At 37.7% G+C, this 72,089-nt stretch overlaps 1 long non-coding RNA gene across 1 annotated transcript; it reads left to right on the top strand.

Moving 5' to 3' along the window:
- The first annotated feature begins 26,752 nt into the window (after positions 1-26,752).
- LOC141377527 (uncharacterized) lies at positions 26,753-64,824 on the top strand. Its single transcript, XR_012389784.1, has 3 exons — positions 26,753-26,830; positions 61,467-62,548; positions 62,911-64,824. It is a non-coding gene; the product is annotated as an uncharacterized lncRNA (long non-coding RNA).
- Positions 64,825-72,089: the final 7,265 nt, after the last annotated feature.

Raw genomic sequence — 72,089 nt, 5'->3', positions numbered from 1 at the left:
CCATGTGATTGGCAAGCAGTTAGACAGGTATACCTAATAAAGTGACCAGTAGGTGTATATACACAAGCTGCGTCCCAAATGGCACACTATACACTATGCACTTATGCACTATGTACTTATGTACTTACACACTAAACAGTACAGTATATGTATGTAGTGTCGTCTCAAATGGAACACTAATGTTTTTTTACTAAGCTGAAATTCAAACCGTTTCTCTGATGACGTTTGATGGTTGCCAAACAACAAAAAAGTGTCCAACATTCCACACTTCATTGTACCGTCTGAGTGCATCATCCGGGTAATTAAAGTGCACTTATTATTTTTAGAGTTTTCAGTGTGAACACACTACTTACACTATATACTACAAAATGGCGTAGAATAGTGCATACTAATAGTTATTAAGTATGCGATTTGGGACACAGCTACTGTTTCTAGAAGAAGAAGAAGAAGAAGAAGAAGAAGAAGAAGAAGAAGAAGAAGAAGAAGAAACTCATACAAACATTTTGGGACTGTCATGTAAAGCTGTGTTACACTCATTACAGCGCCTCCTTACTCAAAGCAAAACCAAAAGATTATAGTAATAATAACAGGGTTTACTGTTCTCTGTAGAGGAAACACTGTGACACCCTTCCTTTCCACTTCCTGGAAATAGGCAAAACCCTTACAAACGGACAGAATAAGTTGGCCAAATTAACACAGTAAACCAGTTCTTTCAGAAACACGTTTTATGTCTAGTTTTCTTCCATAGAAATGACAAAATTACTAAAATATGCACTTAGGATTAGAGTAGCAGCTTTGTAAATAGAGGTTTGCTAGGGTGATAAACTAAAGATTAAATACACCAAGTGTAACATTAAAGTAATCAAATTGGGCTGAAAAATAAATTGAATTAAGACTTATAAGAGATATGTCTTATTTAATCAGAGGCTGTGATTTAATGAAAGAAAAACAGTGTGTTTCATTGTGTTGATGTTCTGTACATGAGTTTCAACAGCAATGTGAATAGAATGTATAATAGAATGTGATATCAGATAAAATTGTCACATTTTGAAAGCAGATTAGATATTGTACTGTTAATCAGCAAAAAATAATTGTTTAAATGTCAGGATATATTTTAGCCTTTAAAAGTTTCCATGTGACATATTTTGGACTCTATGTATGAAAGTGCATTTAATGATTTATTTATTTACTCAATAACTCGGTTAAGGCAACATGTTGGCTCAGTAGTTAGCACTATCACCTCACAGCAAGAAGATCTCTGGTTTGAGATCATCCTGGAACAGTTGGCATTTCTGTAAGGAGTTTGCATGTTCTTTCTAAGTTCGCATGGGTTTCCTCCAGGGCGCTTTTTCTTTTATTTTTCTTATCAGTTCTCATGTCAGAAAACCAAAACTAGAAACTGCAGGAAATAAAGTTTCAATTCTGGAAAAAAAATTATAATAATAAAACATGAAATGTACACAGTACACAGAAAAAATAAGATTGCCTTTCAATATTATCAAGTTAGGCATTTTATCTTTATAATAGCAAGTAAAAGTCTATATTGCGAATTAGAAAGTAACTTTTTTCCAATCCCATTACAGAAAAAGGCTTCCATTCAACCTTTTATTAAATTACAAAAAAAAAAAAAAAAAAAAAAAAACAGAAAGAAAGCCAAGCAGGTTTTGACGCATGTGCAGCAGTCAGTGTGCTGGCAGGACGCAGTGGTTCCAGAGGTGGAAGGACTGCTGACAAGATTAGTGGCATCATGCTGGCACTGCAGTAAAGAGAGAAGGGGGGCAGGAAGGAGCTTTTCCAGACTGCTGACCAGACCTTATCCGTTGACGGCAGCCGTTTGGTGGGGACGGTGTGGCCCTTCCTTCCCCCTCTAATGGGAAACACAGAGCACGAACGGGAAACACCCAAAGGGGTAACAGGTGCACTTGAAAGAACAGCTACTGTAATATTTTGCTCAAATGCACGCATGATGACGAGTAGAGAACTTTATAACAGCACAACGTGTCATCTTAGCCAAATCACGGCAGCACCATTCAGTCTAACTAAACCCCTCTTTCAGCTTGGAAGAACCCAGGCCTATTATTAAAGGTGACACACTGCTGGTAGAATATTTATGCACCTGTTATTTTTTTCTATATTTTTTTCATAAAGAGAACATGCAAACTACACTTTTCAATATTTGTTTTGTTGTACTTACGCAATACATATGTAGATTTCAATTGCATTACACATGAAATTAATTTTTTAAATATTTTTAATCATATCTATATTGTGAAGATTTAATCTATATTGTGAAATGACATGTTAAATAAATTTGTAACTTATATAACTATATATATATATATATATATGTATGTATTGCTCAAAGTATTTTCTGAAGTATTGATTTATAAAAAGACACTCAAAATCTAATAATTCCAATAAAGACTATAATAAATAAATAAATACATTAAAAAAATGTTCAGATTTGTCATGCTAAAAATCTATGGAAATTAGAATTTAATATTGTCCAAAATAAATATGTATGGTGATAACTACTATTATAGTTCACCACACACACACAAACACAGACACACACACATGCTACAAAATTTGCTAGCAGTGTCTTCCCTTAATTGACCTTATAGGCAGGATTAAGACCCCAGGCCAGACAGCAGGACTGGTGTGTCTGGAACAAACTGTTCATCCATTCACAATCCCCCTTGACAGCGGCCCACTCGGGTCTCCACTCATCTGATGGGAAAATTTACAAAACAAGCGCTTAGTTCAGGAAAGCAGCAGGTGACGGGGCATGATGTACCAACACTCACATGTTGAGTGGCGTGGTCCTGCACATGAGTGGTGCATGCGGGAAATTCACAGTGCTTTTCCAAGAAGAAACTCTGAATGAAAACTCACTCTCTTAGTATAATTGTGTTAACTAAATCTATTATGAATAATTAGTAAATGCAAGACGACAAGGTGACAAGAACAGTAAAAAAATGTTTTAAAAGTTGAGGTTTAAATGTAGTTTTATAAAAAACATAATATTTTTTAATCAATCAATCAATCAATCAATCAATCAATCAATCAATCAATCTATCTATCTATCTATCTATCTATCTATCTATCTATCTATCTATCTATCTATCTATCTATCTATCTATCTATCAATCTATCTATCTATCTATCTATCTATCTATCTATCTATCTATCTATCTATCTATCTATCTATCTATCTATCTATCTATCTATCTATCTATCTATCTATCTATCTATCTAGCTATCTATTCATCCATCCATTCACTCAACCAGAACAGAGAAAACTATGTTACAAACCGCTATTAAGGCCACAGATTTCATATTTGGGGTTGCCAGAGAGTTTAAATCCCCCTTCAGAGCTTTTCTGTTATGATAACACTTCATGTTAAGATGTGCTTGTTCCAAATGTTCCATGTACATAAAAAGGGTGTCAAAATTAGCTGTGTCTTCAGTGCGCCGTGATGTAGATGCGGACAATTTGGTATCGGTTAAGTAATAGGTGCTAACCGTGAATTGCATACTGACGTCATTTATACCAATCATAGATGTTTATCAACTTGCTTGACAACGCTCAAAAAGCAAGCGGGAGAATATTTACATTTGTTTATTTGCTTTAAATGCTCATGTTGTTCTTTGCATGTCCTTGAGTTTTGTTTGATACAATCAAAAATATGTTTTCTTTGAGCAGATAAAATTAAAGATACCGTTCATATATCTGACTGCATCTATTGTTTTACAAATACATTAAAAATATATTTCAAATTATTCATTTTAATACAAGATTTATTAAGCTGTCAAGTAAAATACTAAAATTTGTATAAAAAGTATCATCAATGAACCGTGATGCATCGAGATACCGATTTCGAAATCGATGGCATGATAATCATAACCGAACTGTAAGACCAGTGTAGGTTCACACCTTTAGTATATATTATAGTAATAATGCCTAAAGAGCATTTTAACCATAACTGTATAGTACGTACACGTAATATATCGATATCCTCAGCACTTAAATTAATAATTGCATTATAACAAGGACATCTTAAATTAAAGTGTAACCAAAGATGCTCATTTAAGCCTTTTGACTGCAAAAATATGTTTTTTTCATCAACCATACATAAGCTGTATACCATGAGTGTTTACAAAGGTATTTTCATGCATCATACGTATGTAAATTAGGTTTGTTATAGATTGTATCATTATTTGCATGTTGCTTTTACTGACAATGAAAAGAAAGCTTTGCATGCATTTTTTTTTCATAATAATGTTATTAATAAATCAAAAAGTAAATTAATAAACAAACAAATAATAATAATAATAATAATAATAATAATAATAATAATAATAATAATAATAATAATAGGATACAAACATCCGCTGCATAAAATATATGATGGATAAGCTGGCGGTTCATTCCAACCCCTGATTAATACACTGACAATAAGCCAAAAAGAAAATGAATGAATGAATGAATTAATTAATAATAATTTGGTCATTGTGTATGTGTTTATGTGTACTGTATGTGTGTGAATGAGTGTGTATGGATGTTTCCAAGTGATGGGTTGCAGCTAGAAGGCATACGCTGCGTAAAACATATACTGGATAAGATGGCGGTTCATTCAGCTGTGGTGACCCCAATTTAATAAAGGAACTAAGTTGAAAAGAAAATTAATAAATGAATGATTGAATGAATAGACAGTTTGCCATGGCAATGTTGTCATCATTAACTTCAATAATAATAAGTGGCACAGTGGGTAGCACAATCGCTTCACAGCAAGTAGGTCGCTGGTTCGAGCCCCGGCTGAGTAAGTTGGCATTTCTGTGTGAAGTTGGACTTTATATTGTTATAAAACCCCTGCTCTTTAAACTAAACTAAACTAAACTAAACTAAACTAAACTAAACTAAACTAAACTAAACTAAACTAAACTAAACTAAACTAAACTAAACTAAACTAAACTAAACTAAACTAAAACTAGGTTAAAGGCATTACAAAACAGTTACAGTACATATGACATAACAGTCTGCATGAGACGTAAATCGCTGCAAGGTATGAAAACAAACACTTGCCAAGCAACAAATGTGAGTAAAGATCCCATTTCTATAAATGAATAAAAGCTTTGATAGCAGCTGGCTGTAACTTCAATTTAATAAAACCTTTGAAAATCTATACCGCACATTTATAAAAAAGGATAAAGTCAACTTTTTTTTTTCACTTCAATAGGAATACATATTTTTTTAGATAATCATTACATGTCTGCCATCTAAAAAAAAAAAAAAAAAAAAAAATCAATCAATCAATCAATCCTGCTTATAAAAAAAAAAACGGAGACATGTAACACTTTCTTTTTGTCTAGCATTTACTCTCTTTTTTTAATAGCAGGTTGAGCCACCCAGTAAAGCCCCAGAGAAACCACAACAATGACATTTTATGTCTCAACAGGTCTTTTCGACTGCATTCCTGCTGCCGAAAGGAGGCTGCAGAGCATTTAACAGGCAATTAAACAGTCACTCATATTATTTATGATCTGACTTCCCTCTGGCCATTTTACACAAACTTCAGTGTAAGAATATATAACAAGTGCAATGCGTTGTCTTAGAAACTGAAAGGTGATGAATGGCCGACACCTGAAGCCCCTCTTGGAATAGAATGAAAGTGTCTCTTCAGATCATATCTACACATTACAATGTATATTCATGTACATTTTGTCCCCATTATCCAAGTTCCTCAGATCAATTACAAGTATGTATATGGATATTTGGCTGCTCTGATGGTTTTTGAATTTCCCGTTTCATGCTGTATTGCAATGAATATAAATCTGTAAAATAACAGAAAATCTATCGGCTGCTCATTACCGGGGTCTGTAATTGACATAATCCAGAACATTTTCATACTACAAAAATATCAATTAGATGAAGGTTTCATAAAGCAATCCAAAAGCATAAATAAATAGAAAATACATCAAATTCACCAATTAAAATAAACAGTTAATTAACGGGGATAGCATGGTGGCGCAGTGCGTAGCGCTGGCGCCGTACAGCAAGAAGGTTGCTGGTTCCAGCACCAACTGGGTAAGTTTGCATTTCTGTGTGGAGTTTGCATGTTCTCCCGTGTTTTAATGGGGTTCCTCCAGGTGCTCCGGTTTCCCTCACAAGTCCAATGACATGCGCTATAGTTAAATTGAGTAAGCTAAATTGCCCGTAGTGTATGTGTTTTACGTCCTGGTCCTTTAGGTTGGGGGTTGATTGTTGAGTTAACGACCCACCTTGTAAAAATTTGATGTTATGAAACACCAACATGTGTGGATAAATTTTTACTTCGATATAAACGGCCCTGGGAGTAAGTATGTTAATTAACAGATATTTGTTCAAGGGTTTGCATGCATAAATTATCCTTTGTCAAAGGTTTTTATTTGACTAATTTTTTTTTTTTTTAATTGACATTAATTTTTACAACCTGAAAGCAGAATACATAAGCTATTTAAGTATGGTTAACTGTTGCATTGGCATTGTTGGGATGTGACTATAGTTTTTAAAATATAATACAAATGTATATATTTCTATATTTTTAAATAGTTGTATGAGATAAAAAAATTTAATTCAGGAATCTGAATATGCAAAAAAAAAAAAAAGTAAGAAAGTGACCATTTAAGTTCAATAAAAAAAACAAAAAACAAAAACAAATAAAGAGTTCAGATGCAAAAAAGTGCCATCTGAAATTTCCATCAAATATGAACATTTTTCTCAGCCTCCTTTCTTTATGATATGTTATTTCACTTTAAAGACCATGCAAAGGACTTATATTTTGCAGTGAAAGCAAAATTACTGAACCTACATACAGGAGCCTGATAAAATAGGTTATTTAAGAAGAAAATATCAGATGGCATATAGCGGTTTTTGCATCTTAAATCTTCAGGTTATTATTAAATAATCTGTTTTAATATATTTACATAAGCATGTTTACAAGATATCTGCATGAAACATTTTTCATTTCTCTAAAAATCCACATATATTCCCATGTAAAAAATATAACTGTGCAACATAGGATTGGTCTTGTGTTCCAGGGTCAAATACTGTACATAAATATCAATATTTATGCAATCTGAATTACTGCAGTTGCATCATTTCTGGCCACTTTCGATGTGTTACATAAATAGAGAATTTTTGAATTTCCTGTTTTATGCTGTTATGTACACATTTATTACTAAAATCAACAATAATAAATTCACTGGACCTTTCAGGCGGCATCACAGCAGCACGAAACTCAGAAGCATGCTTTAGCAAAGACTAAATCTGGTGCGCACAGTTTTCTAAACATCCGAGACATGCATTCATGACAAAAACTCAATTGGAAGTGTTTTTTTTTTTTTTTTTTTTATAACAATCAATTCATTCTTTGTTTAGTAGGGGTTGTGGGAAATCTTGCTTTTTTTTATGACTCAAGGCTGCTGTCCTCAATGTTGGACATCATCTGGAACATTCCAGGCAAGCCTAGAAGTTTACTGCTCTCCGATTTCTGCCTGTGGTTTGGCATAGTTGTTCATAAATTACTATCGGAAGTCTGCGCGCTTGTTTTGCTTTAGAGAGTTCATGGAACATTCTGTACCCAATTAAAATGTAAATACTCAAAGATGTAACGTTTTATTTTCACCCTTTTGGCTTCTGTCGGTTTTATGGGAGGTCTAGTTTTGTTTTTAATGACAGAGGATGGTATGCCATAACATCGTGGAAACCTCTAATTAATCCAAGCGTTATGTAACAGCCTCTCTACAGTATATGTAACATGTACTTTTTTTCACCCCAATTTAAGCATTACTGTAATTTAATGTTAAATATAATAGCTACATTTTCATAATCAACATTTTTGGTTTATTTGATTTGTGATCTGCTGTGAAGAAAATATTTAAATATTAAAACTAGATATGTGTGAAATTATTCAACTTTGATCTTGCAAAATAGTTTAAACTGTCACTAATTTGTTGAAGTTTGTTTTTAGATACCGAAGCTTTAACTGTATTCCACTGAAGTAAAATTATGTACATTGCATAAATATGAAAACGTAATATATTTTAGCTTGACTCATCCTTAGACCCTACCAGTATAAGCTTGTACTATTCTGAATAATGACTGACACTTTGTATCATGAGCATGTTTTGTATTTTTTCCTCCTTATGATGAACTGCTGAATGTTTTCTTCATAAAATGCTTTTAAATTATGTGAATGCAACATAAAAGTGCTCAGTAGTTACAACTCAAATTTGGGTAAAATATGGACAACCCAGAGAAAGCTTTTATATGTAAAAACAGATTAAAAAATAGAATTTAAATTAAAAGAATTCTATTTTTTTTTTTTGCGTGTGTGTGTGTTTATAAACATATTCATATGCCATATACAAAATAATAACAATAAAACAACAACAATAAATAAAACAATCATTTTATACAAATTACATTATATACTCACCGGCCACTTAATTAGGTACACCTGTATAACTGCTCATTATCGCAAATTTCTAATCAGCCAATCAAATGGTAGCAACTCAGAGCATTTAGGCATGTAGACATAGTCAAGACTATCTGCTGCAGATCAAACTGAGCATCAGGATAGGTAAAAAAAAAAGGTGATTTAAGTCACTTTGAACTTGTCATGATTGTTAGTGTTCAACGGGCTAGTCTGAGTATTTTAGTATTTCAGTTTTGCTGATCTACTGGGATTTTTATGCACAACCATATCTATGGTTAACAGAGAATGGTCTAAAAAAGAGAAAATATCCAGTGAGTGGTTCTGTGAGCTCAAATGCTTTGTTGAGTTGATAGAAGGGCAACAATAACTCTGATAACCACTCTTACAATCAAGGTATGCAGAAGACCATCACTAAATGAACACACACTGTAAAACTGCAGGGTTCCACATAATTCATTCATGTTGTCCCAACACAAATCGATTAAGTTAACTTAAGTCTTTTAACAAATGTATGTGGGTTGAACATGAAAATTTTAAGTTGTCCCAATGAAATCTCAAAAATTGTGTTGTTCCATCTCATTTTACCTAAGTAGTTTGAACAAGTAAATTTTTTTTTTGAGTTCATTCAACCATGAGGTTGATGGGCTACAGCAGCAGAAGACCACACTGGGTGCCACTCTTGTCAGCTAAAAACAGGAAACTGAGGTTACATTGCAAAAACGGTGCCTGATCTGATGAGTCTCCATTTATGCTGCAACATTCGGATGGTAGGGACAGAATTTGGCGTCAACAACATGAAAGCATGGATCCATCCTGAATTGTATCAATGGTTCAGGCTGCTGCTGGTGGTGTAATGGTGTGAGGGATATTCTTGGCACACTTCGGGCCCATTAATACCAATCGAGCATCATGTCAACGCCACAACCTACCTGAGTATTGTTGCTGACCATGTCCATCCCTTTATGACCACAGTGTACCTATTTTCTGATGGCTACTTCCAGCAGAATAACGCACCATGTCAAAAAGAGCAAATCATCTTAGACTGGTTTCCTAAACATAAAAATGAGTTCACTGCACTCAAATGGCCTCCACAGTCACCAGTTCTCAATCCAATAGAGCACCTTTGGGATGTGGTGAAATAGGAGATATGCATCATGGATGTGCAGCCGACAAATCTGCAGCAACTGCTTGAAGCTATCATGTCAATATGAACTAATTCTCTGAGGAATTTTTCAATACCTTGTTGAATCTATGCCACAAAAACTTAAGGCAGTTCTGAAGGCAAAAGGGGTCCAACCCGGTACTATAAAGTGTGGCTGGTGAGTATATGTGTATATATATATATATATATATATATATATATATATATATATATATATATATATATATATATATATATATATATATATATATATATATATATATATATATATATATATTCAATGCTTAGAAGTTGTTTAAAATGTACATTGTTTTCTTCCCTAATGCTCTTTACTGACACTAATGTCTCCTTGATGAGCATATACTCCTCTAACTTAAAAAAATAAAAAATAATAATAATATCAAAAATGGTTGCCCTGATGGGACTATTGCTACTACTTAAAAATACATTTCAACAATCACAAAATTTCTAAATCTATTTTGAAATAGCTTACACATGAAACAATTCTTGAGAAACAAACATTACATACATCTGTTTCACACTGAGCACATAACAGGATACAAACACCACCATAGTGTGCTGCAGTGCAATGGCTGTTTAATTTTACCTCGTTTGCTTTTATACCGCCGCAGAAAGCAGAAGTTCATCACATGACTAGAGTAAGATTTTCCCACCCCGCCTAAGATGTGACAGAGATCTTTGAAACGCTTGATGTAACTGTTTTTTAACCACAACTTCCCCAATTTAAGGTGAACTTGCCTTGGTGTCTTGAACTCAATTGGACAATGCCGTTCCTTGTAAAACCCCTGTTTGTAACCACACTTTAAAAAAAAAAATCTGTGTTTTTAACTCAACTTTGGGTTGAAAATTAACGAACCCAATTTGGTTACAATTTTCACAGAAGAATTCAACATAACAGTTGGATTTGTTAATATTTGGGCCCATATTGGGACAAAATAATCAAAGCATTTTTAGGAGTGCATGCTGAGAATTATTATTTGAAAGCATGCAGTCAGCATTATCAAACCTTCATTATATCACTGGTTCAATGTGGGTCACTGTGACCATATTGAGAATCATAAAAAACTATCAATATGGTTGTAGGGTCCCACATTAAACCTGTGATATAAAGAAGGTTTTGTTTTGTAGTGCCGTGAGGAAGTCAGAATGGGGGAAAAAAATCTCCTGCAGGACTGTATGGATGATTCAGTTTTCTCCTTAATGGTTGATCTATGGGAAATGGCTATAAAAAGTGCTTTCCACAAAGTCACGGGGTGGTACAGTACATCCGTGCCCTTTGTGTGTTGTGATAAATACACCAAAAATAGTTTGTGGAGTGACAATGACAATTTACAACAGTTGTACACTGTACCAATAAAAGAATAAATAAATAAAAATAAAATAAAATAAATATCAATAAATTTAAAAAATGTAAATTAAATTAAATTAAATTAAATTAAATTAAATTAAATTAAATTTAATTTAATTTAATTTAATTTAATTTAATTTAATTTAATTTAATTTAATTAAGTGCTCCGGTTTCCCTCACCCAAGTCCAAAGACATGTGTTATAGGTGAATTCGGTGGGCTAAATTGTTCATAGATTATGTGTGAAAAGAAAATGAAAGTAAAGTAAAGTAAAATTAAATTAAATTAAGGCAATATTTTTATTTGTTTACTTTAAAATACAGTGTATCGAGTAAAATAAAATAAAATAAAAGGCTGCATGGTGGTGCAGTGGGTAGCATGGTTGCCTCACAGCAAAAAAGGTAACTGGTTCGAACCTTGGCTGGGTCAGTTGACGTTTCTGTGCAGAGTTTGCATGTTCTCCCCATGTTTCCTCAGGGTGCTCCGGTTTTCCCCAAGTCCAAAAACATGCGATACAGGTGAATTGGGTTAGCTAAATTGTCCGTAGTTTATGTGTGTGAATGAGTGTTTGTGGATGTTTCCAAGTGATGGGTTGCAGCTGGAAGGGCATGCAGTGCCCTAAAACACATAATGAATAAGTTGGCGGTTCATTCCATTTTGACGACTAAAAATGAAATAAAATAAAATAAAATAAAACAGAGACCTTAGTTGTTTTTTTCTCCAGTGGATAATTATTTTTATTTTTTAAATGGAAATCAATGGCTACTAGCACTTTGAGAGTAAGAAAAAACTCAAATAATACCCATGGGTATTGTACAAAAACAAAAATAATACTCATGGGTCCTGATGATACTTTGAAATCTTGAGAGCAAGAAACTGAACTTTTTGTTTAAGATTAAGTGGGACTTGCCAAATCACTTACAAATTATCCCTTTTTTAATATTTTGAGTGTTTTTAATCATTAGTCATTCTAACTAAAGATGAATTGTTTCATCAACATTTGACTTAACAATACTCTCAGCTTATTTATTTAAAAAATAAATAAATAAAATACATATTGCTTTGGCCATTTAACACCTTTAAATTGTGCAATATCTTCTATTTTGTCCTTTCATTTATATCATTTTATTTTTATTTATTGACATAAACAATTACATCAGGTCACGTCACATCACAAAACAAATCAGTAACACTTTGGTTTAGGTCACAAATTCAAGCTATTTTAACTACTGGCTTATTACCTGTCTATTAATAAAATATTAACTGTTCATTGGTGGTTTTATAGAGTATGATCTTATTCTGCATCCCTAATTCTTCCAAAACCTAAACTCAGCTTCTACCTTACTAACCATTATTAAACAGCTAAATAGTAGTTTATTAAGCTAGTAGTGTAAGTTAATGGCTTGTTAATACCATGAATTGTGACCTAAACTAAAGTGTTACCAACAAATTCTCTGAGTCTCAAACATTAGTCATCTTCTTCGTACTCTGACTATATTTGTGTATAGTGCATTTGATAAATAACTGAATCTCTGCTATATATGTTAATGTTCAGTTTCTTGCACAGACTGATATTTTGCTTCAAAAGACCTCAATTTATCATCAGGAGTCACGGGTTTTAAACGGATGTGCTCACCCTCAGGCCATCCAAGATGTAGGAGACTTTTATCTTATTGAATCGTAATGAATTAAAGACTTTTTTAGCAGAACGTAAGCTCATTGATGATTCCTACAAAATGAGTTGATAGTTATCAGTTTTAGAGATTAAAAATAAACACATTCACACAAGTCCAAATCAATACACATGGCTCCTGACAATACACTGAGGTCTTACCTGAAATGATCGGTCTGTGCAAGAAGTTGAGCATTATTTATAATATTAACAGCTTTAATCCAGAGCATGCTAAACAGTTGTCAGTGAATGCATAAGTTTAGAAAGCCCTTGTAGGAGCAAACACAAGCTGCTTGTTGCTTGATGTTTGTGCGAGTCGTAAATTTATTAGAATGAATCTTATAATTGTAATCTTAATTTTTTTATAGCAGTTGCCACATCCAAGGCAAGCACAAGCATGAAATATTTTGGCAAGAACCTGCATCCCCAATCTTTTATCGCATTACGTGTAAGTGCATTAAACACTCAAGCAAACATCATCAAGCGATTGAACTGAACATGTTGCTGAGGTTGTGGATTTAAGCTATTAATATTGTAAATAACGTTCAATTCTTGCAAATACCTATCGTTTTGCTTCATAAGATCTCATTGTATCAACAGGAGCCATAGGCATTGATTTGGACATGTTTGTATGCAGTGTTGGTGAAAGTTACTTTTGAGTATGCATTAAAATATTGAGTTGCACCCCCCAAAAAAGTAACTAATTGTATTACTCAGCAACATGAAACAAATTCATAACTTAACAAATTAAGTTATGTTAGTTTAGAGTTATTTTTGCGCTACTTTTTCATACCTGATTAAGGTTTTTCTTATTCAGTACTTGCAGGTTTTTTTTTTTTATTACCGTTTTTATAGAGAAGCTCTGCATTTAACATCCACGTAAATAACCTACACCTTCATTTTCCTTTAAAAAAAGTAGGATACAATAATATTTTTAGAAATTTTTGAGCCCAGAGTTATACATGCTGTATATACAGATTAATGACAGCATGTAAAGTAATGTGTTTGCTACTTTTGTACGTTTTGTATTTTTAGTTAAGCAAATTCACTGTCCATTGAGATAAAAACTGACTAACTGAAAAGAGCACGGACATGAAATTATTTATATTAAGGCAAAAACAGATTTTAAACCTTAAATTTATTTTTTTAATAACAAAATGAACAGTAAGATGATAAAAAATATCCTCAAATAAAAATACATCTTTGAGCTTTATACATTAAATACATTTTTTTTTTCATGTGGTCTTACCAAATATGTAAATCATTAAAAATCTTACCATATTACAAAATTTAGTCACTTCTACAGTAACGTTAGACAGTAGCTGCATCTCCTCAGCAATAAAAGCAATAACCATTTTTTTTTGTTTGTTTAGTCAAATTAATTGCTTTACGTGGAGAATGTGAACTGATGTCAGTCGTTTGTTGTTAAGCTGTTGTTAAGTCATGTTTTTTGCAGTTGTCAAGTGTTTTACCTACACATAATCTACACTTCACGACATTCCAGTTCTTTTTTTGATGAGTTCAGAATAACAAGAATCCATTGCAAAAATGTAAGTCTTCGGCTTGCCATTGTTTCTGTTTCTGACTTCGGTAGTGATGACTGGCGATTTGCAAATGAATCGTTTGTTTTACTCGAATCTTCTAAGTGAACCAGTCGAACCAGTTCATTGAATAGAAAAATGCTATTGCGAAACAGTTTGCGTCTTCAGGACTGATATACCCCCTCTGACTCTAAATGAACCAATATCCTGAGTTATTCACTTAGAAGAACAGTACACAGACTCATCTGCTGCGAAAAAAGAGACCTGATGATGATGAGTGCGAGTCGACTGTCTGTTCCCTCACAGCACGCTCTCTCACTGAGTGTGTGATTCAACCTGACTAAAGTCATTTTTATTCTGCAATATATTTTCATTCATTCATTCATTTTCTTTTCAGCTTAGTCCCTTTATTAATCTGGGGTCGCAACAGCGAAATATATTTGTAAAAGCCAATTAAGCAAGGTAAAACGTAATTCGTGTTACATTTTTAAAAAAAGTAACTCAAATAATACAACTTATTTTCAAAAGTAATGCGTTACTTTACTTAAAGTAAGACTCGTTACTTAAAACGTGCTACTCCAGCAACGTTTGCAGTATATAAATCACCATGGACATAGATACAATTCAGCTAAAATGTTCTTAAATGTCAACTGAAGAAAAAGGTCACTAACATTATTAACCTTTCAAAAAAAAAAAAAAAAAAAACCTCAAGAATGGCATGACTGTTACCAAATTACATTTAAATTTTTGTGTGAGCTATTGCTTTGAATGCAGTAGCCTTTGATTCAAGTTAACTATTGTGTGACAATGCAAACATGCCAATTAATTTGTTGTTGGAAAAAAACAAAACATTTAAATGAAGACATATGCTGAAAATCTGGTCAAGTGAAAAAAATTGTAAAGCAAAAGTAAATAAATTAAACTAAACTAATCTAATATAAAATTAAATTAAAAAGAGACAACTTTAATGATTTGTTTATTTGTTTGCTTTTAAATACTGAGTGGAATAGTGTTCGTCATTTGAACAGACCTTTAGCTTTGTTCTCTGTACAATATGAATGGATATTTGCATAGTTGAGCTCCAAAATCAGCAAGGCCCTTCAACTGATGGCAGCAGGACAACAGACCAAACAGTGGGCTACAATAAATGCTCTGAGTCCCCTAAGACTCACTATTGGAACTACAGTGCCAGCTCCAGCCTCACATGACCCTCAAGTCTGTCTCTAGAAAGCACTGAGTCACAGAATACAAACACACGCATTCAACAGGACATCCTTTGATATCAATGTTTTCCTCCATCCTTAGAACTGGAAAGCTTGGAAGGAGCTATTAAAATCATGTCCTGTGGACTTCAAGGAGACCATATTTTAGTAAACAAAAGATAAGCATGCTGTTTACTGCTGTAAGGATATTAAGCATTTAAACCTTTCCCAAATTGTAAGCTTCAAAACCATAAATGCATCTGAGATGAACATGGATTTGTGCATTTCACAGGGTCTGTATTGGAGTTTAAACATGGCTCAGTGCCAGGTCAGGTTTGAATGCTGCTTGTGACAGAGCGATTCATATCGCTGTTGATGGTAAATAAAGATATTAAAGTACTGTGGCTGCATGTACGTGCTTTACTGTACGTACGTGTCCCTGATGAACTGGAGCTTTTGATTAAGACAAAAGGTGTTGTGTGTATGTGTCAATGCACAATGTATTCACAGCAAAATAAGAACAAAATTGCGTAAAACGACAGTTTGACGTAATTCAGTTTATAAAAACAGCCATGATTCAGCACTTTTGATAATGTTCTATTGTTATATTGTGAAAATACTCTTCTCCTTGGTTTTAGATATTATGTATTATCCAAAAATAAACCACAAAATAGACCACAAAATATGTCTCGGGAGGTACGTATTTGTGCAGTTTTTGTTTTTGTGAATCTGCGAGAGGCCGATGTACGCGCTTTTTCGCGTCTTGAAAACCTCACGTGAGCACTGTTCGCGGCCGCGCTGTTCTTGCATAAAGCCGCCAGAGGTCGCTGTCGAGCAACCGTCTGTCCAACTGACCGAATGATTGACTGGGCAATGGGCCACCCTAGCTCCTCCTCTTCCTTTCCTAAACCCAAATGGTTTTCCAGATTGACCCGCCGGCCCGCCCGCTCGCTTCCCTTCCCTAAACCCAAGCGACGATTTACAAAAACCGTCCAAAAAAAGAAAAGCCCCCATCTGATTTTGACCGCGTTTTCGGATTTCACCATTGTCTCGCCCTGTTACGAACTCATTCACTTTATTTTTTGCTAACTGTTTTTGTCTTACCTTATTTCTTGAATTGCTCTTCCCCGGTCATTGCCGCCGGCTCCCCGCTCTAGCTCTCCACTCCGCCAATGGACATGACGAGCTAAACGGACAAACTGGTTGCGGCGAGAAAGCCCTCTACAGGGAGGTGAGCTGTCAGCCGGTGAGCGCGAAGAGGAGCGGCGTCACACTACCCTGTAGCGTTCGCTTAAAAAAAACGAAATGCAGCCATGCATACCTCCGGCCACATAAATCGCGGTCTCCAGGAACGTCCACTGGGCTACGCTTCCAAAATGAGCTTGGGTTGAAAACAAAAAAAAGACTTCACGTCATGTTTTTTTTCCAGGGAATAATATTTACAAAGAAACGATAAAATAAAACAGAACAAAAAATGTGAAAAAATAAGTTATGTGTAGAAACAATGCAATGACACATGGAGAAATCACTGAACTACTGAAATGTATTTAATACTTTATATAAAAGGCTTTTTTTATTTTAAAGATGTCAGCTTAAAGATGACTTTCATATGGAGAATGAAGTCACATGAATTGCTCAGGTGTGAGTTTCCTTGGCTTTGTTTTGTATCATTGTCTTGCTGTAATGTCCACCCTGGTTGTAGCTTCAACATCCTGATAATGTTGATGTTGGATTAAAGTATATAATACAAATTTACAATGACGAAGGGCAGAGGATTGCTGAATAACTACTGAGAGATTTCAGCTGCAGTCTGGGCTTTCAGTGCCTTTCTACACCTGTCTTTCTTTATGTGTTCAATACTTTTCTCTCTGTGTTATTTCATTTTATTACGCATAACTTAACTTTTAAACTAATTAGATTTGTTTTCTGTGTATATATGGATTTCTTTGGTTGTTACCAACATCCAAAATTTCAAGACACCTTTAGATATATGAGAAAAAAGGTGACGTGTTCAATACTTATCTCCCTGCTGTAAGTAGTTTGAGTAAGCACCAAAAATATTTTTTGAGTGAATATTGAGTTAGACCTGATCCAATTTAGCTAGGTTTCAATTCAGCACTTTCAAATTGGGTTTCCCCCCTGTGAAAACGTGACAGACTCAATTACCTAAAAATAAAATAAAATAAATAAATCCTCCGCAATGCATGCAATGGAAAAAAAAAGTAACTTTTTTTGTAGATTTAATATTAACACTTTAGCCATAATGGAATTAAACTCAGGAAAAGGAGTGTGCAGGGCGGCTACTGGGAAATCTAAAGAGGAAGCTTTTTGAATCTGTGCAAATGCCAACTACTCTATAATTTATTTATTTTTCCCCTTCTTTTATTAAATACTAAATTACACAACACTGTGAACACGTTGTGTAATAATGCACTTAAAAAAACACCACTGATGTTTCATATTTCAAAAGCATGCAAACATTTAAAAAAACATTTTGTTCTCATGCAAAAAAAAAAAAAACCTCTTCTCTTGTGCAACAGTGCATGGTAAATAAACACTGATGTAAATGTCTGATAAATTTAAAAGCGTCATAACAAATGTACCGTTCAAATAAGATTGCGTGAGGCGTCAAAGCTGCCCTTTTTCCCTCCTATCCAAGCCAGAAAAAGAGGTTAACGAAAGGTTCCTGCATGACATTACACAACTTTTCATACAGTCTGGACCACATGACCTCTGCTTTAAAGATCACGGTGTACTTTGGAGTGGCACAAGCTTGAGTCTGTCAAAAAAAAAAAAGCACTGCAAAAACCAGTATGTCTATCCACAAAAACAGCTCTCTTGCATCCTTGCTCTTGGTGCACCAGGCCAAAAGTGAATTCAGAACATACACAAGTACCGAAAACAAACTCTTAAGTACACTTAAGCATAGCAGAGTTTAATTATAGTGCATGAAAACGTATCTCTGTCTGCACTGCAAAGTATCTTCCACACATTTATCTCCATTAAGCCCTGAAGAACAAACTGTACGAATTGTTCTGTGCAAATTCGTTTATGCTGAGGTGTGTGCGTAATAAAAATGAGCACATTTGAATGCAGACATGCAACATTATTACCGCAAATTCGTCATTGACTCTTGACATCAAGCAAGTGTCTCGAAAAAAATGCAAATTAGGGTAAACAGCAAGTTTAAGATTAGCCAGTTGGAGCTTTCAAACTGTCTGACAATATGTAATATGTAAATCTAGGTGACACGCATATTGTGGGTGATTTTATGAAGGAACATTTTGACCAAGCACAGTGTGTTCGTTTTAAAGAGCCATGATAAGAGAGAGATTAGCATGTTAGTTTATAGAGAAGGGATGCTAAATGTTGAATATGTCAAGCTGGTTCATGATTCAGTCAATTATTTAATTCAGCATGATGGTGCAATATTTTTGTTTGTGTAAACAATTTGAGGCACCTTTGGCAAAATGCAGTCATGGTAATATTTGACTGGGCAAAGAAAAAAAAAAAAATAGTGAGCAGAATTGGTGTACAGACAACCTTTGACCAGGCTCTCCTGAGCAAAAAAGAAACTGTAATAAAATAAACATTGTAATATATACAGCTAACTTTATTTTTTTTTCTATTAAATTTATACAATTATATTGTAATATATATATATATATATATATATATATATATATATATATATATATATATATATATATATATATATATATATATATATATATATATACTGATACTGTCACACTCCAATAAGCACCCACATTTAGCAATAATATGTCTACAATCATACATACATATACATTAAGACAATATAGAGAAAAACAAAAAGGAAAAGAGACCAAAAAAAAAAAAAAAAAACACACACACCACACACATCATAGTCACAAAACACACAATAAAAACTAGAGAGGGTATATAACTTAAACCTCAGAGGGGTCACTGAATTGTTCTTGAGATACAGATTTGTCAAGTAGATTTAAGAAATTCTAGAGCTGAGTCTCTCCATCTGAGTAACAGATATCATACCAGAAATCCAGTACTGGAATGAGGGGGTTAAAGGTAATTTCCAATTATTAAGCACTAGTCTTTTAGAAAGACCATGCCTTGCATTAAAGACCTTTGCATTGTTTGAGGGAGAAACAATGTGTTTTGTGAAAAGCCAAAGATGGCAAGTTCGGCACCTGGTAGAAAAGGTATGCTGTAAGCTGTGGACCAGTCAAATATGTTTGTCCAGAATCTGCCCAGTAAGGGACAGAACCAAAAATTGTCCTCTGCTGTCTTGCATCTATCGCACACTGATGAGACAGAAGGAACTATTTTATGGAGCTTGGCTTTAGTGTAGTGTAGACGATGTATGACCCTGAATTGAATCAGTTGGTGTCTGCTATTGACTGAGCACGACTGTATTGAAGTCAAACAATTGTCCCATGTGCCTGCAGAGAGTTCGATTTCTAAATCTCTTTCTCAGGAAATTTTAGATCCCATAGAGGATACTGTCACACTCCAATAAGCACACACATTTAGCAATAATATGTCTACAATCAGCGGGGTTTGTAAAGATATCATAAAGCACACGTTTTTCTGGACAGAGTTTGAAATTAGGAATTTTACACTTCACAAAATGCCTGATTTACAAATAATGTGTATGAGGGAGATCAAAAGTTTCCCTTAATTGACTAAAGAAAGCAAATCGGCCCTCGACCTAAAGATCCTTGATAACACACAAACTATTTTCCCTCCAAACATAATATCAATACAATAGTTTTATCGGTCAAACTTTCGTTTTTAAACTGCAAAACTGTATTTATTTATTAAAAAATACAGTAAAATTGAAATATTCTGAAAAAAACATTTCAGTTTAATAACTAATTTCTAATTTGATACATTGTAAACAGTTATTTTTATTGTAATGGCTGAATGATAGCAGCGGAAACTCCAGTGTTACATTATTCTTTAGAAATTCTTTTAATGTACTGTGTTGCTCAAAAACAACAACAACAAAAAAAAAAAACTATTTACAGACCCCAAACTTATGAATGAACATGCTTATTACATACACCATAAAAGACTTCCCACATTCAACTGAATTGTAACACTGTAACAATACGAAATGTTTAAAAAGTGCTCATACAAATGGTCAAATAATAAGATCCATTGCAATCACTAAAAAGTTATGTAATCTGATCTCCTTGATAAATTAATCATTCTAATTTATTAACTGTCATAACTGTCCTGCCCCCTGCAGTATGCAAATTAGCATGAATGCATGCATTAACACTGTTTACATTTATTAAAAAGTTGTCTTTGGTTTTAAATCTTGGCACCTGTAACTACAACTTTTTTTTTCAGAACACAATGTGCAGACTGAACACACCTCACAAACTACCAGCTTTTAGACACTTTAGTCAATTTGTGTGTGTGTATTTAGCACTCAGGTGTGAAGGCATGTGTGATCTGATCTCTGTGTGTGTATGTGTGTGTGTGTGATCTGCTTTTATGGCTTTATTTCACAACCAACTGATCATAAACACCTGTAAACACACAGGTCGAACTATATAAGCAGAACTAAACCTCCGCAGGGAATCTGTGTGTGCACCATGGGAATTTATGCTTTAAGGAGTTTAGACATGTGAACAACCAGTACCAGAGCTTTCTTTTTTTCTTTTTCTGTGTTTTACCATCCCTACTTTTACACACACACACACACACATGCACACTAACACCTATAGTAGTCAACATTTGAAGCAGATAAAGTAGTTCAAGAAGCTGCGTCGTTCAATAGTTTTAAGACTAGTTTTTTTTATCAACTTCAAATGCTGACTACTGTAGAGTACCGTATATCTCACAGCATCATATCTGATAATAATCATATGACATGTACAAGACACATGATGTTTCAATCACACAGCATGACCACACAATACACATTTAGGGTTGTGAAACATGACCACAACATAAGCCCAGACTTGACTGGACACAAAGATTATCAAACTAATTATTCTGTGGTTAGCTTCTACAACCAAAAACATTTGCTCATAAACACAATCATGCAACATCCAAATCAAGCAGATTTTCTGAGAAACAGTATACAGTAGTTCACTCAAATGTAAATACAAATGATTCAGTGTGCTATATGGTATACAAATGCACAGAGGCAAAAAATAAATTTATTATGTAAAAAAAAAAAAAAAAAAACTAATGAAAATATTTATGAAGTGATTTCTTGCCAGTGGCTGTAGACAAAACTCAGTCATGCAGTCACGATTTTGTAACTTGCAACATCACTCTGTAAATTTTAACATTTTAAGTAGAAAAGCAGAACACATTCATGTTCATTGACATCTGCAACCATTTTATTTGTTCACAGAGCTTCAGCGAACATAATCCATAATGGCTTTTTGTTCTAAACAGTCTATATTTTGCCTTTTGTATTCTAAGTGATAAACCTAAAGCAACGCTTCTAGGCAAAGCTAATACATATGTGATTATGGTAATTTATTATGTGATTTTGTGTGATTTAAAGTATTTTCAAAACAATATTTATGTACACTCACTGGCCACTTTATTACATACACCTTGCCAGTATCGAGTTGGACACCCTTTTGCCTTAAGAACTGCCTTAATCCTTCGTGGCATAGATTCAACATGGTACTGGAAATATTCCTCAGAGGTTTTGGTCCATATTGACATGGCTGCACATCAATGATGCGAATCTCCCATTCCACCACATCCCAAAGATGCTCAATTAGATTGAGATATGGTGACAGTGGAGGCCATCTGAGTAGAGTGAACTCATTGACTTGTTCATGAAACTAGTCTGTGATGATTCGTGCTTTATGACATGACAAGTTTTCCTGATGAAATTAGTCATCAAAAGGTGGGTACACTGTGGTCATAAAGGGATGGAGATGGTCAGCAACAATACTCTCAGGTAGGCTGTGGAGTTGACACAATGCTCAATTGGTGCTATTACTAGTGGCAAGAAAATATCCCCCATACCATTACACCACCACCACCACCAGCCTGAACAGTTGTTAAAAAGCAGGACAGATCCATGCTTTCATGTTGTTGATGCCAAATTCTGACCCTACATTTAAATGTCACAGCAAAATCGAGACTTATCAGACCAGGTCAAGTTTCTTCAATCTTCTATTGCCCAATTTTGGTGAGCCTGTGCAAATTGTAGCCTCAGTGTCCTGTTCTTAGCTGACAGGAGTGGCACCCAGTGTGGTCTTCTGCTGCTGTAGCCCATCTGCCTCATGGTTAGATGTGTTGTGCATTCAGAGAGGCTCTTCTGCATACCTCGGTTATTTGAGTTACTGTTGCCATTCTATCAGCTTGAACCAGTCTGGCTATTCTACTCGGATCTCTGGCATCAACAAGGCATTTGCACCACAAATAACTGCCACTCACTGGATATTTTCTCTTTTTCAGACCATTCTCTGAAACCCTAGAGATAGATGTGCGTGAAAATCCCAGTAGATCAGCAGTTTCTGAAATACTTAGACCAGTCCGTCTCACACCAACAACCATGCCATGTTTAAAGTCACTTAAATGACCTTTCTTCACCAGTCTGATGCTCGGTTTGAACTGCAGCACATCGTCTTGACCTTGTTGCTTGTTGCTGCCATGTAATTAGCTGATTAAAAATTTGTGTTATGAGCAGTTGGAGAGGTGTACCCAATAAAGTGCAATACTTGTGCACTAACCGGGTTCAGTGACCAATAACCTTCTAATAACATCACATGACCAAACCCCCATTAGGATGAAAAAACATTTATTTGATGGTATTACAAATGATTATTTCTGTTATGGTGAAGAGACAGACAGTCAAACATTCACACACACACTTATACACTATGGCCAATTTAATTTATTTAATTCATAGTGCATGTCTTTGGATTGTGGGAGAAACTGGAGCAAAACTTGCTAATATGAGAGAACATGCAAACTCCACACAGAAACGCCAACTGCTTCAGCCTGGACTTAAATCAGCTACCTTCTTGCTGTGAGATGACAGTGCTAACCACTGAGCCACCGTGCTGCATAAAAATGTGTATGTGTGTGTTCTGATGCTACAACTATTTAGCCTACAGTACTACTTGTAATCCTACATATGCAAAATAATATTTTTATATTAAATATAAATTATATTTTACCAATTAAAATAGCAAGTATGTCATTAGATTCTTGACAAAGCAGTCTTTTGAGGGAGCTCAGATACATTTGGTGTCTGTTTGAAGAACAAAAAAAAAAAAGCTTGCGCATATGACACGTCGTGTTATTTTGATGGTGGTGAGCTACTTCCCTGATTGACACAAAGCATAGGGGACAAAATGTTCAGAACTGGTAGTTTCGGTTTGAAACGCTGCACGCAAAGTGGTGAAGCACAGATGTGGGTGAATTGAACAGTACTGCCTACTTGTTGCCATACAGAACACATGCCAGTCTTCAGAACAAGCTTGATAGGAGCATGCGTTTCAAAACTTCAACAACTCTTTCGCTTTTGTTTGTACGTTATATAATCAACATGTTGGGAACACAACAGCAGTCATGCATCCAAAACTAGTTCAAACTAGTTTGATAAATTAAATCATAAATGAGTTTTTGGGTCCCACTTTATATTAAGAGGACTTAACTACAGTGTACTTGCATTTAAAGTAATTATTTGATATAATGCATTTCTAAAATTAAATTGGTAGTAATTAATTTATTTGTCCTGTTTAGACATTACATAAATATAAATTCTTTACAAGTACAGCAACATCCACCTATTTTAATAAGTTTTACCCTCACATAGCTTTCAACTAATATTGTAATGAGATTTATTTTACATGTAGCTACAGGTTTATGGAATATCTAAAATATAAAATAAAATAATAAATATCTGCATATAATAACCCATTAACAATACACGAACATAATGCATACATTGCATTAATATTTGATGCAAGTACACTGTCATTTAATATAAAGTGGGTATGTTCTGATCTTCATACAGCCTTGTGTCCAGATTAATCCTTTGTTTACATACGGCTAGACCATGAAGGCTTTGCTTTACCGCTTATTCCGTCAGAAACAGTACAGGACACCCGCCTGACAGCACAAATCACAAGATCAGGGTTTTGTATGATATTCATCTGCACCATGTCAGGATGGATGAACTGAAGCATACTTGAACAGATAACAACAAGATTGCTGTATGCACTGTTTGCACTGCCACATCACTGTGTTTTACCACAATGTTCTCCAGACAGATGGAGCTGCGCACGTCGACAGCTCAACACAGCTGTAAACATCTCAAATCATCAAGTGAACATTGTTTACATGTCATCTATCAAACCAGAACATTCACCACAATGACACGTGGAGTCATGTGACTGAAAGGTGCACTACATGCTTTTGAGTTGCTTTACCAGGTTATTTATCAGGCACTGTTTGAACATGCGACTCTTTCTGTCTCTCTCCTTGGATTAAGCATGGAGAAATGTGAAGAATGTGATTAAGCACTTGTCTCAGCCATTGACTGAACTCTGTTTTATTGTCTGACCTCATGTGAGGGAACATTGTGTTCCAGACGATAAAGTAGGTCACGTCTCGTTAAACAAAGACCTCTGGCTCCCTCTACTGGATCTGTGAGGAACTGCATGCTTTGTTTCTATATTTGTTGCTAATAGGTAGAGCCAGACAGAATATGCGCACATTTTTTGCTATTTCTGCACAGAATTTTGTTAAAAATCTGTAGATTTATTCGGAAGGATTCTGGGAGTATTATAAAGAAAACCTTAATATATTAAATTTTTTTTATTAATTGTTTACTATGCTAATCCAATTCGATCCACTTCATTTGTTAAACAAAGCAAGTCTCTCATATAACATATCTCTTAAAAGACAGAAAATATGACTTTACAAACTGTACTGTAAATAAATCATATGAATATTTCCATATTGGGGAATAATATTACTGAAATGAATAAAAAAAACTGAATAAATATACATTTACACACATTTAAGTAAATAAACAGAATGGACTAAAAATCTGTGGAAATCTTCGGAATTCTGCTCGAACAGATTCCGTGTGGGCCTAAAAATAGGTAAGTAATATGTGTGTGTGTGTGTGTGTGTGTGTGTGTGTGTGTGTGTGTGTGTATCTGTAAAAACATGTAATTTATTTTATTTAAATTGATTTTGAAACAAATGATGTCAAGGTTCTTTTTAGGTTACTTTTGGTACAACGTGGCACATAATGTCAACCTTATTTAGTAAAATTATCAGCTCTCCACTAATATTCTGATGAGAGTTAACTGGCATGCGATGTTGCAGAATACAAAAAAAAAAAGGAATAAGAATAAATATGAGCAATTGAGTAAGTGAAGGAATAAATAAATAAAACAAATAAATAAATATAAACTTTTTTACAATTGTCAATAAAAATAGACAATCATAAAAAATGGATTAAAGAATAATGATTGTTTTAAGAATGAAGGTTTTGTAAGGCTTACCAGTGTATCACATTTCTTTTCTTTTTTTTTTTGAGAGGATCTTCTATTTTGTGCTTGATCCGTTCTGAAGGGCATCAAAACATGATGTAAATGGGGTAGGCACTTTAATAGTAGGAAATAAATAGTTTTATCTGATCTCTGTATTGAGTGTTATTATAAATAAAATAACAGATATTACAAATATACATTTGACCACCTCTGTATTGGCTCATACTGTATCACTGTGAATACATAATTGCACCAATCAATCTATGCAAGAAAAGAAAATCTATTCAATAGTCTGAAACTAGTAGATCTACAACCCAGGCACATTGTGATTACGTACCCCTATATATATTTCTGAAGAAAGCAAAAAACGTCCCAGGAGCTACGTTTTTTTTTCTTCTTCTTTTTTTTTTTGCTTTCGTGACATCGTTGCTTTTATTCAGACACCTGTGTATGCTTTTTCAAATCTCAAATTTCTCTAGCGAGTGCCATTTGTGCCTGCTCTTCTCGTGTATATCCACCTGAGTCCACTGTCAACAGACTGACTGATTGTTCGACTGGCCCAACCTTCACCTTCCCTAAACCCAGTGTTTTAAAACCACAGATTGACTCATCTAAAAATTCTCTTAAACCCAACTGCAGTGTTTTTAAAAACAATCCAGAAAAAAAGCCCTTGTTGCATCATGATTTTTACCATGTTTTCAGATTTTACCACATTCTCACCCTGTTATTTACTTGTTTAACTTATATTTTGGCTTTTGTTTTTGTCTTACCTGCTTTCCAGCACCGTTCATCACTGGACTCTAACCCTGTCGTCACGATCAACTCTGCTCTGTATCTCAAGTTCGCTGGCAAACGTGGTGAGGCACTGGACAAACTGGTAACAGCGGAAAAGCCATCCACACTGAGGTAAGCAGTCAGCTGGTAAACAAGAAAAGGAACAGTGTCATAAAAGTGTCAAACTGTAGCGTTCATTTTAAAGATGAAATGCAGCCATACATACTTCTGGCTACATAATTCACAAACTCCAGAAAAGTATATAGGGCTGCATTTACAGAATGAGTCTATGTTGCATCTTTGTTAGACAAAAAGTTAAACTTATCAAATAGTTTTTATTAGAAGTTACTGTTAGTCAGAACACACTAAACTACTTTTTTATTCATAAAATTAGATGTAATTTAAATAAATACAAAAAAATGATTCAATTAACCAAGCACTACACAAACTAACTTTAATAAAAAATGGCCCCTAATTGTCAATGTCTAATTTACACCATATGTTATTACGTGTGCCTTTGAAGTGACTTTTATTGCGATCACTCATTCTTTAAGCAAACAATGTTACATAACTGTTACTGAGTGTTTTCAAATATCCTTGTGAAATCAATAAACTGTTCAAACTTTACTTGACAAACCTTTTTTATTAGCATACTTAAAAAACAATAGCTCAATTGCTACTTAATTAAGCGTGTAAATCACAATGCTGTGTCCTTTTTGTTAGTGCATGTTTTAACTAACAAACCAAGCCAACCAACCAACCAACCAACCAACCAACCAGGTAACTAACTAACTTGGATTTAATTGTTTTCAGGTAAACATGTTAGTGTATGAGTGTGTGTTTGAATGCAAGAGTATATGGATGTTTCCCTGTACTGGGTTGTGCCTGGAAGAGCACCCGCTGCGTAAAACATATGCTGGAATAGTTGGCTGTTTATTCTGCTTTTGCGACCCTTGATAAATAAGGGACTAAGCCAAAGATTAAATATGTTAAATGATATGAGACTCTGTCGCCTCACAGCAAGAAGGTTACTGGATCAAGTACCAGCTGGGTCAGTTGGTGTTTCTGTGTGGAGTTTTCATGTTCTCACTGTGTTGGTGTGGGCTTCCTCCGGGTGCTCCGGTTTCCCCCACAGGCCAAAGACATGCACTATAGGTGAATTGAAAAAACTAAATTGGCCATAGTGTATGTGTGTGGATGAGTGTGTATGGGTGTTTTCCAGTACTGAGTTGCAGTTGGAAGTGCATCCACTGTGTAAAACCTATGCTGTATAAGTTGGCAGTTGATTCAGCTTAGGCGACCCCAGATGAATAAAGGGACTAAGCCGAAGGAAAATGAGTTAATGAATGAGATATGAGATATGTTAAATTCTAATATTTAAGCACAAACAAAACATATTCTTTCACATCACAGTACGTCTAGTATAATTTTTAAGATGATGGTTGTACACTTCTGTCTTGAAAATAAAAAAATAAATAAAATAAAGCAAACTGGGTCAGAAAGAGAGGCATTTACAAAAGAAGTGCATTCACAGTCTCTTACTTCAGCTGGCAACTTCATTCACCATTCCATACAAAACATTTGCAACAGGGAACCGGAGACTCAAAAAATAAAATAAAAAAAAGACAAAAAAGAAATAGGTCCATTTGACACTGACAACCAGCAGCAAAAACCAAAACCTGAAAAAATGAATGATAATAGCAGAAAGAAAATGTATCTTGCGTTTCTTTGAGGTTATAAAAGTTCATAAGGACTGCACTACAAGTCAATCATACCTATGTGAAGTGCAGCAAATAGCATGAAATGAAACAAACGTGTGAATACGCTGACAGCTAGAATGCTTAAGGTCTGAGTAGCTGTCACTACTGCAAGCAGAGGATTATCTGACCAACAGAAAACATTAGAAAAACAGAATTTATCTGACATACAAATATTTTGTGTGTAGTTGGAGACACAGCCTTGACGGCAATGCACTTTTGATTATTTTATCTGACTGTTTTATCTTAACACACAGAGACAAACATAATAATAGAACAATAACTAAAGTAAATAAAAATAAACAAATAAAATAATAATAATAGTAATAATAATAATAATAATAATATAATAATATTTTAAAATATGTATTACAATAAGTAAAATTGTAAAATAAAAAATATTTTAAATAAATAAAACAAAATAAATTGTTTCAATGCACTGATAATAATAATAATAATAATAATAATAATAATAATAATAATAATAATAATAATAATAATAATAATAATAATAATATTTGTTGTTGTTTTTCTTATTATTATTACAATAATTATTATTACAGCAACAACAACAATTTTATTATGTCACTCATTGTTTAGAGCTTCAACTTGTGCTGGTAACCGAGTGTGAAAATGTGTGAAAAGTGAAGCATAATCATAATAAGCATTACCTATTGCATTTTTTTTGCACAAGTGAAAGACGTTTTTACATAGATGCTGGAACATGAGTGCAAGTACAAAGTCTATGTAGCAAAATATTTCAATATGTTTAACATGGTTGCTAAACTATAAAGAAAAGAATAAATGAGAAATTAGAGATATATGTTTTTGTTTAGTTTCAAAGAAATACATTTTGGTAGTATACACCTAATAGGGTGATGCCATGGCGCAGTAGGTAGTGCTGTCACTTCACAGCAAGAAGGTCGCTGGTTCAAGCCTCGGCTGGGTCAGTTGGCGTTTCTGTGTGAAGTTTGTGTGTTCTCCCTATGTTCACGTGGGTTTCCTCCGGGTGCTCCGGTTTCCCATACAAGTTCAAAGTCATGTGGTACAGGTGAATTGGGTAGGCTAAATTGTCCGTAGTGTATGATTGTGTGTGTGTATGTGTGGATGTTTCCCAGAGATGGGTTGCGGCTGGAAGGGCATCCGCTGCGTAAAAACTTGCTGGATAAGTTGGTGGTTCATTCCGCTGTGGCGACCCCAGATTAATAAAGGGACTAAGCCGACAAGAAAATTAATGAATGAAGGTATGTGTTTGAATGAGTGTGTATGGTTGTTTCCCGGTGATGGGTTGCGGCTGGATTGGCATCCGCTGCGTAAAAACGTGCTGGATAAATTAGCAGTTCTGTGGCAAAGCCTGATTAATAAAGGGGCTAAGCCGAAAAAAAAAATGAATAAATGATTGAATACACCTACCATAAATATGTAGCAGACGTCTTAAAAATTAGCTGTGTAATGTTGTGTTACAGCTGTATAGCAACTTACATTATTGTAAATTAAACTTAGAGAACGTTCGAGGTTACAGAAGTAACCCTTCGTTCCCCGAGGAGGGGAACGGAAGTGCCATGAATGGGAGGATTCGGATCAGAAGCCGCTTATCTGGAGAGTATTGAACGGGCCAATGAATGAAATTAATTGGCAGCGTAAGCTTGCGCAGGTGTGCGACATCTGCAATCATCTCAGCATATAAGCACACCTGAAGCCAGCAGACGCCATCCTTTTAAGCTGAAGAGACTTTCAAACAGCTAAGGGACAGTCATTATGGCGACGGAATATGGCACTTCCGTTCCCCTCCTCGGGGAACGAAGGGTTACTTCTGTAACCTCGAACGTTCCCCTTCGGTTGGGGAACTTCAGTGCCATGAATGGGAGAATATGGAAAGCGCCACAATGACTGCACCTTACCAACACCCCCGATGAGGAGATAGTCAAGCAAGCGTGACGCACCCACATCATGGGGGGCGCGGTCCTCCAACGTGTCCCTGGCCCTAATTTATCCTACTTCAACAGAAGTTTTACGGATTTAGATATATTTTTTGGGAAGTCGTGAGCATCTAGATAATTCTAGGAAATACGACAGTACGTTGGGAAGCGTGCAATCCCGATAGGGAGGACGCTGCGGAGGCCATCCGTTACCCAAGGGGGGGATAGATGGCAGAATTTACCTATGGACTAGCCCTAAAAAGGGGGAGTACGCATAGCAAAGAGTGGTTAGCGGAGAGGGAAGACACGGGTCCGCCCAGGGGGGGGACTTAACCGTGGCGGAATAAGCATATGGGATCGCCTAGTGGGGATCACGCATAGCAGGCACCTATACCCAAAACGCGAGCTGACCAGCGGGCAGACCTACAACGTAGTGGGCCAGCAAGTGACTCCTCCGCTGAGTCAGTGCTGGGGGCCACGGAGGAATCTGCAGGGCTCACCTGACGGGGAACTTTACTGACAGATAAAAAAGGCGCACGTACCTCCGTGTTAGGGAGAATGGCGCAGCAAGCGTGTTTCAACACCCTACCGAGTTGTCTCCTCAATCACCAAAGGGTTACCTAATACCCTTGAGGAAACCGGCTCCACTCGCAGATTGTAAAACCTTGCAAATGTGTTGGGTGTCGCCCAGCCCGCAGCTCTACAGATGTCTGTTAGAGAGGCGCCGCGTGCACGCGCCCAAGAGGATGCAACGCTCCGAGTGGAGTGTGCACGTACTCCCGGGGGACACGGCTGACCTCGACTCGAATAAGCGAGTGAAATGGCATCCACAATCCAGTGGGATAATCTTTGTTTCGATACGGCACTTCCCTGCTGCCGACCGCCATAACAGACAAAGAGCTGCTCAGATGATCTAAAATTCTGAGTACGGTCCACATAAATGCGCAGAGCGCGAACTGGACAAAGTAAAGAAAGGGCTGGGTCTGCCTCCTCCGGGGGCAGCGCTTGCAGGTTCACTACCTGATCTCTAAAGGGGGTGGTAGGAACCTTGGGCACATAACCGGGGCGGGGTCTCAGGATAACGTGAGAGTAATCCGGCCCGAATTCCAGGCACGAGTCACTGACCGAAAATGCCTCCAGGTCCCCGACCCTCTTGATGGAGGCCAACGCAACCAGCAGAGCTGTCTTCAGGGACAGAAATCTTAGAGATACTGATTCGAGTGGCTCAAAGGGATCGGATCGCAGACTCGTGAGAACGAGGGCGAGATCCCAAGAGGGCATGAGAGGGGGGCGAGATGGATTAATTCGCCTAGCACCCCTAAGGAACTGGATGACCAGGTTATGCTTTCCCACGGTGCCGCCAGCTACCGCGCTATGATAAGCGGAGATGGCGGCCACGTAAACCTTGAGAGTGGAGGGCGACAGCCTGCTGTCCAACTTCTCTTGAAGGAAAGAGAGCACAACACTAATCTGGCAATTTCGGGGGTCTTCTCTGCGAGAGACGCACCATTCAGTGAATAGACTCCACTTCAGGGCGTAGGCGCGCCTCGTGGAGGGGGCTCTAGCCTGAGTGATGGTATTAACCACCGCAGTCGGTAGGTTACCTAAGTCTTCCTCGCGTCTAGGGACCACACGTGGAGGTTCCAAAGATCGGGGCGAGGGTGCCAGATGGTGCCCTGTCCCTGAGAGAGTAGGTCCTCTCTCAAAGGGATCCGCCAGGGGAGGGCCGTCGCGAGGAGTGAGAGCTCTGATATCCAGGTCCGGTTGGGCCAAAGGGGCGCAACTAGCAGAACCTGTTCCTCGTCCTCCCTGACCTTGCACAGAAACTGCGCGAGCAGGCTCACTGGGGGAAACGCATACTTGCGCATGCCCCGAGGCCAGCTGTGGGCCAGTGCATCCGTGCCGAGAGAGCCCTCGGTCAGGGAAAAAAACAACTGGCAGTGAGCGTTCTCGGGGGAAGCAAACAGATCGATCTGGGCCTCCCCGAATCGCGCCCATATCAGCTGAACAGACTCGGGGTGGAGTCTCCATTCTCCAGGGCGTAACCGCTGTCGTGAGAGCGCATCGGCTGCACGATTGAGCGTGCCTGGGACGTGAATGGCGCGCAGCGATTTCAGCCGCGGGTGACTCCAGAGGAGCAGACGGCGGGCGAGCTGAGACATGCGGCGAGAGCGCATACCCCCCATGCGGTTGATATACGCCGCCGCCGCCGTACTGTCCGTCCTGACCAGCACGTGTTGCCGCTCCAGCACCGGTAAAAAGCGGTGGAGAGCGAGGAACACTGCCAACAGCTCTAGGCGATTGATATGCCAATGCAGCTGGGCACCCTTCCAGAGGCCCGCAGCCGCATGCCCGCGACACACGGCCCCCCAACCCGTGTTGGAAGAGTCTGTTGAAACAACAACATGGCTGGACGCCTGTCCTAGAGGCACACCGGCCTGTAGGAACGAGGGGTCGTTCCAAGGGCTGAGGGCGCGGCGACACAGCGCAGTAACCGAGACCCGGTGTGTGCCCGCGTGCCATGCGCGTCTGGGGACCCGATCGTGAAGCCAGTGCTGAAGTGGTCTCATATGGAGCAACCCGAGCGGCGTGACGGCGGCTGCGGATGCCATATGCCCCAGGAGCCTCTGAAAGAACTTCAGTGGGACCACTAGTTTGCTGTCGAGCTCCCTCAGACAGTTCAGCAACAGGCGAGCGCGTTCCTCGGAGAGGTGCGCTACCATGGTGATCGAGTCCAGCTCCATCCCGAGAAAAGAAATCCTCTGCACGGGGGCGAGTTTGCTCTTTTCTCGGTTGACCTGAAGCCCCAGTAGGCGGAGATGCCGAAGCACCTCGTCCCTGTGCATAATCAATTGCTCCCGCGAGTGGGCTAAAATCAGCCAGTCGTCGAGATAACTGAGTATGCGAATGCCCGCGAGCCGAAGGGGCGCTAGGGCACCCTCCGCGAGTTTGGTGAAGACCCGCGGAGACAGAGAGAGCCCGAAGGGGAGGACCTTGTACTGCCACGCTCGACCCTCGAACGCAAACCGCAGAAATTGGCGGTGGCGTGGAAGAATGGAGACATGGAAATACGCGTCCTTCAGGTCTATGGCTGCAAACCAATCCCGAGGACGAACGCATGGGAGAATGCGCCTCTGCGTGAGCATTCTGAACGGCAGCTTGTGCAGACAGCGGTTCAAAACGCGCAGATCTAGGATTGGCCGTGACCCACCGCTCTTTTTGGGTACGATGAAGTATGGGCTGTAAAACCCACTCTCCATCTCGGCTGGAGGAACCGGCTCGATTGCACCCTTCGCCAGGAGGGCAGCAATCTCCTCTCGCAAGACAGGGGCGGACAGGGGGTTGACCCTGGAGAAATACACGCCCGTAAACTTGGGGGGCCGTTTCGCGAACTGAATCGCGTAACCGAGTCTGATTGTGCGTATGAGCCACCGCGAGGGGCTGGCCCGCGCTAACCAGGCAGGCAGAGCCCTCGCTAATGGAGTCATCGCTACAATCGCTGACGTACCAGCGGTGGGGCAGCGCGGAGTGGGTGTGCTGATCCGGGAAGCACGAGGGTCCCGCGGAAAAGCTGGAGGAGAGCGATTCGCTCTGGCTCCGCACCCTGACTCCGGAGAGGGGGCTGGAGGGCTGAGGGAAGGGAGACCGTCCCCCCAGCGCTCGTGAGCCACTGGCGAAGCACGTAGAGTCTGCGAGCCGGAAGGCAGCGCGTCCCGGACTGGCAGAACTCGTGCAGTCACATCCGGGGAAGGGAAAAAGTGCTCTTTTACTGATGTTTTGGTGGCACTGAAAAGTACCGTTGTTATCGGGGCCCCGCCCTCCAGCGGGGAAAGAGCAAGTTTCCTCTTCTCCGGATGGCCTGTCTCAGGGACGCTTCGCGGTCCGTTTACCGGACTTAACGGCGCCCTGGGCAGGAGGGGCTGCCTGCTTTCGAGGTGAACGCCGCGCCCGCTTGGCCGGAGGCGCAGGCGGGGGCGGGGCAGCACTCGTTGGCGGGCGCCCTCGGCGAGGAACAGCGGAGGTGGATGGCTCGGCGGGCGGAGCGGGCTTACGGCCACGCCGATAGATGACATTACCCATCGCATCCGACTGCTCTTTCACCGACTTGAATTCCTGGGTGAATTCACCGACGGTGTCGCCGAACAGGCCAGCCTGGGATATGGGCGAGTCAAGAAAGCGAACTTTGTCAATGTCGCGCATATCGGCCAGGTTTAGCCAGAGGTGGCGTTCCTGAACCACAAGTGTGGACATCGTCCTCCCCAGCGCACACGCGGCGGACTTAGTAGTCCGAAGAGCATAGTCGGTCGCGGTGCGCAGCTCATGTAATAAGCTTGGGTTGGACCCGCCCTCGTGCAGCTCGGCCAGCGCCTGCGCTTGGTAGCGCTGGTAGGTGGCCATCGCGTGCAAAGCAGAAGCAGCCTGGCCCGCAGCCTTATAAGCTCTGGCTCCGAGGGAGGCAGACAACCTACAGGCTTTGGACGGGAGGCGGGGCAAACCCCGCCACGTAGAGGCGCCGCGCGGACAAAGATTGACCGCGATAGCGCGCTCCACTGACGGGATCGCCTCATACCCCCTGGCAGCTCCGCCGTCAAGGGCGGTGAGGGCGGAGGCACTCGCAGCACGGGCAGAGAAAGGTGCCCTCCAGGACTGCGTGAGCCTACTGTGCACTTCCGGGAAGAAGGGGACGAGAGGCTTCGAAGGCTTCGCCTTCTGGTCCTCTACGTAGCACCCATCTAGTCGGTCCGGCCGCGGAGCTGGGGGATAAACCATCTCCAACCCCACGGCCGAAGCAGCCCGGGAAAGCACGGCTAACATGTCCGCTTCAGGATCCGATTTGACAGCGCTCACCTGCCCGGAGGGGGCGAGCGGGTCCGGATCTTCGTCGGACAGTGAAAGCCCACCCTCCGATGCCGCGGAGGACATCTGATCTCCGGTGTCAGCGAGTGTGAGAGCTACCATCTGGTTAGACGGATCACTCTCACCACCCGAAGCTTGGATGGAGCGCCGTGAGGAGCGAGAGGTCCGCGAGCCCGTGAGCGGCGGATTAGCTCCCGCTGAAACCCTCAGATCTGCCCGAGCGCCCGCTGCTTTTTTAGAACAGGAGGCAACTGGGGTGGCTCGCTCTCTTGCGAAAGTTAGCCGCGATCTTAGCTGTGCAACGGTCATGGCATCGCAATGACGACATGAACCGCCCGCGAGCACCGCATTAACATGCTGGACCCCCAAACATGCAATGCAGTGATCGTGTCCATCATCCGGAGACAGGAAACCCCCGCATCCAGAAACGCACAGTCGGAGCGCCATCCTGAAAAGGACGTGCTGCACGACTGTGTTGCTCTTTTAGGAAAGTTGCAACTATACGCACCGCTCTGGAGGACCGGACCCAAAGAACCGCAGGCAAGGGAGTAACCCAGCTCGACCGTCTGCCACCGCGAAGACCCACTCTGGACCGGGAGACACACTCGTTCGCTCTGAAGTGCTGATCAGCAAGAGGAACCCTCATCGACTCACTCAGAAAGGATCTGAAGCGAAAAGGATGGCGTCTGCTGGCTTCAGGTGTGCTTATATGCTGAGATGATTGCAGATGTCGCACACCTGCGCAAGCTTACGCTGCCAATTAATTTCATTCATTGGCCCGTTCAATACTCTCCAGATAAGCGGCTTCTGATCCGAATCCTCCCATTCATGGCACTGAAGTTCCCCAACCGAAGGGGAACTGATTATTCTTTTGTGAAAAACAGTATAGAGGATTTGTTAAGAAATTGTAAATTTTTTTCACATTATCGTGTGGTGTTTCTTTCTTTCTTTCTTTCTTTCTTTCTTTCTTTCTTTCTTTCTTTCTTTCTTTCTTTCTTTCTTTCTTTCTTTCTTTCTTTCATTCCGAAATGCTAGCTGGCAGTAGGTTATGTTGTTCTTCTGTATCAAGTTTCTTCATAGGTGTTTGCTTTTTTCTAAACACTACAAGTAGCTAAGGCTCGCTCATTTAGAGGCAGGAACAAGCGGACGTGCAACAACTTTAATCATAAGGAAAACACAAAACAAAAGTCTCCAAAAGACTCGACACTTGTAAACACTCGCTCCATCGGGCTCACAGCTCACAGAACCCCACACACTTTTCACTGCTGCCAAGCCGACCAACTGCAGAGCTTGCGCTATGCGTCATTGTGACGTGGAGTTACATTTTTTGAAAAGTGCGTGTCAGCCACATTGGAGTGTACGCAACTGAGCGAAGGCTGTGCCGGAACATACTGTATGCGTGCACTTGACGCAGAAGTATAAATCAGCCGTTAAAAAACATGAATATATGATGCACATAAACAGTCACCACAGTGAAACTACTGTCACAGACATAGTTCATGTATATCATCAGCAGTGGACACTTTAAAAGTGCAAAGACCTCAACTTAAACCAGAAAACATAGATATGCTGATATTTCTTTTTTAAAAATGTCAAATCTTAGCACAGACAGTTTTAGTTTGTTTACATTAATGAGTTTTCTTTAGTTTGTATTATTCATTTTCATTTTTAGAATTTGATTTTAAAATAGCAATTTAGCTACAGCAGAAAATATATTATTATGCAAAAAAATGTGCAGCATTTAAGAAAAACAAATGAGAGCTCTTCACCTTATATTTGTTCCCAATAATTTTGTTAAAAAATCATGACTAAATCATATAGTGAGATTATTATTGTGAATCGTGAGTCAGGTGTATCATTACATCCCTAGCTGTAACCTTTATTATAAGGTTTATTAAATATTAAATTATAAGTGGGGCTTAAAATACAAAACATGAGGAAACATTTTAATTATTTAAAACTATTTAACTAATGTGCCGGCAGCTAGCTTTAACTCTCACATGGTTGCCCACTGAAGCTAAGCAGGGCTGTGCCTGGATGTGAGACCACATGGAAAAGCTAGGTTGCTGCCGGAAGTGGTGTTAGTATGGCCAGCAGTTGGCGCCCAACTTGTGGTCTGTGTGGGCCCTAATGCCCCAGTATAGTGATAGGGACTCTATATTGCTCAGTGAGCGCCGTCTTTCGGATGAAACATTAAACTGAGGTTTCTATCTCTGTGGTCATTAAAAAATCCCACAATGTCCTTCGAAAAAGAGTAGGGGTTTCACCCCGGCATCCTGGCTAAATTTTCCATCTGTTCATCATGGCCTCCTAACCCTCCCCATATCACAATTGACTTCATCACTCTGCCTCCTCTTCGCCAATCAGGTGTGCAGTCAGGCGCAAAATTGCTGCCATTGCGTCATCCAGGTGGATGCTGCACACTGGTGGTGGATGAGGAGATTACCCCTATGTGTAAAGCACTTTGAGTGTCTAGAAAAGGTATATATAAATGTAAGGAATTATTATTATTATTATTATTATTATTATATGAAACTGTCAAACAGTTAATCAGCCGATATGAACATCTCTAATTGTGCAGTTTAAATTCTGCACCTGCCTTCATGCACAAGAGGCAACCTATTACAAAAGCAATCAGCAGCAAATCACTATTCAAAAGGCATGATGTGTAATCTCAGATACTGATTATGTGCTTTATTTAATGTTTAAAGTTTTTACATGTGTTTGAATATTTTTGCTTGACCTTTACAGTCCTTCTGAAAGTGATAAAGCATAATTGACCTCATATCTTGAAAAGAAAAGAAAGCTGAGAGAAGAGAGTGAATAAGTAACCAATTAATATGTATAGATGAAAGTTTTTAATTCAGAAAATGGTTCAAATGTAATATAATAATATTGGTGTCACTTACAGTAAGTATTAGCATTTGTTTCTTAAACACATCTCTAAGTTTTGATTTATATTTACAACGATATAAGTGATATATGAACCATGAAACACAAAAAGCTTGCAAAAAAAATAAAAAATGCATCCACTACTAAATAAACAGTTATTAGTTTTCTTTTTTTGGTCTCTTCTTTTTGCACAATCATAATGAAAAATAAAATGTAAAAATCTGCATACTTAAACATTTGCTTAATGCTTTAACATTAAATGACATAGCGCTGTCAGTGTTAATATATTAAACATTTTATATTAATATTAAACATCAAATTTTATATTTTTGCAGGTAAATGTGATATATTATACAGATATTTATAAGATCACAATGTTAATGTAGATATGTATACAGACTATTAATACATTTAATATGAACAGACTCTACAATTTATTAACTCAATTAACTTTGTAAAATATGTGTAAGTTACTGTACACTATTTATAGTGTTAGCAAAAGTTGTTATTGTGAAAATTAAAATACCACCAAAAAAAAAAAAAAAAACGTGTAACATAACAATAATGTCTTAATGTTTTACTAGGTAAGTAACATTTGTAATCAAGTTTGTTCAAAATACATATTTAAATAAGCTGATACAACACAATGATTGAGTTTTTTTTTTTTTTACCTTTATGTTCAATCCACTTAAACTTGTAAAAACTAATAAGTTACCTGAATTCCTTCAGGTCACAACACAAATTCATTGTGTGGAACCAAACCTTGTATGTTTGTGTATGTAAACATTATATCTAAATATAAATAAACAGTTTCTCAAATATATGGATGAATCTGTGTATTTAAATACATAATAATTATACACACGTTATATTATGTTAATCATACAAAGCTTTATTTTGGTTGTGATTAGTTGCAAATATTTTTGCCTAGCACCAGTGGTGTAAAGTAACAAATTACAAATACTCAAACTACTGTAATTGAGTAGATGTAAAAATGTGTACTATTACATTCCCTTGAGAGCATTTTACTCCACTACTTTCTTTTAAACTGCAGTTATTATTTTATTTTTTTCTTGTCTATGGGGAGTTGAAAATTCAGTCCTGTGATTTCTGTCCAATAAAATTGCTCATATAGGTAAAGAGGTAAATCGCATTATACTGAACTACCTCAAGACATGGACAATTTATTATAGCAGCAAACTGTTTGAAAGCGTTAAAAGTGCCAAAGAAGATGCCCAAAATCTTTAAACGCAATGACCCAGAGACTGTTTAGATGCAAGTCACTCATGAAAAAATGACGGATATTTATTGTATGAGAAGCGAAATGGCTTTAAACACCCAGCAGGCACAAGACGTCAAAATGACGGCAGATTGAAGTTGTACCCAAACGTTGTGAGGACATTGCATTTTTTTTTTTTTTTTGGGAAATGAAAATCAAGTTGACGTCAGAACCCAATATCAGGCTCAATGTCCAACATCCAACCTAAAATCAACTTAATATCAATGTCTAATGATGTTACAGCTTGCCATTGAGTGGACATTACCACTATGAAGTCTATCAGATGTCGGATTTTGGTTTCCATACTTGACAAATAAATGTCAGTATTTCAATATTTCAATGTCATCCTGACGTTGTCATTGAACATCAAAATAACATTTTCTTTATACAACTGGCTAGACATTGAATTTTAGTCACCTGACATCACAAACTAAATTGACTCCAATATTAACTTCTTATGATATTGTGTGCCTGCAGGGCAATGACTAAATGCACAACAGAATGTTACATTTACACACGTCCACACCTACATGTAAATGCATCAGCTCACTACTCTTAAGTACTTTTGAAAGGGCTACATTTTACTCATACTTTGAGTAATATTCACAACAGATACTTTTACTGTACTTGCACTACATGTTTAGGCAAGTAATGGTACTTTTACTTAAGTATGATTTTTCACTAATGAGTTACACCACTGCCTAGCACTAGTTTATTTCTACATTTAATAATACTAATTATATTCATTTGTAAATATTTTAGTTTTGTATATTTTAGTTTTTATGTATGTGTTTGTATTAATACATGTACAAAACATGTACACACACACACACACACACACACACACACACACACACACACACACACACACACACACACACACACACACACACACACAAACACACACACACACACACACACACACACACACACACACACACACACACACACACACACACACACACACACACACACACACACACACACACACACACACACACACTTATGTGTGATCAATTGTGAGTATTCTTTGCCCAGCACTAAAATAGACAATAATCCATTAACTGTGATCACATTTTGTGAACACGGCTCTACTAAGATGTAGAAATGCTACAGAAGTATTGCTCATTGCTAGTTTCTGTTAACTAATATTAACAAATTAAAGTGTTATGAATCACCTGTTATACAGTATATTGCTGTAAGCACGGAACTAAAACTAAGGAAGAAAAATTATTTTAATAACACATGATAATCATAATGTATGTTTATTTGTATATGCAAATTACATCTGATTACTTACAGTTATTTTGTGTCCCTGGGGGGAAAAAAAAGTTGTTTCTCTGTAGCACTGTGTGCACAATTAGCATGATGCAAAAAACACGGCAGATGAAATTTAGCTGATTATACATCATAATTATTACCTCTGCAGTGAACATATACATATATAAATAAAACAAACAGCAGATATGCATAGCTCCATATGTGTTACCAGGCAGATGTTCTCAAATAGACTTGAAGACGTACTGTAAGCTAGATCAACCCACTTGTTTAATTTCTCAGATGGCACAGAGCTGTCTGCATGTGTAGGCATGAGCTCGCAGACCTCTCTTTCGGAACATTTCTCCACTTAGACAGTGTTTTTGTGCTATTTTTGCAAGTCAGTGTTGCACACTAGAGAAAATTAATGAGATCCCCTTTCATCTATTAGCAAATCTGCAGCTGTTACATGTCCTACATGTTAGCGGAGCAATTGATCGCCAATTCAAGCGCACCCTGACATTAATCCGGCAGCAACTGCCAACCCAGTGGTGCTAATTCAACACAAAGACAGAGGCTATTTACATCCCCAAACAGTGAGTGAAATGATCCATGGTGGATACATGAATTCCGGGAACGTGATTAATGCGACCACCAGAAGACAGAGTGGGAAAATAAAGAGCCGGGATCAATAGTGCCTTTATTGATAAGCTGTGCAGAATAAACGTGACATTTATCTGCTTAACGGATCTTTCAATACATCACACAGAGAAAAAAAAAGATATTTCCACACTAACACTATTACACTTTGAAAAGGTCAAGGGAAAGGGGAGAAAAAGCGAAACTCTTGAAATCTCTGTCAAATTACAGAGCGTGGAGCTCTCTATTGTGCCATTCCATTTACCGCTTTGAAAAGCGCTCAGAATAAGGTTTGTGCAATAGAAAGCAGCTTTTTTTTTCCTCGTCTTCTTCTTTTGAGGACAACATAGAGCCATCAAATCTGTGGCAGTTTGCTGTTTTGCAGAGAGCGAGAGAGAAAGTGCATGCAGCGGCCAGCGATTTGGCCTTGGACTAACGTAGCACTGGCTTTTAGCTTGGCGGAAAGGGAAGATTTCACCTCCAGCTGCAATCATTTCATCGCTCATAAGGCAGATAATGCCCTTTTACCCTCAGCTCCAATCCTCCGGCCCAATCAAGCGCTCTCCACCAGACCCCCGAGTGAGCCCGCTGAGCGCTACCATGCTGCGTTTCGAACGCCTTTCCGCGGAGGACGCGTTCTGCAGAGGAGGATCAATAAGAGGATTCCACGTGCAAAGCTAAGGTGACAGGCAAGACTGTGAGAAAGGAGAGCGTGACCTTTGAGAATACAATTTGAAACATCCCCCAAGTACGCCGAGTTAACTCTGACACCCCGCTGCGCCTGCACTTGTGGATCATTTATTTTCCTGGACAGTACCAATTGGGGAAAGGAGTTGATCCTGGCAAGCAAAGTCAGATGCATCAATTTCAACACAACCTGCGCTAGTGCTTGTTTTCCTTTTCTTTTTGTCTTAACCTATCAGCGTTTGACCGAGGGTTATGCGTAAAACACTTGTATGTCTCCTTGGCTTCCCGTCTCGTCTGAAATCACTTTTCCAGAGTGCTTTCTGGCTCCTTGCATTATCTCTCTTTCAATTACAGCCGAAGGCTCATCTACATAGTGCACATTGTAGGATTCACTCTCTTAGCCTGCGCTATTACACCACAACCCTGACAGGAAATCCATAGCCGTCCACCGAAACGATTTAGCTTCCACTTTCCTAATGCGGCAGGAACTTGCGTGTCATTTCTTTTGTGAGAAGCCTGATAAATATTTTAAAGGCTAGGGCCTTGTCTGGAGGGAAGGTTACTGTCAAAGAATTCAAAATTATAACCATATATTTGAGACGATCGATTCCTTTTTTTTTCTTTTCCACCAGACAACATACCTGACATTTTCTCGCTGCCCTGACCCCCGGCGGCGACATTTGTTGCTAATGCTTTTCATGCAACACCTGTTATCTATCATAAAATCTCCATGCTTCAGACCACTACTCTCAAATCATTTTGTGTCATTTCATGAATTCAGCACAAAGCCTGCAGAGGCGCTAGGAAGTCAACAGGGGGCAGTGTGACCTGCCAAATCAACAGCCGGCGTGTGTGTGAGTGTCTGTGTCCCCCAATTGGCGCAGTCTTGTTTGAAGAGAAAAATACTGCATTGCATTTAGGACAATTGTGTAGCAACAGCAGGATGAAATGCCTGTGGATTTCACGCTGTCTCTGGCAGTCTGTATTGTGCGCCTCAATTTTGTTTGGACAACCTCCTCTCCATGTATAATTAACAGTGATACAATTACTATTCTTTACGTCTGGAGACATGCACAAATACAAACTGGGGCACGCGGCAAGTTTACAGTGCACTTGTGCAGGAGGTTTGCATTAGGGCTGCGCTGTAATGAACAGCTCTCGTTGTGCACTTCAAGGACAATCAAATTTACATTCCTGCTTATTTTTGCTTCCTAAAATTGCCTGCTTGAGACACCACATAATTAGCACTCGGAAGAGTTCTGGTTGGTTGCTCCACAGTTTCCGCGTGCTCATGTGCTGAATTATCAGTATGAGCAGCACAAAGAGGATTTAACAGATTATCACTTGCCATTACTTGCAAAGTAACACTTTTACTGTGGGTTTCTACCCGAAAAGTGGAAAGGTTCTTGCAGTGATAATGCTATAATGTGATGATGCTGTGATTTCAGAAAGTGCATATTTAATCGTGGTATTATATATTTTGAAAAAAAATGTTATAATAATTAGTTTTATTATGAATAAAGCTGCAAATCACACATACAATTGAAGTCAGAATTATTAGCCCCCCTATTTATTTTCCCCCGAATTTCTGTTTAACAATGAGAAGATTTTTTCAGCACATTTCTAAGCATAATAGTGTTAATAACTCATTTCTAATGCCATCATGACAGAACATAATATTTTACTAGATATATTCAAGAAACTAGGATTTAGGTTAAAGCGACATTTAAAGGCTTAATTAGGTTAACAAGGCAGTTTAGGTTAATTAGGCAAGTTGTTGTGTAATGATGGTTTGTTCTGTAGACTATTGAAAAAAAATGCTTAAAGAGGCTAATAATTATGACCTTAAAATGGTTTAAACAAATTAAAAACTGCTTTGATTCTAGCCAAAATAAAACAAATGAGATTTTCCCCAGAAGAAAAAATATTATCGAAATTAATATGAAAATTTTAAAAAATTCCTATAAAATTTTATATTTTCTTGCTCTGTTAAACATAATTTGGGAAATATTTAAAAGAAAAAAAAACATTAAAGGGGGGGGGGGGGGGGTCATAATAATTCTGACTTCAACTGTATATTTCATTATTGATTGATAATAATATAATTTATAATACTAATTTAATAACTTCATTACTAATTTCCTAACAATATCAGCAAAATGTTAATTACAAGTTATTAATTAAATGTTAATTCATACAAAGTACGTGCTATTTTTATTTAGAACACCTGCGATGACAGGTGAAAGCCCAGCTAAAGCCAAGATAAATTGTCTGTATGTGTGTGAATGAGAGTGTATGTGTGTTTTCCAGAGATGGGTTGCAGCTGGAAGGGCATCCGCTTTGTAAAATATGTTTTGAAAATGTGGCGGTCCATTCCGCTGTGGCGACCGCAGATTAATAAAGGGACTAAGCTGAAAAGAAAATGAATAAATGAATTAATAAGATTATAAGTTATTATATAAGATCTGCATACAATTTTTTTTATTTCTATTTACTTTAATCTGCTTATATTTGTCTTGTGTCTATTTTGTTTTTATTATTTGTTCATTTGTTTTGTGTTTTGCTTACATTTGCTTGTTTATGCATGATTGTATTGACATTATATCATTAAAATGTTTGATTAACATATTTTAATGTTGCATGTGAAGCACTTTGAGTTGCATTTTATCTGTAAAAAAAAGCTACACACATATTATAATTATTATTATTCAATTATAATTTTTTAGGGCGACACAGTGGTCCAGTGGTTAGCACTGTCGCCTAAGCAAGAAGATCGCTGGTTTGAGTCCATTTGTGTTGGTATTTCTGTGTGGAGTTTGCATGTTCTCCCTATGTACACATGGGGTTTCCTCCGGGTGCTCTAGTTTCCCCCACAGTCCGAAGATATGCGGTACAGGTGATTTGAACAAACTAAATTGGCTGTAGTGTATGTGTGTAAATGAGTGTGTATGGTTTTCCAGTACTGGGTTGCAGCTGGAAGGGTATCCGCAGTGTAAAACATATGCTGGATAAGTTGGCAATTAATTTAGCTGTGGCAACCCCAGATTAATAAAGGGACTAAGCCGAAGGAAAATGAAAGAATGAATATTATTTTTCAAATAAAATACATTTATACTGTACACAGGAAAAATAATTGATGTTTTTTTTATGTCATTGTTGAAAAGTTTGCATACATTTTCTTAAATGGAGTAAACTTGCCACACTTTGTCTTCATAACCAATCCACTACTACCTAAAAAATTATTTAAGGCAGACCAGCCCTCTAGCACTGTTCTTCTCATTCTCTCGAACCCACCCTCCTACTATTTCCTTACTTCCCATTAACAATCCCATAACCCTCTCTTCCCTTCTAGGTTGAATTGGGGGGTCCAACCACTTTACCAAAACATTAAAGAGACGGTACCCCACTTTGTGTCTCTGGGCATTATCATAGGATGCCCGATCATCCTACCTACCTGTTTACTGTTTATCCTATTACTTCATTTCCCCCTTATCCTACTGCTCCCCTACCATCCCTTTCATCCCTACATCCTGAAAGACCTGAAAGATCCCCAGCTGTTTTATTTCCTAATTTCCACCATCCATTTAGTCATTATTTATTTATTTGAATATTTTAAGTAATACAAATATTTGTCGTTTATTATCACCTTGTTTGTTCTTTGTTTTTGATGCACAGTAATGTCTGTAATACTTATATATTTTTTATGTTAAAAGCTAAAAAATGTGTCCATAGTTTACATTTCACTTCATTCATCGTTGCATTGAAATTCAGTGCATCAATACATTTTTCATGTGATGTCATCCGCTTTCACAGAAGTGCACATAATCTTAATGTAACGCATGAGATTTGAGTGTTCTCTCGTCTGCAAACGTGACCCGAATCAGCTAGACTGAACCAAACCTTGAGATTTTCCCAGAAAGAGACCATCCCTCATGTAAAATCATAGAGGCCTTGAGCTTCCATCTCATAAAAGCCATGTCACAGTGTCGACAGCCACACAAAAAGACACTTCCTGCAGAGATCTTACATTCTTGTGCTCGCAGCCCGAATTACAAAGGAACTCTATTTGATCCTCTGTGAGGCAAGATGCAATTAGCACTAGATTTTTGCATGCAAATTGAATTACTTGTTTCCATGGGACCTTAAGACCTCAAAGACATATTCCCTCTTGTCCCCGAAGCAATGTGGGTCTGGCAGCATTAACATTTGATAAGAAGGGTCGTTTACAACTCCCAGCAGCCTGCGAGACTCAGACAGTGACCTTTCAAACCACGGTAAATTTCAGACCTTTAAGATTTGTGCTGCTCTTGTCTGGACAATCGAACAGTTCCTTTGTTGGAACTCAGAACGCGAGGCTTTATTCTCGAAACAACTCACATAATAGCATTAATTCTTCAATCCGCAACAGCTATTATTCATACGCTACATGATGCACTTTGTAGAAGGCTATTAGGTTACAGTTTGGGATGATGCTCGCTTTCTGTTGCCTTGTTGCCAGGGAATCCATCTTTTGCATGTAAAGCATCACCTGGCGTCTGCGAAGCAACATTAGCGAGGATATTGTGGTGATTGATTTCATAACAATACAGTTGTATATCATCCTCTAGTGAAATCTATTTAATCTAATTTGAGTGCATTGTAAAATGCACTGCCCATAGAGAGAGAGAGAAAGAGAGAGAGTGAGTAAGTGACAGGGAATAACAATCAGCTTTATCCCAGGAGTAGAAGGCATCCAGGGAATTTGTTCTGAACAAGGCAAAAATGGGAGTAATATAATGTTAGCATATACATATTCATCATTGCTTTGCATTATGTTTGACTTACAAGGCCTACGAGTGGTAATATATTGCCAGCGGGCACAAGGACAGTGATAGACTCCAGCAGCAAGATAACACAATTTGTAGGGTGAGGTGTTTGTTGCCATTGGATGAAAGATAGATAAATCATATCAAATAAATAAATAAATGCTGCAGGCGGCTGAGAATGTCTTTGGATACATTTCCCATTGGTTTGATAAGGAAACCACTGAGGCTGAACCTCCCGGAAACGACACGTTTATTTTCCTGATATTTAATAGACATTTGAGAATTACGCTAAAGGCCGTGGCTGAAGTGCAGACTTGAACAAGTGCGTCTGAAGCTCATTCGCAGTAGGGATCAATTGAGATTCCTCATGATGTTGCTTCAGTAGAAACTTTGATTTTTCGATGTACTCTTTTCACTGGGATCACCTCTGAGCAGAATCGATGCGAAAATAGTAAGAACTCACGAAGCCGATCGCCTGAATTTTACTCGCACACACACATACAGCATCAAAAAGCAGAACATCCTGCTTATGGCATCTTGTCTGCTCCTCTCTAACTAGGAGAGTTCAGAGCCGAGAGCCTGACTGTATTTTCACACTCTCATCTGTTTGGAATCTTCACCAATATACTTCACTGGGCTCATAAAACCGCACTTACAGCTTGAATTTCACATCCAGTTCGGCGGATTTTATTTGTGCTTGGGTTCTACAAATGGACGCCTTTATGTATTTAGAGGCTTCTCTCTGTCCTTTCTTTCTTCCTAATATGTTCCTTCCTTTCTTTTCACAGACCTCTCTAGTGTAGGGGGCTAAAAAGGAGAACAGAAAACATAAACATTGAAATCTCACACTTCTCTAGCTTCGGCACTTTACACGATTGGACATGTTTTTTTGAAATACTCAACATCCATTTATTCACAAGGGTTAAAAAAAAAAAGAAAAAAGAAAATGATAATCTAATTCAGGGGTCACCAATCTCGGTCTTGGAGGGTCGGTGTCCCTGCAGGGTTTAGCTCCAACTTGCTTCAACACACCTGCCTGGATGTTTCAAGTATACCTAATAAGACCTTGATTAGCTTGTTCAGGTGTGTTTGATTAGGGTTGGAGCTAAAATCTGCAGGACACTGGCCCTCCAGGAGCAAGTTTGGTGACCACTGATCTAATTTGACAAACAAAGCCTTTTAATAATTTTTACAGGAAATCACAATAAAAAATCCAATACTTTGCAGTTTTTCCTTCATATTCTACTTTCTTCTATTCCCTTATTCATATTTTCATCTGTTCTTTACATTGCTAAATTAATTTGTTTCTTGCCCCTGCATTGATCCTGTGGGCCAGCCTGATCACCAGCTGGTGACCTACTCACACCCGCAGATCTCCATGATAGTCATCCAGCGTTCTTCAGCCCCTACTATAGACTGCAGCTCCACAAATGAAGTTGACCAGAGGGAAAATGTTCGGGCCCAACAGAGCCTGGTTTCTCTCTCTCTTTTTTTTTTACTTCACTTCGTCAATTGTTTAAGTTTTTTTCCTCGTCACGGTCGCCACCAGCTTGCATGGATTGTGATTTGTGGAGCTGCGCATCGATGGATTTGCTCTTCAGTGTTTAGAACTTCTATGTTAAGCTGCTTTGACACAATCTACATTGTAATAGCGCTATATAAATGAACAAGAATTGAATTTTCCTTTCAATTTTGTATAACTCTTTCTACTCCGCTTCTCCATTTAATTTCTTTCCTAACTGGTTTGTCCTTTATCCTGTGTTGCCCTCGCCAGTGTTGGGCAGTAGCATCAGTACAAGTAGTGACGCCACAAGCCTAACTACATTTCTCAGTAGCATCACTACTTTTTAAATCAAATAGCTTTTCAGTAGCAAAGCAATTTTTTTAGTAAAGTAGCGCAGTAGCGTCCACATAAGCTACATTTACAGATCGCGGATCAATATGTGACGGCACCAACATTCTCTGAGCTGTTAAGCCAGTTTCTGCATTTCTGTAGTGGATTGCATAAATAAAATTGTAAAAGTAGACTTTTCAAAATATTTTGAATAAACAAACAACATCCTACTTAATATTAATAATAATAATAATAATAATAATAAATCATACTATTAATATTATTATTAAAGTATTTTTTCTATTTCTAATAAACAATAAATATTACAATTCATTTCTTAATAAATAGCCTCATTATTTATTTATTTATTAATATGACTTGATATATATATATATATATATATATATATATATATATATATATATATATATATATATATATATGATATTAGAATATATGTTAGCTTTTTAAGTGATTTTATGTTTTAGAATAGAATATGTAATGTTCTCAATAATATTTGTAAAGGAAACATAGGCTCTATATGTGCCATTTACATATATTTAAAAAAATATGGAAAATTAGTGCATGTTTGTACCAAAACTAATAATGAATTTTTTTGCCAAACAATTAGGCTAACACAAGAAATTTGCTTGATGAAAAGATGACTGAGAGAGGAGTTATTTCTGAAGCAGTTTTTCTCGTGACCATACCTTGTGAAGTACATGTTAAGATGCAGTAACGCTAATTCTGATGTTGTGCTTTTGTTAGAGCTGATGTGATTTTTTAATGTTGTTTGTTAGTTAAGTTGGTTTTAAATTAACATATAGTTTGATTAAAAAATGAAAATAATAAAAAATGCTTATGTAGCTAAGCTACTTTTGCCAAGTAGCTTTTAGCTTAGCTTGCTACATCTCCCAGAGGGTAGCTTTTAGTGTAGTTAAGCTAAATTTTATAGCTTAGCTCACTACATTTTTCAAGTAGCTTGTCTAACACTGGCCCTCCCTTTATTCATTTCAAGATACCGTCGTAATTTGTTCAGTTGTATGTTATTCATTTATTTTTTGATGCACATTTAATCTATTTTTCCCCATCTTTGTTGCATTTTTCCCATCTTCACTCTGTATTTTGTCCTTCGTCTTTTTTGTATTCCTTTCCTTCCACCCACACTCATTCCTTTTTATCTTCTCCTTCTCTTTCTTTGTCTTTACACATTTATCATTCTCAAGGCATGGCAATTTTTACCTTGTTTGATGCCAGACTCACTCATTACAGAAAACTCCTAAAGGAACAACAGAGGTTTGCTGCCAAGCAAATGACTGTTCCCACAGCACACAGTATTTGCTGTTCCCTCTCTCTTGCCTGTGGTGGTGTTATTGGAGTAGGTACCACAAGGACAGAGTAAAAACTAAAGGATTTGTCCAACAAGCTTCAAACATAGTCAGCCATGGCTTTGCAGCAGTTCCAAACAGAAGTAAATTCCAGGCTCCTGTTTCACAACAAACATCAAGACGTCAAAAAGTTCAAAATAAACGGCAAGGGGACCTAAAGTCTAAGCACTCAAACTGGGACATTGATATGTAATACATAAGACTAACCAAAACTAAGTCAAATATGAAGCATTTAAACTCTAAATCAATAGCCTTTGAATAAATCAGGAAATGTAGCAGTTTGGCACCACCAGGAATGTGCAGCTTCAGAAGCAATTTGAGATAAGACTAATGGGAATTGTATGATGTATGAGACTTGATAGGTGTGAAGAAGGGGATTTAAAAAGGATACGCTTAGATAGTGATCATACATGATCTGTTTCCCTTCATGCTGAACATTTAGCCTACTGTGATAGGCATGGTGTTCAGGGACCATCACATGCAGAAGATCAGAAATCCTGCTGTGAGAGTGGCATACAGTTCTGTCTGTTTCAGCACACTGACATAGTGTAATCAGCACCTTGTCAGGCAGTAAAAAGAAGTACAGCAGTCTTCTTTAGAGAGCACTGTAGCCTACGCTAATAAGCTTTGTGCGTCCTGTTTGCTCCAAGGCAAATGATGTATAACAGAATGGTGAGAAGAAAAAAAAAGTTTTTAATGTCACCGCTGGGTTGAAGGTATTTCTTCAACATTTTCTCTGTGGAATCTCAGCAAATTTACAGAGCACACACTCTCACTTTCTGGTGAGATTAGGTGGCTGTCTGAGCTGTCCCCGTCTAATGACACCACTTTAATGAGGGGTCATTTCTTCCCGGCTGGTCACTGCTGGAGGGAGTGAACGAGCTTGGGAGGGAGCGAGTGAGGGAGACTGGGACTGGCTCTCTGAAATATCCCCTGCCGTAGGGGGAATGGATCTTCAGATACAGCTCCCTGGGCAACGGCGTTAGAGCCACGTCTCGGCTCTACAAGCCGTGTGCGCCAGCCCTCTCCGACTTGAAGTTTCTCCGACCACAGCGAGGCCAATTAGGGGTGCGCTGTTGAAAGAGCAGCAATTATTCTTTCGCACGACACGCATGGCTCCTGCATTCCACCCATTATTATCTCCTGGCTCCCCCTCTGTGAAAAGCTGGCAAACTCTTCACGCATCCCTACTCCTATGAGCTTCACTGAGTCTGGCTGTCCAAAGCTGGAGACCGGCAATGACAGCGCTGAGGTGTCTGGGCTAAAATAGGGCATGAAATAAAAGCAAGCAAGGGAGTGATTAGGAGAAGACCAGGGAGAAGGCAGTGCTGGTTTCAGTTGCTGCCTCCTACTTGCAGAACATGCCTCATTCAGATTCACAATAATTGCTTATCCCCACGTCAAAGCACAATGCATGCAGAGGAATCGCTTAATACAAACGATTCAAGATGTCAACTGTGGTAGTGTTTTGCGTCATTAGCGCAGCGGGATGCAAATGAGTTCAAAAACGAACTTAAAAGCTGTCCTTAGCGTGAACTGCGAACAATAAGATTGCATCGAAAGAACTTCCAATATGGCTCATACAAGATGGTACTTTTCAATGTGAAGTTTTAAGGCACCGAAGGAGATTCTACACCCTTGCGCTGGGAGTTACATCTGCCGTTGGCACTGGCTCCCCGTAGTCACCCTATCTTCTACTGAGTCATATAAGTAGACAGCTGAGGGGCTGGAATCAGAGGCCTCCTGTGAGGAGCTTGCTTGGGGAAATGTAAAACAGCTTGTTAATACAAGATGAATCCCTGCGAATCAATCAGACGCATTACGTGGATGGAACTTGATGGTAAGTAGTGAACAGAGTGACAGTGAGCAATTAGTTTGTGGCTTAGTACTCGGATCCTGAGAGAGTTCACCTTGCCCTCCTCTGAAGAACTCCTGTAGCTTCTTTTATATCTTCGCTTCATACTCGGCTTCAAAACAAAATTCGTGTTTCTCCTTTAGATAGAGGTATTGATGAAAAATAAAGCTAGTCTCCGTGAGAGGGTTTCCAACCGTGGTACAGAATAAGATACTCCTCAATTCACAGTGACCTTTGAGCTTTCAAGTCTTTGATTTTTTCTCTCCCCTTTTCATACAGTCAAGGATCCACTCTGTTGGTGATATTACCAGGAAGGCTAGACGATAATAAAGGAAATTTTGATGGGGCGCATCGCCTGCTTTCTTCCCTCTTGTGACACTGTTAAAAAAGAAAAAAAGTTCCATGACTGAGCAATTCACTCCTTTCATCTTGTTCTGACACATCTTGCTAGCTTTTAGTTTATTCACTCAGGAATCGTCTTCTGGCCGCAGAGAGAGGGCTAGCCGGACTGCACCGTGCCATAGAAGCAAGCCGTCATTCTCTCATCTCTTTGACCTGTTTGAGCAGTTATTCTTTTGAATTTTTTTTTTCCAAATAGCAAAGCTCTCAGTCCACTGACTCATGCCCTGAAACCCAATCATTGACAGCAGAGAACAACAAAATGTTCCCAGGGCTGTCATTTACAATGGACACACAACCACAGGAGCTTGTTTTACAGCTCTGTTGAGATAATCAATGAGTGACTTGGCAGCACCGAGGTCCTATTGAGGCACATTTCCCACTCGCTCCCATTCTCCTTCTCCTTTTCTCTCCCTCAGTCCTGTCCTCACACTGTCTCTGGAGAGATTGTTCTCAAATAAATTGATTTGACGGTATTGCTGTGTTTGATAACACGAGAAAGCCAATGGAATCTGTCAACACCAGCTCCATCATCCAGCAAGCCTTCGTCGCATTCATTCGCAACCCGGCCTGCCCTGCTTAAATGATTGTTTATTACTAAGACTAATTTAGTTCAACAGGCGACTACACACTCTGTAACACTTCCTGCTGATGCCAGGAGATGGAAGACAGTCGGGCCAAGATTGCACTGGAAGACAGATAGCTTTTAACGCTTAGATAAGAGAGACATGCTGAAATAAGTCACAGCCATCTAGCAGACATAAAATCGAGTGGCACTGCCCAGCCCTGTCACACGACGGCTCAGGATAAATTGATGCGCGGCCTGTCCACTGGGGCTTCTAATTGTATTTTCTTTTACGTGGTAGGTTTTGTCAGGGTGCATCTGTCATGTATGACATCTGTAAAATGACAGCCTTTCTCAAGTGTGGAAAGGAGGCTGCTGGGTCTGGGAGATCATGATACCCATGAATTACCAGTGAGTTTTTAGTCATGATGAAATGCAGCACAGTTTTTTGATTTGTTTATTTAAGTGTTATTTTTTTTTTAGCTTTGACTATCTACATCCCTGCCACAGGAGCTTATGAAAGCATTCGACTGCTGTTTCTTAATACATCTGCTATATTCAATTGTCACGACGTAAACGTTAAGTCATTTCTACATGCTTTTGTCTGAACGTCCTGCATTTTCAATAGGCCTTTTATAATACTATCAATTTTTTGACATTTGATGACAAAGTGCACACTTAATGTCAACAGAAAACTGAGGCTTTCGTCTGTTACAACGAATGTGAATTATACAATATTACCCACGTCAAAGCTACGGAATAACACACTTTCACAGCCATTACAGCACCTTGCACTCAGTGGTCTTTATGCTCGACGTTCATATTTTACTGACACAGCAAGCTACTAAAAACGGCACCAAACAACCATAACCTGTCTGTGACTGTAACATAAATGCAATCTTTTCAACTATGGAACCTTAGAACAAGAGGTCTTGTGCAGCATTTAGAGGTTGAACGTTATGTCAAGACACAACAAAGCAATAATAAACTCTTTACTAAGTTACTGTACCTACATTTCTTCCATTTGAAGAGGGACTCTTACAGTAGTCCAAACACAAAGCCTGAACTATGTTTGAATACATCTGACTTTCATCTGGGGTGCATGAGCAACACCACACTTTCAAGAAACATGCCATAAAGAAAAAGCATAAGACATTTGAAAGAAAAGAACAAGTAAAACTATTGCTGTCTGCAATGCTTTCATGGTTTAAGAGCTGGTCGGTGTTCAGTTTTCATCCTAGCTTTACCACTTCACTATGTTTTTTTGCATTGATTTATTCATTATTTCATGGTTTTTCTAATTAGAGCATAGTTTAAAGTGCCATGCGTGTCTGATTCTATTTTATTTTGTCATTTGAAGATTAGATCCATGCAAGAACACACACACACATATATATATATATATATATATATATATATATATATATATAATAATAATGATGATGATGATGATGATGATGATGATGATGATGATAATAATAATAATAATAATAATTATTATTATTATTATTATATAAATTCAAAAGTCTCAACTAAGATGAATGTACAAATAAAATCTCCCTATAGCAAGAATTCCCAAACAAGTTCTAGAGGGCTGGTGTCCTGCATAGCTTAATTAGCTTCAACTTCCTTCAACATATCTGCCTGGAATATTCTAGTATACAGAAAGAGCTTGATTAGCTGGTTCAGGCGTGTTTAATTGGGGTTAGAAGTAAAATATCGGACACTGACCCTCCAGGACCAAGTTTGGGTATACCTGCCCAAGAGGACTAATAATATTAAGCATTTTAATAGAAAATAGGTAACTTCAACATGTGAAATATAGTTAATATTTATGCGCAGTAGTGCGATATGTCTGTGGATTGGCACTGCTGGGAGGGGTGCCTTAATGTCACACCAGTGATGATATACAAACATATAGCACTGCTATGAATGTGATATTGCATCTATACAACAGTTAGACGCCATAATCAAATGTATAAAAAAGAAAATCAGTACACTACATATTCTATCGTATAAATACAGCACTACAACAAAAAAAGAGAGAGATTGACTTAGAATGTCACTTACGAGTTTAATTATTATTCAATCAGCTGTAGTTTGAAAACATGATGATCTTTTCTCATCTAAGGGCTTATTATGCTGTCTTTGTCACCATCTTGTGGATGGACAACGTTAACAGTCTTTTCTCTGTTCAATGAAAGGCTGATGGATGCCGAGGCACTATATCTCAGAAATTATAAATATTTAAAATAGGCACTATCCTTATAAATAAACTGCATAGATGCAATCTTAACAACTACATTTTTGCCTAAAAAGCCTCAAAAGTACATTATGTTGTCCAACAGCAGCAATACTGTAGTTGTCAAACTGTAGTGAGTTTATTGATCTGCTGTCACTCTATGTGGGCAGAGTGATACAGAAGGGTAAAGAGGCTGTACGAGTTCTGAATACCAGCCAATCAGATTCAAGAACCAGACAGAACTGTTGTATAAAGTGAAATATAAGACTGTACCATATGTGATATGTGCTTTGTGATATTGCATCTTGTGCTTGATGTATTCTGAAATTATTTTGAGTGAGGAAAAACAATATAGCAGGCTTTGTTGTTTCAGTGATAATTTACAGCATTTCAATTGAAAATTGCTGATATAGGTGCAGTAATGTGACAGATTCTCTTCAATATCTTCACCAATTACATTCAGATATTCAGAGAACATCATCATGCATATATTCACATTTTATAATACCATATGGGATGCTGTCTAATACTTCCTTTTTTCATTTAAATGCCACTCTGATCGTTTGCTTGTTCTAACATTTAAAGTCCCAGAATGGGATACGGACCTTTGCTATAATGACAAAGATCAATGTCATTATTCTATACACAGCCCTCTGGAATACTTAATTCAAATTGGTCAGCCTCATAAACTGCTTTTTCTGCATAACCACTAAACTGACCATCCCAGGAAAACCATTTTATAAATGACAGTGATGGTTTCTTGTCTAACAGACCACACTGTGGTCACATAATTAGTCAAGTCAATATTTAAAGTCCAATTATTTATTTATTTCACAAGCAGCAATGTAACAAATGCAATAATGTAGAAAATAAAAACATTTAGGGTGATGCAAGACTGTTTATCCTACATTAATGACCTTTATAGAAAAAATCATATAAGTGCATGTAAAAAGCACAGCAGTTTAGGGACTGAGAGCTGTGCAAACATCCAAAAGCTTCTGGGGTAAATAGAGGGGGAACAGGAGAGATGGAGAGGTTAAAAGAGAGAGAGGGAGAGGGAGATTTATGTAGGAAGAAAAATTACCTTTGTCGCACAGAAGGACAGTGGTAAATGGTGCGTCATTCTGCAGTAATTTACAAATCGCGGAGTGGAAACAAAATTAGATTAAGAGGGTACGTTGAAATGGACCTGCTAAACATCACTATTAATTACACCGTTGTCAAGGGCGAAAATTATTTATTTTCATGGCAGAGGGGAAAACAAAGGCTGTTGGTGGGTTTAAATGGCTTTACAGGCATTTTTCACTTGAGCAACCTCAGAGGAAGAAGAAAAAAACAACAACAAGGAAAACATAGATTTTCAATTAAAGGACACTAATGTCTACATTACTACTGAAGCAATAAACTTTCTGACTTATAGTGAACAGCGAGAACAACAAAGACACCGCAGCTTTACGACTCATTGCAGGCATTAATGAGCAAGAAAATGTGGGTTTTCGTGGCACCAAAGATCAACCGTTATGTATGTTTCCCATCAAATTAGTAGCTTCAGCCGTCTTGATTTGATCATGCATAACAAAAGGACAAAGATACCACCCTCACACAATATAAAAAAAGAAAAAGAAAGTCATACTTCTGCCGAAAAAATAAATAAATAAATAAAAATCCGCCTCTCAGACCTAGTGTCATCTTCACGTTCTTTTGTTGTCTAATTGTAAAAGCAGAAAAGAAAGTCGGCGAAGCTGTCAAAGCAATGAAGATCTCACGCTGACAGTGTGGTGAACTTCTTTTGCGGTTTCAGAAGAGGTGAGCCGCTCCGTCCAATTCCAGTCTCATTAGGGCACGTCTGCGCAGGCAGCCAGAGGGACACCACTGCACCCGGTCCGCCCCGACGCATGCATCCAGCAGGGCATCTGGCAGGGCTACACTTCAGGTCAGTCTATCTGAGAAAGGGAGCGCATCAGCGGCCACTTCATGGATGGCACGCTGTCTGCGGCTGACAGCTTGTCATTTATCACAGCTGAGCAGTGGCGTCAGGTGGGATCATGATTAATTTCACTTTACCACTTTCAGAAATAAGCCCTATAAATCATCTTAAGCTCTGTGTGCAAGTTTTGTTGTAGCCACATGACAAATCTTTACCACATCCCGCTCCGCCTCAGCAGCCTACAATGGGTCCTGCCACACGGCTCACAAAAACCAGCCGGCGATGGCTAGGAAGGAGAGTGACATTTCGTAAATACCCTCAAGGATTATTAAAGCTCCGGTTAGTGCCTAGGGGATGGCGAAAGAAACCATTAGTAAAGATAAACGCCTAGCAGCCTTCCCTCACTGTCCATCTGTTTGAGCGCTTTTAGCATTAGCTTTATTTGGCATCTTAGCACATGCTAATGATATAGACGTGTCACCGAGATATAAAACAGATTTTAATCAACTGTGGGTGGAAAGATGGTGCTCTCCATAAGTCAAGAGGTAACTTAACGTCTCGGGTAGCGCAGGTGGCAGCTTGCCAAGCCGTCAGTATGCTTATTAACAGTTTTCATATCACTTTAATCAGATGTCTTGGACTATAAGCTAAATTTGCGCTCTGTTTTCACAGGGTGAGTGCTCGAGTCCTTTTAAAAGCTTGTAATTGATGCCCATGTCACATCTGAAGTTATCATCTTCCACTGAGGTGCTGTTTTTCCTTCCAGCTTCGGATGCCAGGCTACTTAATTAAGTGATGAAATTCAAATCAGATCGCTCGAAATGCACTACATTTTGGGATTTAAAAGCGCCTTCTCAAAGAAGCGATTCACTCAATAATATATTCGGTAGCCAAGCGTGATGCTATCCCTTAATCTATTGTCCACCGCCTCCATATCTCTTTTCTGGATGGCGGGTAATAGTTCAGGACGGATGCCCTACATGCTAGAGTAATGTGACACTTAAACGATTTCCTCATAAGGCCCGGTGACAGATAGCAGTGGGTAAACAGCTGCTGCATGTTACATTTTCTGCCCCGCTCTGTATGCATTTCAATGGCCGCACTTTGCTCCAATTTATTCCCATCTCGGAGATATAGACCGTTTCCAACTGTGCCTAAATCCATATTCCCCAATAACACAGTGTGCACTTCCCTGGTGAACTCGACAAATGCCACACAATCAGGGCTCCCCAGCTGCTAAGCTATGCCCCACAACACTTTGCTCAGGCACAGAGGCAAGTGAAGCTAATCGATTCCAAGGCTGTGCCTCGTAACCAAATGTAGTCCTGTTTCTAGGACGTAGTCCCTGAAAAGAAACTGGAAACTCAAAATTACATTCATCACATAGAGAGAAGAAAAAGAGGGGGGTGGGATGCAAGATGAGGGGAAAAAAGTTTTTTTTTTCTCACTTGAGGATAAGGGCAGAAAATATTTGTTTGCATCAGAAGTGTTTCCCTTTTTCTTTGTATAATTTCTCATTAAAGCGGAAAATCTTCCACGGCTAAGCCCTCTGGTTGCAATAGTATTCTTATATTACTGGAAAGTCCAACACAATGCACTGGAAATGTTTTATATCAAAATCTACTACATTTAGTACATTTTTAAACACAAATACTCAGACCTAACAACTTTAAATGGGAATTATATATATATATATATATATATATATATATATATATATATATATATATATATATATATATATATATAGTGACATTAATTCAATATAGGAAAATATTCAATATGAAAAATTATCTTTGCTACAGTTGCTGATAATGCTAAATATGGAAATCTAAAATCTTGTACAACATATCAGATTTATTTTGATTAATGATTCAACAAATCTAAAAAAAAAAAAAATATTCAGTGACATAATTTTGATGGTTGTTCGTCGCCACCTAATGGTAGCATAACGTAATTGCTACAACATTTACCAGCGTCAAGTTCCATAAAACCGTGATTTTATTTTTTAGCATAAGCATCAGTATTTATATCTGAACTATAAACTGTTCTCCGAGTACTTCAGTGTTATTTAAATGTTTGTGACTAACTGAAAAAGTGTAAAAAAAAAAAAAAAAAAAAAAAACTGAATCTCTCAAAAAAAAGCAGATTTGCCTGATTGACAAACATGCAAATCGTTATCATACATGTTGCGCGGGTTTGATTGGCGCAATAAGGTGTAAGACGTGTTTTCACAACATGTTGCTATTTTCAGACCAATGCAACCTTAATTTTCCCATCTTCTGCCACATTCTTTAAATAGCAAATCCATTTGTGCCACTTTTTGGACTCCTGGGTGCTCTGGTCTAGAAAAGAGATGTGTTAAGGTGCATTGTTGGTGCGTTGCTTTTTTGAGGAACTAAAATAGACTGCAATAGACCAACTGAAAGCAGATCTAAAGTCCAGCGCAAAGCACGTTGTGCGCCTCACTTAAACATTGCTTAAAACACAAAGGATGTACAGCAAATTACAAATGAAAATGAATTAAAGGATTAATTATTTCAAAAATTAATATTTTCTACATAAATATAAAAACCAGTACCTCCATGCCTTCTTCACCTCGGGGGCTTTTTCAGTTTATTCACGAGAACTTGCTTTTGTATAATGTTATTTTATTATAAGTATTATTTATTATATGCATATTTATATTTGTTGTATTAAAAACAAGTTTAGGGTTGTCCACCTGTCAGGTTTTGGACCATATAGGGCATTTTACGTGGCTTTGGATTTAACTCTTCGTTATTATTGTTCATTTATTCATTTGCTGAATATTAGAACTGAATTTAGAAATAGTTTGGAAACAAGTCCTTTTGCCAAACAAATTAAATGAATTATGTAGGCTTATGGATGTCTTCAGTAAGTGTGTCCAACATGTTTCCTTATCCACGAAAGAGACAAAGTGAAAGTTAAAGTAAAGGCCAAATGGAGGAGGCTCATTCTTTATCCTCGCACTGCAGATGGTCTGTTTAACTGTTTTCTACGCTAGTGAAGCCTTCAGTTTTTCCACTTACAGAGTCTGCCATGTAAATGCGCAAATGCAACATGGCGCGACACAACTGACTCTTAAAGGGAATGTGAGATGATACTGTGATTGGCTAGGGTTTAAAACATGCCCTTAATGCTTTTGCGCTCTGCGCTTTAGACTTTGCGCTTAGACCGTTAAAATAGAGCCCTTAATGTTTTATTGTGCAGCTTTACACTTAATGCATCAATGCAGGCTAAACAGTGACAGAAAACTCCTTTTAATAACCTAAAAAAGCACCACACCTTTTTCCGTCATCATTATATTTTACAGGGAAGCCTAAATGCTTTCATACATGTGATTTCAATGACACAAGAGCCGATCTCTCTGCAATTGGTATAAATGTTGGATTAACCTACAAGTTCAAAAAAGTTATTAATTCGCAGTTCCGAATTATGGGTTGTGATCAGTATGGATCCATTGCCCCCATTATTTATACTACAGTTTTTAATTAATTTCAATTCCTTTTATTTTTAATTTTCATAATTGAATTTATTTAACTATTTTTGATGTACAACAATTAGTTTATTTTTTAATAGTAAAATTACAAATATTTATTAATTCATTCATTCAATCACATCAACTTCACTCGTTTATTTATTTTGGTGGAAAACCGAGGCTGACAGCAAGATTATAAATAGCATAAAATTTCACATTCTTAATGCCATTCAATAGCATTTTCTAACCAATTAAACCACATTTAAGAATTCTCAGAACTAACTATACTAAAGTAGAATTGTATAATAATTATATAATGAATTTTAATAACAATGAATAACTACTTGTGAAATAAAACAACATCATAATAATCTATTAATGTGCAGTAGCACGATGCTCAAATTTGAAACCAGTAAGTGTGGAATTTTGTGTTTATAAAAATGGAAAGCTTTTCTGGTTTGTCAACTTGAAAGTGTAACCCCTTAAATCTATACGTATTAAAACAAAATCAAAACTTTACACAACTCTAATGGTTGCTATTGGGTATTTATATTCTCATTGAAGAGTTCTCGTTCTGAAGTTTTAATTGGCTTCAATAAATAAATCATTTGTGCTCCACCTCAACAGATGTGTGCCTCGCCGTTTCATAATATTTGCCACGCAGGTATATGGTAGGTGTCAGCGACGGTTACTTCTCAAAGTCTCCCTGAAAGAAGTAAACAAACACAATGAAAAAAATAAATATTTCAGAACTTCATCATTGTGACCTGTTTTCTATATCACACCAACTCCCCTCCTCGCAGAAGGTCCCGAGACGGCGTCATTTATAGCTTTGAGCTACAGTAACTGCGAGATATGATTGCTTTGAGCGCTTCTCATGCGCGCGACTTTCAGATGGTGCAAATGAAACTAATTTGACTGGGGAATGAGCGCTTTAATGCATTTTGAGTGCTTTTTTTTTTCGCAGGCTCTGCATTTGTACGACGCACACTGCTGTTGTTCGGCTGGGAGGGCCAGTCCAGGATTGCCATCGCCACAGGCAGAGGGCCAACTGCGGTATCAGGGTGCTGGGAGGGTTTCCCATAAAAATGCATGGCCACATGCTGCTTCCAAAGGCTTTTCATCTTCCCTCTGTCTGCTGAGCCCCAAACACCTGGAGCACAAGGGGAGTCCGGAGTGCATGTGTGTGCACAAGGAGGGATCTGCACACACACACTGGGATGTGTGGGCTTTGTCCACCCGTCTGCCGGTCAGCTCGCCGACTGCTTATTAATTTAGAAGCGTTCGCCGTCTCTAGGGACAGAGAGATAAATGCCAGCAGCAGAGGCAGTGCGGCGGTGAACTCATAAAACCTATTAAAGGAAGCTGTTCATCACCTCCATCAGCAGGCCTGATTATGGCCAGGGCCAGCTGTAAACCTCCACAGCCCTCAGCGGAGCCCGAGACGCACTACTCACTATAGTGCTGCGCTGCCCACCCAGCGGCTCCCATTAGGCTGAAGGATGACAGCGCTATCCTGACGGCGCACGCCATTCATCCACAGTGCCTTTAAATGCAATTCGCTCTGGTATTAGTGGCTGACTTGTTTTCCCTCGCAACTGCACTTTTGTGCATGCTGCATTATCATGCAAACACTTGCGAGATGAACATTTATTAAAAAAAAAGACATTTGCTGCCTCTTGTGGATGCCACCAATACAAGATAAAGATAAACTCATCAGCCTCCATCAGATTCCCCCCTGGTTTTGCTTGTATCAGCAAGCCAAAGAAGCAACCGGCATGCTTGGCTCCTACTTTACACACACACATGCAAAAGTTTTTTTTAGCGGTTCTTTAAAATTGGTTGAGGTGCTATAAAAAAGCACCTCTGCCATACACAAATATGTTTGCACCTGAAAGGATCTTTCGAGATTTTTTAATTCCTAATTTTCCACCAGCACAAACCAGGTGCTAGCTCAGAGCCAGTTTTTTTTTTCTGTTCAGAACTGGTTTGGCTGGCAAGTCTTAAAAAAAAACTGCTTTTACTGTATTTAATCGTTTTAATGACCTTGCTGTGAGGCGATCGTGCCACCCATTGCACCACTGTGATGCCTTCTTTTAAGATCAACACCAGTGTAATTTAAATATAGCATTGGTGAGAGTTAAAAATACTGATTTATAGTAGAACTTTTGTTAAGTTATGGTTCTTTCTATGAAATTAAAATGGCATGACATTTCGTCACTTTGGAATTATGAGGTTCTATCTGCGTTCTGAATGATGTTGAGATATTGAGCTACAAAGTTTTTTTGCGTTCCCTAAAAAACAGTATGTGTGTGACATTTATTTAAAAAAAAGTTACAACATCCCATAATTTAAATAAGTTGTCATTTAATAAGAATATGTCAACTCAATTTTGACAAAATCTCAGATAGAACCTTATAATTCTAAGGTGACGATTTGCAAAAAAGACTGCAAGAAACTTTATGAAGGTACACCACATTTAACATTCCTATTCAGAAACAGTATTTCACTTCATTTAAAAACCTTTACAGTTTGCAGTTATTTCCAACCTGAAACAAAAACACAACAAGGAACAATGTAAGTCCTCTCATCTCTGTCATGTGAAAACTGCCTGTCATAAGGTTTATAGTAAATCAAATCATCCACACAAATGAGAGTGAAAATACTACCCAACTCAATACAGAATGCATGCACATGCTCATTAAAACACTGTAATTGCATTAATGGCCAAAAGAAAAGCCTGTCCATCTTTTACAATAATACTGCTAATTTAATTAAAAACATTCATTTTCAACAGAAGAGCAAACAAACATTCCAACTTGGTATTCAGTTCCTTAATTTTTCCCTAGTTGTAGTGGAGACAGTAGGTTAGACGTCAAAAACTGCCACATACTGTACATTTCATCTTTCCCAATTAGACAAAAAGGGAAATGCCAATTACTCACAGCAAACTGTGGCATCAAGATAACAAAATGCAGCATTAAAGATGCATTGCTATTTTAACATTAATAATATTACAAACCTGCATTGACATTCAAACACCTCAAATCCAACATGTTCATGCAACATATTATAGTTATATACAGGGATATTATACTTTGTATAGACAAGACTATGATCACTAATAGCACACATGCAGTGTGGCAAAATTTGTATAAACAGAGAATACAAAAATAGATTATAGAATACACAAGACATGTCACTTATATTTTTGAAAGGGGAAAAGTGTAACGGTCAATATGGTGAATAATGCCCCGCCTTCTAGTACAGGAGCCAATCAGCGATTGCTATATGGCAACTAAAACCTGCCTTTTTGCACAGGAGCCAATCAGCAATCACTATAGAATGACAGTTCTCCAGGGGAGGGGCTAGGACCAGACATGAGTTTCAGCAGATTTTATGTGATACGAACATTTAGAAATGAAACTAAAGGGACAGTTGTTGTTTAATTTTATTGGTTATTCGTAATATGAAATGTAATCGTAAGCTTGGCAAGTAGTTTTGGAGAATTTGATGTTTCCCCATTTAAACAGAATGCCCGAGCATAGTGCCTGAGTGGTGTTTCAAAGATGGCTGTCGAGTGAAATGACTTGCCTTAAAGCAACTTTGATACAAAGGATAATCACATTTATGCGCAATGCACATTATTCAAAAACACAGATATTACAAACAATAATATTTTCATAATTAGGTTCCATTGCTATCTCAAATATGGTGGTTCTGTTTATCTTGTTGGTCATGGCAACCTTGCCCACAGCCCCTGACACATGCAGTTCTTACTTCTTGCCCAGTTTTGGTGCTTAAAGTCCCCATGAACCGAATTGGAAGCTGTGACTATTATTTTTTTATACTGTGACGCAGTTCCTAGAGAAACAGACTATTAAATGACAAAACAGTGGGCGTGGTTTGTCTTTTCTACTGTGAGCTAAATGGATGTAGTGAAGTAGGCATTTGATTTAGAAAGATCAGGAAAAGTGTTTGGGGAGAGTTAATAGAAGCTAACAGACACCATTTCTGTTTTATGTTAAAACTGACAGTTGGAGCAGCGTAGTTAAATATGTTAGCCACACCCATTTGCTAAGATATATGTAATCTGACGATTTAACTGAAAAAAAAAATAACAAAAGAAAAACAGGAAATGCATTTTCAGATTTTAATTAAATACTAAATATTAGGGCAAACATTTTTTTTTTCCTTAACGACATGCACAGATGAATTGTTCACCACAAAACAATGTAAGCTAACAACATCATATGGTTAGTTTTGATTAATTGGGGACTTTAAGAACCACTCTTCCTAGTTCATAGCTGGTGCTTTGGGTGTTGAAAAAGAAAAAAAAAGAAAAAAGATTTGAATTAGGCTCTGCCTCCAAACTAGCACTAGAACTCACATGGTGGAAAAGAGGTATGAATCTATCTTGGCCTATTCAGTATGTTGGGAAAGAATTAAAATAGAAACAGTTTAAAACTTAACATTAAAATGCAATGTATGTCTCGAAGATACCATGGTTCTAAATAGTTTAGCCCCCAAGGTCCCCATGAAGAAATATTGCAAGGCTCCCAAACGAGAAACAGTTTTTTTTTACCTTAGCAAAAAAGAGATTCAAAACAACTTTTGCTATTGTAGAAAATAGAATTCCCAGTGAAAAAAGCATATGAGTGTGAGGTAACATATCCTAAAACCCTTATGGTTCTACCTTTTTTCTATTTTTTTCTCGAGAGCATGTGGTTTTGTTGCATTAGGCGGCTATATCCCCCCCTACCCTCCTGTGATGTATTCTGCTTATTTGTGTCTTTCTGTATCACAAGCGCCGTTTAGAAGCTCCTGTCCACAGAGAGCAGGGAACCCATGTGCCAAAGCATCAGTCAAAGACCGAACCTACTTTGCAATCAAACATTATGAACTGCTGTTGGAATTAGGACAGCTTCCAGGGAACTAGGGGACATGAAATCATCCAAATCCCATTAATCTTTTTTGAGAGAGATGCTGACATTTTGTAGTCTAATTAAAAATGCCACACAATGAATTTTCGAATGTTAACAATAATTAGCAATTGTCTGGGGATGGGAAATAGGGGACAAAAATGCGATGGCTACACCATACGTGCTTGGCTTTTCTCTTATCACAGTCAGATGGGGGAATGGGTGCAAAAAGGGCTCTTTGATTCATTGCAGTTCAGCATGTTATTATGGTCACACATTCTCTGAACTTCAATTAATTAAGTAGCGCAAAATGCCATTGCATGCTGCGAATAATTTAGATTAATGCACCCATTAAATTATCTGTTGCCATCATAATCAGCCATTTCCAAGGAAAATTGCCCCTTGTGATTGCTATTATATTATATTATATTATATTATATTATATTATATTATATTATATTATATTATATTATATTATATTATATTATATTATATATGACCTTGCTGCATTATGAAACATGCAAAATATAAACATCCAATTCTAAACATAATGTTATGTTTCCGTAAAATTTTTTTCCTTATTTTCTATGAATGAACCCATAGACATCTAGCCATAAATACATTATGGTGCAATATATTAATATATAATAAAACTAAACACAGAAATATATATTATCTTGCTTTATGCAGAGACAATATCTGTATTATTTCAAATTGTATTATACAATAACAATTTATACATGACCTTGCTATTATTAGCTCTATTCTGTACCATTTTAATGTATAATTTATGAATACTAATACAATGGTGTTGTAAAATGTATTGTTGAATGCCTTTGTAAAATATGTCATTTTAAAATTATGTAGTGCAAAACAAATACATTTTATTAAATCATTCCCTTAACATTTCTAGAACAACTGTATGCATGTAATGTATTCTTACATAATCAGGGTTTCTGCAGGTTTCACCAAGTTAAATTAAACACATTTTAAGACATTTTTAAGACGATCATGAATGAAAGTTTAGACTTATACAGGGTTAAATGCTGAGGATTTTTTTTTCAAATATCGCAGTTGAAAAAGATTTTACATTTGACTTATCAAAAAATGATTATTATAGCTTAACTTAAGTGATTATAACTTAATAATGCAATAATAATAATAATTTAATAATAATAAGATTATAAGTCAGGTCAGTATTCTCAGTAATAAATAAATGGAGAACTTTTATGCAAATCTTGCTGTAAGGAAAGTAGTTAAATGCTATTTTTCAATAAAAATGTAAAAGTTTAATTGATATTGGGATTGTTGGTAATTGTACGGGTGTTAATTGATGCATTTCCCAAACAACGGCATAACTCACGGTTGAACTATCATTGTACAATGCATTGTTTGGGAAAAGAATGATGTAATGACGAGTGTTTCCAAAAACCATAGTTTCTCTGTCGCAGATCCATCATTTAAACTATGTTAGTGATGACTTTAATGCTTTTTAATATATTTTTTAATCATTCTACGTTTAGATGATCTAAATGTTTATAATGTTCTAAATCAATAGGGCATAGGGGGATAACTGTAAATAGAACACAGCCAGGAACTATGTTTCTAACTACAGCTCTAGAGGTGTAGTTGCAAGCATACAAGTTTGCAACGCAGTTTGCGAATGTTTTTTGGAACTAGGGATTTGGGAAAAGGCAAATCAACAAACTGTTTGTAATGATGGAACTTGCGATCTTAGTTGGCTAACGATGATTATCGCAAACGCACCCCAGATTGGGTATAGCTACAGTATACATAAACAAAGGAAAATTAAGATTTAATTTTAGATTTTTTTTTAAACAAGATTTAAGACCTGTAACATAATAGTTCTGTAGTTTTAAGACTTTAGGTATTGTTTGTGAGTATTATTGTAAGTATTTTTATATCGTTTGAGATTTAGGACTTCTTAAAACCCTGGGGATACCCTGATAATGGCAGAAGAGGGAAAAATATATAAATGTTCAGTTTCAAATTATTATAATTGTATAATTTAGTTATGAATGCTAATAACTAAAAATGCTACATAGCTTATAACGTATCGTTGTATGCAATTTAATGTTTTCTTAGTGAAAATATTTCATTTTAAAACTATTCAATTTCAATACATAAACAAATGATTAAATTGTTACCTTACCATTTCTAATGTATTCTTATGTCCTGTTTCAAATTAACATAATTTAATACAAAACAATATAATATAATATAATATAATATAATATAATATGTTTTACAAACTTAAGGTTCTATAAGGGTTAATATTATATTATTATATCAATATTATATTGTGCCAATACTAGTAGAGCAAAAAAAAAAAAGAGCATCCACTGCATAAAACATATGCTTGAATAGTTGGTGGTTTATTCCACTGTGGTGACCTCTGAAACAGAGACAAAGCTGAAGGAAAATTAATAATATAATATAATATAATATAATATAATATAATATAATATAATATAATATAATATAATATAATATAATATAATATAATATAAAATAATATAATATAATATAATATATATTTTTTTCCAAACTTTAGGTTCTATAAGGGCTAATATTATATAGTATTAACATAGTTATTGTGGCAATACTAGTAGAATATCCAATTGCTGGAAAGACCCCTTAGCCAATCAGTAATAATAATATAATATAATATAATATAATATAATATAATATAATATAATATAATATAATATAATATAATATAATATAATATAATATAATATAATATAATATAATTCCTAAGTGTAATCATCCACATGCTCGCTGACCCCTATCCGAACTCATTTGCATTTCCTCACAAATTTATTTCAACTTCAGAATGAAGTGGCCCAAACTGTCATCTCATCTCCAGTCCAGATGCTGGGATGGCCAATCATGACGCGAAACTGCCAAGTGACACACTCTTTAAGATCCATCCATCTGTCACTCCAATTCCCTTGTCAGCAAATCATTTCTCTTCCAAAGACACACATGAAGCAGACTTTGCCTTCCCACTTTAATCATCACTCCGTGCTCGAAATAACAGAGGCCGTCCCGTGGTCCGCTGTCGTTTCTGGTGATCATAACAGATAATTACCCGCCTCCCTGGACAGCCATACCGCACATCTCTCCCAGAAGCACCATCTCCTAGTGAATGTGCTGTACTTCTAGTGTTAGAGTAACGAGCTCCAAGTGGCAGTGATTCAGTCCCTTATGTCACCTAGATAGGCAAGCAAAGGTAAGTCAAACTTCACCTACAAAAAATGACTTTTTATCTCGAGGACGAGGATGAATTAATCAATAAAAAGGATGACCGGTAAAAAAAAAGCAAAAAAAGAAGCAGTAGGCTCATCATTCCTCTTAGGTTGTCAGGTCTGGACGAGAGCATGTTTTTGGGCAACAGGGGGCACTGTTGCTGTTTTGAAGGAGAAGCTTGGCAGTTTGCCGCAGTGAGTGAGTGACCAAAGGAAAATCATTGCTCAGTGACCGACGGGGAAGCTACACTGATCGCCATTGATCCTTTAGTGCTGTCCCCTAGCTTGACCACTGCCCTTGTGCCCGTGCAAGGCTAGCATAGCTTTATCAGACTCCACCACTGCATTACAGCCGATACAAAATAACCCCCGTTACTGTATATGGAAGTGGGCAAAGTCAAATCTGAGACCTCGGATTTGCTCTGAGGGTGTTCTGCATATTACCTGAATGTTCAACATTTCTCCTGTGTGCATGAGCGATATGACAGTGCGTTCAAATCTGATGGATGTTACATTATTACATTCCTTAATTTGTAATGGGGAATTAGCTGTAATGGGGGATAGAGGAGTTATTACTAGTTGAAAAAAGTCCAATGTAAATTCAAATGTGCTGTACTGTAGAAAGTCAAGAAAGCTATAAATTGCACTGTACATTAAATGGATTACTTGTTAATGAACCGAATGACTGTTGCTATTACTGAAAAGAAAGAATATATCTCTTTTATAGATTGGTGATGTAAGCATTCATTTTTAATGTATATGCTATAGAAAAATAAAGCAAGAAATGAAAACATTTATATTCTAATCAAAGCATGATAGCAGGTTAAAATTAAATGACAGCTGTCAAAGCGGACACACTCAGATTTAAGTAAGGTTTGAAAGTTTGTAACATGAAAGTTTATTATTATTACCAACATTAATAGTAATAACAACAACAACATTTCAATTGCTTAATTATGGCAAGGTCATATGAGTTCCTCCATACAGAAAGCACAATGGAATCAGTGTTGACACATGTAGCTTTTTCCAGTCCAAAAGCTGTCCAAAACCTGCCCAAACAATAAAACTAATAATCTAAAATTAGATTAATATTTTAATTTAAATTCATTTTAATCGAAATTCACCTACCGTATTTTCCGCACTATAAAGCGCACCGGATTATAAGACGCAGTCTCAAGTACGGGGTCTATTTCTGTACTTGACCCATACATAAGGCGCACCGTATTATAAGGCGCACGCTAAAATACACTGTCTGCAAAAAAGGTAATGGAAGCAAAACAGTTAACATAGTTTAGTTGAACTTTATTGTACTATTTAACAATACACTCACATTATTATTTTTTTCAATCAGTCTTCTCCCAAAAATCCATCAAAGTCCTCATCTTCTGTGTCTGAATTGAACAGCTGGGCAGTTTCGTCATCAAACACGCCGGGTTCTCTCTCATCATTGTCGGAGTCAGTCTCATTGCCGGGTGGCTGTTCCGGCTTTTGCGAAAGCTCGGACAACAGTTAAAGCAGACACCCTAGCCCAGGCATCCACAATCCATTCACTTATGGTGGCGTAACTCGCCCGGCATGCTTACCAGTCTTAGTAAAAGTGTGTTCGCCGTCTGTCATCCATTGCTCCCACGCAGCTCGCAACTTCACTTTAAACGCCGTCTACACCAATATCCAGCGGTTGAAGTTCTTTTGTTACTCCTCCCGGAATGACAGCAAGCTCCGAATTCATTCAAGTTGGTCTTCTAACTGTCCAGATTAGACAGATTTTTGAACTCCGTGCACACATAAAGCGCACCGGATTATTAGGCGCATGGCCGTTTTATAACAAAATTTAAGGCTTTTAGGTGCGCCTTATAGTGCGGAAAATACGGTAGTTACTTTAACTGTCATAATTTTTAACCATACAAAAACCAACACCAGCTGTCACAGAACTACAACATAACCTGATCACATCGAAACACTGCCCCCTCTTACCAACACACTACACATGTTGTGTATACCATCATGTTTTTCAAAAGTAAATCCAAATTTGCTTTAAATTCTTTTGAACATAATTAGGTGCTGCTTGTCATTTAGACAAGGGTTCTGGGCTCTATTTTAATGATCTAGGCACAAAGTCTAAAGCACAGGGTGAAAAAGCACTAAAGGCATCTCCGAATCCTCTTTTGCTATTTAAATGGTGGAAAATACGCTCTGCACTGTGGTGCACGGTCTAACAGGATTGTTCTTATTCTCTTAATAGGTTATGGGTGTTTTGAGAACACACATATATTTTGTAACATGGTGCATTTGCTATTTACATGGCAAACTGTAAGTGGAAAAACTGAAGGCTTTACTAGAGAGAAAACAGTTAAACAAACCATCTGCAGCATGAGGATAAAGAATGAGCCCCCTCCAATTAGCCTTTACTTTCGCTTTCTCTCTTTCGTGGATAAGGAAACAGTGTTGTACGCACAGATAAGCCTTCAAAATTAATTAGGTTTGTTTAGCGCAAAGATTTGTTTCAAGGATATTTCTAAATTCAGTTCTAATTACCAGCAAACAAATAAATAAACAATAATAACAAAGTGTGGTCAAAAAACTAAGTTATATCGTCTTGATATAACTAAGAACACGTCTTGTTCTTATGCCATATGGTGATGCAGACTCCAAAACCCAACAGGTGGACAAATCTAAACTTGTTTTTATTAAAACGAATACAAATATGCATATAATAAGTTATACTGCTGATAATAATATTATACAAAAGCAAGTTGTCATGAATAAACTGGAAAAGAGGAAGGCATGGAGGTACTGGTTTTTATATTTATGCATGTATTTTTGTAATATTTTATTCCTTTAATTCGCTGGACTTTAGACATGATTTCAGCTGGTCTATTGCAGTCTATTTTAGTTCTTCAAAATAGCAACGCACCAACAATGCACCTTAGCACACCTCTTTTCTAGACCAGAACTTCTGGAGTACAACCTGCTTAAGTGTGGTAACAAGTGTAATTCCTGCATGCCACCGGACAATCACCAAGTACATTTCTAACGGGCAAATGACATGAACAAGTGGGTTGTCTGATGTCACGTGGCAGTGTGCACGTTCACGATTTTAGGAGGCGTAGCTTTGAAACAAAGTCCCTCCTCTGCAGTCCAAAGGTAATATGCTAACCGGTTAGCATTTAGGCAGATCACCTACTTCACCTTTAAGCTTTTATCTGAAGCTTATCATTGGCTAGCTAGTGCCATAATTAACTAGCTGTGCATAAACCCCATTCCCTGTTTTTCATGCAAACTCAGTATAGAAGTGTCTTTGTCACCACCTATTGATTCAACATGCCCATTACATGCTCCACAGTGCGTTTTTGCATTTTCACGTGGACATTTTTAATCAAAAGTGTGTAAAACACA

This window comes from Danio rerio, chromosome 14 (assembly GCF_049306965.1).
Source record: "Danio rerio strain Tuebingen ecotype United States chromosome 14, GRCz12tu, whole genome shotgun sequence".
NCBI classification, from domain to species: Eukaryota; Metazoa; Chordata; class Actinopteri; order Cypriniformes; family Danionidae; genus Danio; species Danio rerio.
Note: the sequence above shows the minus strand (reverse complement) of the source record. Positions and strands in the feature narration are given on the sequence as shown.